The sequence below is a fragment of the Miniopterus schreibersii genome (assembly GCF_964146895.1).
Source record: "Miniopterus schreibersii genome assembly, chromosome: 21".
Classification (NCBI taxonomy): domain Eukaryota; kingdom Metazoa; phylum Chordata; class Mammalia; order Chiroptera; family Miniopteridae; genus Miniopterus; species Miniopterus schreibersii.
Window position 1 is genome coordinate 954,116 of NC_138123.1, and position 68,471 is coordinate 1,022,586.

Genomic DNA, 68,471 nt, shown 5'->3' on the forward strand with positions numbered 1-68,471 from the left:
CCCAAATGTATACACTCGCTTTGAATGATAAAGGCAGTGTTGATTAGAATAATTTCATTTTCAGAATTGAGCCATCAGCTGTTAAAGTGACTATACATTTTGGGGGGACACCCTGCATTTTTCCACTTTTAAAGGTAATGAGATAAAAGAGTACCTCATTTTAATTTGCATTTCTTCAATTACAAAGGAAATTGTAAGTCTCTCCATATTTAAATCCTGGCGTCTCATCACATCCTTCACACCTTCGTCTGGTGTAACCGTGGGTGTTACTGTTCACGTGTGAACTCTTCATTTAGGGTAGATCATGGCCCCATTAGATTCAGATGTTTCCCCAGACTTTTTTCTTAGCTACTGTGTTTCATTGTTTTCAGATTTACATTTTCATATAATCCAATGTGTTGCTCTTAGCAATTTCTGAGTTTAAAATGTTCCTTTCTCTTTGATGACCTAAAAACATTCTATTCTTGTTGAAAAAACAAGTTTGTCATTTTACCCCAGCTACCTAGACTGCAATCTTTTTATTTTTTCCAGATTTCTATCCAACTTTCCCAAAACTATTCAACTCCAAGCATATATTTTACTTGAAACTAATATAATAGGCTAGTAACTGTCATTAACAAATAAAAATGAAACATACGGAAACCCTGCTGTGTGCTGTGTTGTATTATAGACACATCTTATAGGTCACGTGTCTGCATCTGGTCAGTGAACAGTCAGAGTATCAGTGACCAGTCTGGTTCCAGCAGGAGCTGCGTGACTCGGGCCCCAGTTTCCACATCTGCCTGGTGGGTGCTGTGAGGATGAAACAGCCGCCCGTGGGTGCCCCGTCCTGGGCGGGGCCCAGCGGATGCTCACTTCCCTGGGCTCTGCAGGGGCGCCCCTCGGCCTCCGCGGCATCACGGAGGATGGCTCGGCTGTCTGTGTCCCCCCCCCCCAGGACACATGCTCTCTCTGCACACAGTGGGTGGTCAGTGAGTGGTTGGGTATCCCACAGTTCACTGCGCCTGGGGTCCCCGGGGGTGGGGCTGGTGAACTGAAGGACAGACAGAAGGAAGCCAATTCAGTTTCGGCTGGTTGACAGTGACCGGGGCTGAGTGTGAGGCAGACCTGGCAAAGCCACCTCTCCCTGTGTCCACTCTCTCCCCCTCAGAAGAGCGGGCCTGGGGGTGGGGAGTCCCTGCGACAGAGTGGCCACCAAGATGGGGTTTCCCGCAGAGCACACGCCCTGAGCCTCGTGTGTGTGTGTGTGTGTGTGTGTGTGTGTGAGGCTTGGTGGGCACATGGGGGGGGGGGAAGGGAGGGCCCCACCCTGGGTGCCCAAGGCCTTTCAGGATGTTTCAGATGCTCACTTATTTCAGAAACTGTCAGCTACCAAACAGGAGGCGGCTGGGAAGGACCGCGTCTCAGTCGTGAGCACTGAGCTGCAGCCCTGGGGATGACTCAGTGTGAGAGTCTGTGGTCTTGGGGCCTAATCGACCCCAACTCCCCAACTCCCCTGTGGCCCTTGAGGGGCAGGACAGGGGCAGGGAGAGGGGAAGACAGGCCTTCCAGGAAAGTGGGGCTCCCACCCTTCCTCCATGCCCCCAGCTCCAAGGACCTTGGAGGTAAAAACAAGCCCTGAGAGAGAGGCTTCAGGGATGCGCAGCAGGGGAGTCCCTCGATATAAAAATGGCCCTCAGCCAGCACTCCCCGGGACTCTCCGGTGGACAGACAGACACACTTCTCGTTACTCACGGCAGGTTAAGACCCAGGAGAACCACATGCTGAGTTAGTTCCCCTGAGTTCAGACAGTGTTGCAGAAAGACCACACTCGACTCGGGACGCGGGTCGCGGGTGCCATGCTTTATTCGGGACGGCGAGCCGGGCGGCGCTCACGGCACAGGTCTCCGCGCACCTCCCGAAGCCGCGGCAACGGGGGACCTGGCGCCGCGTGGCAGCCACGGGGGGCGTGGGGCCTGACGAACGGGCGCGATCGGCATCTGCACATTTTTTAAAACATGATTTTTAGAAAGAGCTACCCCGTGATATAAAACCTGCAGACGTGGAGAAACCCGCCCGCCCGCCTGCGCGGAGGCTACGCCGGGAGCAGCGGGCCTCGGGGGCCGCGGGGGCCGCGGCCACACTGCGCTCAGGGAGGGGAGCCGGCCTGCCCCTGCGTCGGGGCCGCTCCCTCTGCCCACCTGCGTCCGGCGTTGAAAACGTAACGTCCCAGTGGCCCGGGAAGGCTGCTCGGGTGAGGGGCGTCGGGTTTAGGGCAGTTTAGCACGCGAGACGCCCATAAACGGTCCTTCTGACTATTTACCACATTTTGATAAGATTTATTTACTCTTTGAAACCAGCCTTGGTCTAAACACCACCCGACGCCTGCCCCCCCGACGGGACGGGACCGAGCGCCGCAGGCGCAGGGCCCCCGACCTCAGGGCGGGCACAGGACGCAGACCCAGCAGGGCGCTCGCGGCCCCCACATGCAGACAGCAGGTCACGAGCAGTTCGGGCTACACACACGTCTCGCGCAGGTATCGGAAAAAATCTGTGAAAATCTTTACAGTTTTAACAAATATACATAAATATACGGACATAAGTTACAGTACAGTCTCGACAGCACTGAGGACGTCGGCGGCCCAGACGCGGTGCCTCGGGCCCTGCGGGAGCAGGTCGCCCCGGGACCCCCCTCCCACTCTCCTAGGTAAGCACGCCGCGGAGACACTGGCTACCCCCCCCTCGCCAGGACACGACGCCGCCCGGGCTCGCGGCCGTCACCGACACCGACGGGCCACGCGCTCGTTCGCGTCTTCCTGAGAATGAGGGTTCCCCACGAGCCCTCCGCACCCACGAGGAGACGGCCACGCGGATTTCACGCGCGCTCGATCTGAGCTGTTCCTCTCGGACAGGACAGGAAGGAAAACAATACAGGTAAAGCCACGGGAAGCTATTTTAAAATTAAAATGTAGCCCTTTACACATGTTTAAAATTCTAAATATAGTTTTGATGTCAGTTATAAATAAAATAAGTAAAGAAGCCGAGAACCCGGCAGGACACCCCCGCGCCAGGATGAGGCTGTGCGCCACGCCCCCGCCCGGGCCGGGGCAGCTCCCCCCGGGACAGGGCCGCTGAGCTGGCCCGAGCGGCACGAAACACTGACCCGGTCAGTAATTTCCTTGCACGGCCCCGGTTGAGCCTGCGTGGCAAAGCCAACCTCCCAGCAGCTCCTGACGACACCTCCCCGTGGTTCATCGGAAATGTTAATACTTAATGAGTAATAAATACAGGGTTTAATACTTAGCGTACGCAGTCCAAGGCTCCCCGCCAGGGAAACACGAGGGTCCCCCACTAACACTAGTGTCCTCTGAGCATCACGACAGGCGCGGCGCCTGAGCAGGCGCCTCCTCCTCGCGTGACCTCCACGTGAGACAAACACGAAGGTATCTGGGAACAAACCCCCATGGAGAGAAAAGTATCAAAATAAACCATTTGAAGACAAGCACATACATGGAAAGTTTTTTGAAAGCGACACATAAGCCCATAATCTGTAACCTCACCTCTTTCCCCCTTACGCCCAGTAGTGTGTGAGCCAGTGCCCCGCGCGCCCGGCCTCCCGCCGGTGACCCCGCGACAGCCTCGCCATTGCTTCCGCCACCACCTGCACTCACCGGCTCAGGAGAACCCGCCCCCCAAACACTGCAGTTCACACCCAGGCGCCAACACCAGGGCGGAGCCCAGTTCAACAAGCACAGGTCCTGCTGGTGCCCAGAAAGGTGCCCTCCGGGCAGGAGGGGCGGGTGGACGCGCCGCGTGTCTGGCGCAAGAACTCTGGCCCCTACGCCTTCGTGGGCAGCAGCTTCTTGGGCGTCACCGGCCTCTTGCTCTGCCACAGGTGGCTGTGGATGGTGATGGCGTCCACGCTGGCAGACAGAGTCTTGGCAGGAATGTGGCTGAACTGCTTCCTGTCGGAATTGTACTTGTAAAGCCCCTCAATCATCTTCTTCGTGATGGACTTGGGGCCGATCCCGGTCAGTTTGCTGATGTCTTCCGTCTCGGGGCAGTAAGTGTAGAGAGACCTGAACTGGCAGCCTGAGTCCCGGAACAGGATCAGGAAGTTGTTGGCATCAGACTTCTCCATTTCCTGGAGCGTGAAACAAAAACACAGCAAACGCTAAAACCCTTAAACGTCTTGCTGCATAACTGTTAGTTTCTTGATCAAATCTGATGACATTTAATTTAAATTCTTAATAACCAAACAACATGCACATTATAAAAGGAGAGCATCTCGCCCGGCCGGCGCGGCTCAGCGGCTGAGCGTCGACCTAGGATCCAGGAGGCTGCGGCTGGGTTCCTGCTCGGGGCGCAGGCCCGGGCTGCGGGCTCGATCCCGGGGGGCGTGCAGGAGGCAGCCGGTCAAGGACTCTCATCACTGACGTTTCTCTCTCCCCTCCTCTCCCTTCCTCTCTCTGAGAGCATTAAAGATATATTAAAAAAAAAAAAGCAGAGCATCTTTAATCAAAGACGTGTGCCAACTCCAAGGTCCTGTTGGCTCGTGGACAGGACAATTCTGCAGGACACTTAAAGGAATGAAGTGTCTGCTAACCCCCCATCTGGGTGAAGCTGTGCCCCCACCGGCCCTGACTCGTCTCCGTCACAACGCAGCTTCACTGTGAACAAGGTCTGTGTTGTCTGCATTCACGAGGCATGAACCTGGGTGGGAAGCTGACCTATAACTTCCCACCGTCACCGACGCGCGCAGCCCACAGGAAGGGCGCTCAGGCCACGCGGCAGCCACCGCACGGCCACAGGTCTCTTCTGAGCGGGAACGTGGGAGCCCCGAGGGCCTCTGCCCCGATCGAGCCCACGGAGCCGACGCCAGCCTTAAACGCTGCGGGTCTAACTCGGAGACACGCCTACCTCCAGGATCTTCCTCTTCTGCCCCTCGTTCACTTTCCCGGCCAAGCAGCAGTGGGCGAGGGCGTTCTGTATTATGTGCTTATTGGACTTCGCACTGGGCTCTTTGTAGAGCTTTGGTCCTGGGAGGATTTAACAACAAAAGCCAGCCCTGAGGCAGGGGCACTGCTGCGTCCAGGTCACAGCAGCACCCCGCCCGACGGGACGCCCGGCCAGGGCAGGGCTGTGTCCACAGCGGCGCTCGGGCCGTCACCCGCCAGCGGCCACCCCCCTTCTCCCGCCTCGTTTCTCGAGCAGCGACTTCCCCACACCCCGTAACTGCTGCGACTGCAGCAGAGCCCCCCCACCCCCGGGCCAGGAGGGGGCCTGGGGACACGCAGCCGGGAGGCCCACCCGGGCCCAAAGCATCTCATCTTTTAGAGCCGCTGATCCCCGAGTGGACTGAGGCTCTGAGACTGACCACGTGTCCGCGGGTCCCGGCCAGGCTCCGTGTTCAGGGCAGAGGCGAGTGGGAAGCCCGCGGGTAGACCCTGTACCGACTCGCTCCCGGCTGAGCGCAGCCGCTCACCTGTGTACTCCGTCCCCGAAGCCACGGAGGACGTGGTGGACGCGTTCTCCCAGTCCTTCTCGCCGTTCCGACTGCCACAGCGGCTCGGAGATAAGAAGCCCTCCACAGACTCAGATCTAAACAGCAAATAAAACACTTTTATGTCTCAGATGGAGAAGGGAGACTTGGGGTCAGGAGGGTCCCTGAGAGCACCCACCAGAAGCGACCTAGCAGCTGGAAACCCCACGTGGCGCTGACTGTCACGCTCACAGGCCTGGAGGCAGCAGGCACCGTGGGCACCGCCGAGGGGACCAACATCCCACGTGGAAACGCCACTAACACCGTGCGGCGAGGACACGTGAGGACATCACCGGGAGTGTCCTGCTCCCACAGGGTATTAGAGAACAGGGAACGTCTCCTACAGCAGAGGGTGCCGAGACCTCCCCTGCGCCGCAGGCTCGAGGGTCGGCGTCCTTCCTGCCCCACAGGCGTGACTGCCCCAACCACATCAGCATCGTTAATGTCCCGCAGTTTATAAAAAGTCTTATCGACAGACATCACTAATTCTAAAACTCTAACGGTCAACAGTGACAGGTAAACAGGGCACTTCATATACAAGTTTTTTTAACCACTGCAGTCAACAAACCCTGTAAGAATCTGCGACGGTGACAACTTCATTCCAACAGACGGAGGAAGTTGGGGCAGACCTCCCCCCTCGGACAGTGCGGACGGACAGGTGGACAGGTTACCTGGGTGTCCTCTTGCCCGACTGCACGCTCTCGCTGTCGCCCGTGTTCAGTGACGCCAGGGAAAGGCTAGAGACTGAAAAACATGATAAAGTCGTCACCCTGAGTGAAAACAAAACCAGAAACTTAACAGGAGCAACAGGAAAGAGTCTGCTCCTCAGCTCACAGCAGCCTGCGGGACGGGGCGTCTGGGGTTCTCCTCGGGGGACCCTCACTCTGCACACCCCAGGCTCACACGCAGACGTGCACAACTTACTAAGAAGGAGCCCACTTTTCAGAAAAAATGAGGAGCTGTTCCTAAAGGAACATGTCATATGAGACATGATAGGGTGATTATAAGAAATGAAAATTAACAAAAAAATATTAACGAAGAGAACAAAATATATTGTTTTAAAAAGTGAGTGTGCATGTTGAATTAAAAAAAAAAAAAGATGTATCCTCTCAACTCCAGGAATCATAAACTGGGGTTTCTGACTGGGTCTGTGGGAAGAGCTCGGGATTCGTGATCTCATGTTTCCTATCACACAGACGTGCTCCTCGGACACTCCACACACACAACCTGGGTCCCTGGACGCGACAGAGAGACGGTGAATGATGCAGGGACCCCACCCGGGCAGAGGCCTGACAGGTCAGCACTTAGCCGGGACCTTCAGCATCTCACGTGACTTACGAACACATGGCACCCACGCGAGCCACACACACGCACACAGGATCCACACGAGCCACACACACGCACACAGGATCCACGCGAGCCACACACACGCACACAGGACCCACGCGAGCCACACACACGCACACAGGACCCACGCGAGCCACACACACGCACACAGGATCCACGCGAGCCACACACATGCACACAGGACCCACGCGAGCCACACACACGCACACAGGACCCACGCGAGCCACACACACGCACACAGGATCCACGTGAGCCACACACATGCACACAGGATCCACGCGAGCCACACACACGCACACAGGACCCACGCGAGCCACACACACGCACACAGGACCCCCGCGAGCCACCACATCCACCCTGCTCCCTCCAGCTTCCCGGTCGGGCCAGCGTGACCTCGGCCTCCGGGCGAGCGGAGCTGGGCGCCGCGGCATCAGCACGACAGCCAGGCTGCGGTTCTCATGAACGGACTCTCACAACAGCACGAGTTACCTGGCGGACCCTGGGTGGGCGTTTTGGGGGACTCGACGTGGTCCCTGTGAATGGACTTGGGGCGCGGTTTCTTCTGCTTTGCGGTCTGCGGGCGGGGTTTAATCACGGAGTCCATGTCCTCCATGAGCTTCAGCTGCTTGCGCCGCAGATACTCCTGCCGGATGAACTCCCTGCGAGCCCGCTCGCCCTCCTTCCTCTGACGCTCTTCCTCTGTTTTACGCCTAAGAGACCAGACGGTTAGCCCCCGACTCCGCCCGGCACACAGACGCCGGAGGGGGGTGCCGACGGGGGTGGGGCTAAGTCCAGCACCTTGGGGGAAACGGCTCATTTGGGACACACCCAAGACCTGCGTAAACACACCATTAACAGGTGCGTGTGCGTGCGTGCGTGTGCGTGCGTGTGTGTGCGTGCGTGTGTGTGCGCGCGCACAATCTCATTTTATTTTCTGAGCTTTTCCAGAGGGGCGACCGCTGGCGTGCTGCGCCGCCTGCTCAGGCATCACTGGCTGCCCCGTGTGCCCCCGGCGCCAGGCTGGGCGCGAGCCGCACCTCGTCTCCTCCTTCCTGTGCTCCGTTTCCGCCTCCAGCTGCTGCTTCCGGAGCTGGGCCTCCTTTTCCCGGCGAAGCCGCTTCTCCAACAGGGCGGCCCGCTTCAGCGCCATGTGGTTTTCCCCTTTCTGGTCGTCCTGAGACAAATTTCATGGAAAAAGGTGAAATGCTTTACGTACGGATAGTCTCATTTTCAACTCCTGTCGCTGAAAATCTGAAATATCCCCTCAGCCCCACCCCCACCACAGGTGGACACGTTCCAGGACCACGAAGCGGGAACAGGCTACGTCCCTCAGGCAGCAAGGACCAGCATCGCTCTACACGTTTCCCAACCCAGCAAGTCGGCAAAGGGCACTCGGGCCACAGGCACTGGGCTGTGGGTTTAGGCTCCACAGGGACTCAGGGGAAACCAGTTAACGTCTCCTCGTTAGGAGCTTTTTACAAACTGGCATCTGAGTCTGTGAAAAGATCTGAACAGTGGCCTGTAAGAGGCTTTTGTGAACATGAGAAAGAGGCAGAGGCGCGAGAATAGCACGTCTAGACGTGTAGGTACCACGACCACGAGAGAATGTTCTGGAAATCAGTGGGCGTCCGTGCCCTGGGGACAGTAAACCTGCTCTGGGGACCCGGGGGCTGCTCCTGGAAGAAGCACGTCCACTAAAACCTGCCCCACACGTGGGCCCACGCCCATCGCGTGGAGGCCCATCGCGTGGACGCCCATCATGTGGATGCCCCGCACACGGACATACCTTGAAGAAGAACCCGCAGCACACTTTCTGCTCATCCTCAAACGGCTCTCTGTCACTTTCTCCATCATCTTTATCAACAGACACGTCAGCCTTTTCAGGGGGCTTCAAATCCGAGAGGGACACTTCGATGAGACTGACATTTTTGGGAGCAGGAGGCGGGCCGGCGGGCGGGAAGGAGGGCCGGGGCGGAGGCTCCGCGGGCTGGCTGGACGGGTCGTCACTGGGCGTCAGGCACACGGTCTCTGTGACCGGCTGGGACAGCACCTCGGACACGCTGGACTCCAGCGGCTTCACCTCCTTTCCCCCCGGGGGACGCGCCTGCTGCTCTGAGGCCTCCTTGGAGTCCGAGTCCTCCTTCCCGCCCCCCTCCTTGGGTCTGGGCTCCTTCAGCTGCGGTTCCCCATCGTCTCCAAAGCACACGAAGGAGCGGGTCTGGATGGGCACCTGGCTGGGGGAGAACCGCCTCAGCCGCGGGAGGCTGTCCACGGACCGCGGGGCCGTCAGCGTGCGGTTCAGGGGCGCGATCTTCAGCTCGTTCGGCCGCGGAGTCCTTTGGTTCTTGACCGAGAAGGACGCGCTTTTCCTGTGAGTGGGCTGCGGAGACGGGTGGGTGGGGCGCGGGGGCTCAGGGGACGGGCCGGAGGGCCTGGCGGGCCTGGGGTCCCGGCCCTGCTTGTGGGGGGAGGGCTGGGGCGGGGAGATGACCCAGGCCTGCCGCTCCCGCATCTGCATCAGCACCTCCTGCTGCAGCGACAGGCGCTGCATCTCCTGCTGCAGGAAGTGCAGGGACGCGTTCAGCTTCTCGATGGACCGCGTGTACTCCAGCATCTCCCCCTCGCCCGCCGGCTCCTCCGAGGGGCTCGCCAGCCCCCACTGCTTCTCGGGGTCCACAGGTGTCGTGGGCGACGTGGGCCACCCGGCGGGCGGGCCCTCCGCGCTCTCCTTGATGCCCGCCAGGGGCCGGCTCCTCTGCGCGCCCGTGCCCTGCGGCTCCCTCTCCGGCGCCTGGTCGCTGTGCCCCTTCTCGTCCTCGGCCCCGGCCGCCTCCTCCCGGAGCGGGGCGCCCCCGTCCCCCCTCTTCTTCACCACGGTGAGGAAGGCCGTCCTGCCCATCTTCTGCCTCTGCCGGGTGAACGCGGCCTCCATCTTCTTCTTCTGGGCCTCGATGGCCCGGCGCTTCTCCTCCAGCCGCATCCGCAGCTGCAGCACCTCGGAGGCCAGCAGCTGCGTGCTGTCCCGGCCAGGGGCCGGGCCCGCGTCCTCCGGCGCCTGCGCCCAGGCCACCACGTGCGGGATGTTCAGCTCCGAGCCCTCCGGCGTCGTCTTCTGCGAGCTGCTCCCGCTGCTCTTCCCGTCCGTGTGGTTCAGCTTCCGGAACTTCTGCTCCGCGAAGCTGGTCATCTTGACCCCGGAGCTGGAGGACGCGCTGCTGCCCGGCTGCGAGCGGGTGCTCACGGTGCTGGGACAGGGGCTCAGGGCCTCGCGGGCGCCGCCCGCGCGCAGGTCGTAGTCCTGGAGGAACTTGGACGCGTCGTCCATGTCAGAGTCTAAGCTCACGGTGTAGTCGCGCAGGGAGGAGTCCTCGTCCACCGTGCCCGGGAGGTCCTCCGAAGGAACGTGGATGCCCGTGTCTACCTCGGTGTCGTCCGTCTCGGGGCTCGGGGCACCTTTGCCGTCGGTCACGGGATCGGGACTAGACTGACACAGCCTGAGGTTTCCGTTCAGGGGACTCAGGTCCTGGCTGTGCAGGAAGAAGCCGTTGGCAATGGAGTCGGGCGGGGTGGCGCGGGGGGGCTGCTCCGTGTCGTGGATGATCTGCAGCGCCTCCTCGATGCTCGGCGTCTCCATCGGACTGCCAGCCTCGTCCGGGGCAGCTCTGGTCTGCAGGGCTCCGTTGGGAAGCCTGCATCGAACGTTCTCGGTGGAATTCCTTTGGTGCATGTTATGGGGCACGTAGGTGGGGAAGTCCCCGCCCGAGTCCACGTTCAGCTCCTCCTCGATGCTTCCTGCTCCCTCTTCTCCATTGACGGGCTTGAAGGACAGACTCTTCCTGACGTTCCTAGACCCACGGCTGTTGTTCAGAGAAAGTCCCTCGTTGCTGACAGAGCGAGGGATTCCTCGGCCCGGAGTGCACCTCTGTACGGTATCCTCTTTATCAAAAGAAATGTCAAATGAAACTCCATGCACTGATGACCTAAAAAATTCAGAGAAGATCCTTAAATAAGCCACAAAAGAAACGATTTTATATCATGAACAATTAATTATAATCACAGTTGTCCCTCAGCATCTTCAAAGGATGGGTTCCAGGATGTCCCTTGGACACCAAAATCCAAGGATGCTCCGGTCCCTCCTATAAACGGTGTAGTATTTGCAAGTAACCTACGCACACCCTCCTGCGTACTTTAAATCATCTCCAGAGACTTAGAATCCCCAATACAATGTAAACTCTGTGGAAATGTTACACTGTATCGCTTAGGGAACAATGAAAAGAAAAAGTCTGTACATGTTACAGGCATAGGCCTGACTACACAGGACACATTAGCAACAGTGTAGCTTTTTATTTCCTGAATATTTTCCATCCGCGGTTGGTTGCATCCGAGGATGTGGGACTCGCGGATTCGGAGGGCTGACTTCTCAATCATACCGTCCCGAAGGTCAGGTTAGGGCCATGAGGTGACCTTCTGCCTGTAGCCCCTCTGATCTGTCACCTGCCTATGTTGCTCTTTTCAAATTTAGGTACTAAGTAAAAGTCTACTGCAATTCGGCTAACAAAAAAGGGACAGAGAGACTTAGCAGTTCTTGATAATGTGAACACACTAATATAATTCTGTTTACCTTTTCTCTTTGGGCCATGTCCCTATGAAGCCATCGACATAAGACATAGATGAAGACCTTCTAATTCCTCCTTCGAATGCAAAAAAAAAGTCATTGAAACTGTGTAAAAAATTTTACCTTATAGCAATATAACAGATTTCATATATTTGAGGATTTATTAATAGCCCTAAAAGGTACATACTGAGAAATAGAGATCATTTTATTAAGAAAAGCAAGCAAAGGCAAACAAATCAACCTTTTAGTGTGTATATAACATGTTTCAGGAAAAAAAAAAAGATGGGATGTGTTTGTTTACATTTATTCTCAACAATTTCCCAGTTAACCCACTGAAATGGCATTTCCCCGACTATTTCAAATACATTACCTGAGGCTGAAGAATGAGCTTGGGGACGCGCGTGTCTAGAAGGCAGGTGATGGAGGTGAGGGAACACAGCTGCCTCCCCGCTGCAACGCAAAACCCGCAACTGTTACAGTGTCAGCCCTTTAAAGTAAATTTCTCACAGAACGGCTGGAACCAGAAACACTATCACCTGACTCTCATCCTCATTAATAATAAATTAAGAAAACAATATATTTTTAAACCAAAGAATGGCTGTGATTACATGTATCTCTACATATTTTGTCTTTTAGCCAAAGAGCATGAAATACTTCCATCTACAACTCAATGTCCTTGAGAAGATATGAACGTTATTTTCTGTTGACAAACAATTCACAAAAGATTTTAGTATAATTTTCAATTATGTTTACGTTAAAATAGGCTTTAATAAGGTAGCCAATTTAGTTCATAGTCCAACTGAAATCTGAACCTCGACTGTAACGTGACTGTCCTTTGATTCCACTAGTGACCGAACAGGGCAGCCCACCTGGCGGGACCGAGGGAGCTGTCCGAGGTGTTTCCTCCGGCGTCCGGGGCCAGCACTGAAGCCAGGCCGGGCTCGGGCTCAACTATGACGAAAGATGAAAACCCTCAGAACCAAACAGGCAGCGCGTCTCCAATATCAAGATTCCAGGCCACAGCTAGGTTTACATTTAATCTCAGTTTCCCTTATTACTCATAGAGAAAATCGTAGCAGGTTTAAAACTCTCTTCTTAGACAATTTTCATAAGGTCGAGTTTTCCTTACACTCTTCCGGCTTAAATTCACCCGACGAAGGCTAACTGGGGGGAGGGGGGGAGGCCTAACAAAATGACTACAGATATTTAAAATGAAAATAAATCTGAGTGTCTGGTTTTGCTAAAGCTTTCCTAGAACTTCTGTGACGCAAGGCCATTTTTGCTTCTTTACGAAATTATTGGTATTTTGGTAATAAACTAAGAGAGAATTTCACTGGCTAATAATTAACCCCCCTGGTATAGTTCATGTTTTTGTAAATAACAGTGGGCTTCAGAGATGAAACCAGGGAAAGCAGTGCCTGTGAAAAGTCTACGTTTAACTGTCGGTTATGATCGTTGTGGGCACTCAAGGCACCTGACTTGACTTAATGGCCTTAGGGAAGGTTCACATGACAGTCTAGCAACTGCAGAACCTACTGCATTTCACTCACACACACTCTCTCTCCTTTTTATGGTTTGACGGCAAAGTGAAATGAGAGATTAAACCTGAGAGCTGTAATCCGAGTGGAATCGGGGCCACAATGTTAAAAACTCGGAGTCTAAGGGAACGACGACGGGGGAGGGTGCAGAGAACCAGCAGTTAGAGCTGAAAGCCCGTCAGTATAGGCCCCAAGTTCACGGCTGGTTCCTCCACCCCCTTTTCCCTCCGCCGTCGTCTGACTCTCTCGGAGAATTGAGACGGACGCTTTACATAGCTGGATATCCAGACGCTACCGAGGCTAACGGCGGGTTTCCCACTGAAAGAATGGCCAAGCGAGGAACGTGAACGTCCCGTTCGCCTGGTCCCCGGACACCTCGGCCGAAAGGCTGGTACCTCCTTGTGGACGGAGAGCTCGGGGCTGGACGAAGGACGGCTTCACCACCTCAAACCACCAGAAGAGCTCCGCCATGAACACCAAGTAGTTACTCTGGCGAGAGGGAAGGAAGTTAAAATTAGGTAAAACCGGACCCAAGAGTAATGACAACGACCCATTAGTGCGGGACTAGGTCTCACTCAGTTGTTAAAACTATGTGATTATAAACTGGTGCAGCCGCTATGGAAACCAGCCCGGGGGCCCTCAAAACACCGAAAGTGGAGACGCCGCACGATCCAGCAAGTCCGAGGGATGCTGAGAGGTTTCAGACGTCGTCACCCCAAAAGGAAGGGATTCCGCGACGTGGCCCGGGCTAGTTAACGTTAGCTGCCGTGGCGGTCACTCTGCACACCTCGGACTTGCGCTGTGGGAGGTCGGCTGTATCTTAATAACGTCGGGAGAGTATTTCAGCACCTGGGCAACTGTCCTCCTGCAACTGTCCTGTGTTTGGCCACAAGATGTCAGCAAAGTAAGAAACAAATTTCCCAGTAAACACAGCTTATGAGTTACGAAGATCGCTGCCTCCTGGTTAAACAGGGTTAAACAGGGTTAACTGTCACCTATTCCGGGAGTGGCCCCAAGCTAACTCCATGTAAAGCTCTCCTCTCAGACGCCCGTCAGCAGCTGTACCACGGCCCCGGAACGAGGCGAGGACGCAGGAGGACACGGCGCGGGAGTCGGGAGGCGCCCGCTCCTCCCCCAGACGCAAGACCACACTCGGGAGGAAGCCCCGCGTCTGCGTCCCCACAGACCGTCCCCGCACCTGTACACGTGCGCGGATTCGCGCCGGGACAGAAAGGACCTAACTCCACCTGTGAGTCACACGCCGCGGGGCGTCTGGCCGCCTCCTGCTCCCCTAAGAGCAAAGCCCCCCCAACCAGCCCGACTGCATCAGGAGACACACGGCTGTCCTCACGCCTGCGTCTGCACGGAGACGTGGTCAGAGGCGGTCACGCTGCCCTGAGGAGACCCCCGAGCTACCCCCCACCGAGGGGCAGAGCGCACCGGCCCCCGCGGGCTGGTGACGAAGGGGACGGCGAGGGGCCGGCATCGTGGCCAGGTCAAAGCCGCGGTGCTGGTTCAGCGGAGATCCCAGACGGTTAGCTGTCCACAGAGCGGGCCCGGGCCACTCCCTGAACCCGCTCGACCGCCGCGACCGTCAACCCCGACGCCAGGGCGACGCTGCGCAGAAGCCCCGGGCCCGCACCCGGAGCAGGCGCCTCCGTGCATTCAGCGGGATCCCCTTTCCTTGGAGGTTATAGAAGACGCGGAGCTTAAACTTTTTAACAGGCAGGTTCCAGACCCGGGGCGGCGCTAACGAGATGCCCGTGGAAACCGCCCCCCGGCGCCCACCCGGACGAGGGGCAGGCGCGGGCCTCCCGCCGGGGCCGACGGGAACGTGGACCGCGAGCCGCACGTCGCCCACCACGGTAGGAACCCGCGGCCCGGGGAGGCCGCCGTGCCCCGGCCCGGCCCGGCGGCGGGCGCACGCACCTTGATGGAGGCCGCGGCGTAGAGCATGTCCTCCAGCGCGAAGTGGCAGCACCGGGCCAGGTGCTCGCGGCAGAACTCCTGCACCAGCTGCAGATTGTACAGGCTGTCAGCCAAAGACATGGTTTCTTTCAAACAAACATCTTCGAACAGGAAGAGAGCAAGGGGATGACTTTGGGTTGATGCGGGAACACGGCAGACCCTAACCAGCGCCTCCGCAGCACGCGCCCACGCCCGCGGGGGCCGCCCCCAGCCCCCGCCTCGGCCACACGCTCCCGCCGGGCGCCCCGCGGTCCCCGCGCCCGAGCGCCCGCTCACCCTCCAGCCGGACGACGCCGGGGCAGTAGAAGTGGATGAGGGCGGCCAGGGCGCAGCCGTCGGTCCCGTCCTTCAGCAGGTTCTCCACCGGCGGGATGCAGGGCGGCTGCCTCAGCAGCGCCGGCTCCTTCCGGTAGCGAGCCTGCGGTGCGAGGAGACGCCCGCCCGTCAGCCCGGCCCGCAGGGAAGGCGCCGCGGCCCGGCCGGCTGACGCGGTGTCGGGGAGGGGCCCGGCCGCCGGCCGCCCGCCCGCAGGCGCGCTCGGGCCACGCGGACCCCGGGAGGCGGCATTTAGCCAAACGCTTCCCCTACGGCCCCGCCAACCGGGGCCCGGGCCCGGCCCCGCAGAGCGCGCAGCTCACCGCCTGACCGGGACCCGCCGCGGCAGGAACGGCGGGGCTGTGCGAGCCGGGCCCGCGGTCCCCTCAGGGCGCCCAGCGATCGGAGCTCGCTCGAGGAAAGGGGGCGCCATCGCGGGCACGCTGCCCGGCCGGACACCGGGGCAACACAAGCGAGCGCAGCGACTCCAGCCGAGGACCCGCGCGGCCGAGGCCGCGTCACCCAGTCCCAGGGCGGGCGGCCGGCGGGCAACGTCCACGCTCACTACCCTCAGCCAGAGGCCTCCGGGGCCCGAGCGCGTTCAGCGGTCTGACCCCCCCATTGGATCCTGGAGATCTCCCTTCGAGCGAAGCCAGGATGCACGGTTACGTCCAGTCCTGGCGGGGACCCTGGGAACGCCACTGTCACTTTATCACAGCGTCCCCTACAATTCATGCCGAGAAGGAAATGATTCTTCCAAAAGCATGGCTTTAAAACACGAATAGGTCACACATGCAACCCAAACTCACTCTTACTAGTGTTATTAAAGCTAACGGGGATCTACGTTCACGCTTTCTCTTTACACCGGGTTCCGCCGGCCTGTGGCCTGACCGGGGAGGAAAGGTGCTTCCCCATCGAGCGCCCCCGACGGCTCCCAACCCGGAGCGCGGCTGGACTTCCTGCCCGTGTTTTACGTGTGACCGACACCTCCAGTCCCACCCACACTGGGTGACAATCTGCATGAGATGAGTGACCAGCAGGACCCACGCTCGGATGACAGTCTGCAGAGCAAACTTACGGGAACCAGTTTCCAAAACCATTTGGAAGGAGACTTCAGAGGAGCAGCAGAAACAAAGGGAGAGGGAAAATTCATCAGAATCGTTTCCAGTTAAGTCCCAAATTCCCGCCGGCAGAGTCCCACATTCACAGTTTGCTTAACGTTTCTAAATGTCAATTAATACTTCACTTTAAAACATACAGCTTATTACAAAAATACATATGGACAGAAACAGGTAACAACCCATTAAATACAAACCCATCAGTTCATGCAGGTGAACAAGACGGTCGACAAGGACAGGCCTGCTTACGGGAGAGTCCTAACTAAAAACGTAGACGTGTTGGGGTCAGAAAGTTTCCAGCGAAACCACCCAGGAAAACGGGCCCAGGTGGGTCCCACCCAGGAACACCCCCCGGGGAGGGAGCCAAGGGGGAGCCTCTCGGGCCCGTGGACAGAGGCTAGGACCACGGCACTCGGACGCCCCAGAGAAGCCTTTTCGGGCCCCATCATCTCTACACCGTGACCTGGAGGGAAAGTCACGGCACCACCTGGGAATTTTAAAATGTTTAAAAGGCCACGTTCCTCATGGAATGGCACCAGTGAGTTGGTAACAACAGGGACGGTCTAGGTCCGGGTGTTGTTACTGGAGAAAGGCACCTTTGCAATAGGCACAGAGGAAGAACTTAACTGGTGTAGACCACACAAGAAAAACTAACCATGGAAAAGTCTCGGGGGTAGAATTCCAAACACAAGTCGCCTAATTTAGGGTCAGGGTTAGGTCCTCACGGTTATTTAATTGAAATAATAGCGTGAAAAGGAACCCAAGGTAAACCCAAGCGTCAAACCAACGACGCGGCTGAGGGAGACTCACTGCATCGAACCCGAGGGTGAGGCCCGTGTGTTTATAAACGTACGAAACGCACCCGAACCGACCACATTATGGGGGAGGAATCAGTGTCTCCCAGAGGAGGCTCCAGAGACACGAAGCCTGTGGGCTGTCAGGGTCTGTCATTCGCGAGAGAGTTCAAAGGTCAAACACGTTTCGGAGACAGACAGGACAAGCTTCTCTACTGGGCGTTCAGGGTCCTACATGGGCGGCAATTCTGGGAGGGGCCCGGGCGAGGCAGCTCGTCCCAAACGGACCTGACTTCAGACCCTTTTCTCAAAGTTCCTCAGGCACCGTCTGAAGAAATGGAGTTAAACGAAAAGTGGGTTACCGTGGCTAATTGCGGAGGGGCCCGGTCAAGGCGGAATTCGCCGGGGCGGAGGCAATCGGGCACAGCACTCACCGGCTCGCTCCGGGACAGCGGCTATTTTAGGCTCTGCCCGTAAGTGAGAAGCAATTAGAGCGAAGGGGGGAGTCTTTCCTGCAAAGCAATTCCTTCGCCCCGTTCCGGCCCCGCAGGACACCTCAACACGTCTCTTTAAAAAGTGGCAACCGTTACACTGAACAGACACGTATCTTTAACATTTTGAGAAACAAACTCTCAATAGTTAACGTCACAAACTCGAGAAAACAAACCCATGGATTCACAGCTCTCTCGAAAACCACCCGCTGGCCCACTGGCTGATCCCCACATGCCTCTGACTCCCAACAGCACGTCTGCACCCACAGGCCCCGTGACCTAGTGCCCCACTTTCAGGTGCCACTGTGCCACCCACCAGGTGGCAGCCACGGCCACGCCTGGCAGGAAAAGAGATTTCTGCTCTGGTTTAAGTTCAGGGAAGGGGCAGCGACAGACGCAGGGCTGAGCAGTCAGTGCTTCCCGGGGCTCGTCGGTAACTAAATGGGGAAAATCACCATGACCCCCAGACCCCACATTCGGACGAAACCCCAGGTGCCGGTCCACAGGACTTTCCGCTGAGGCTGGCGGTGCCCAAGCAGCTCCCTCTCCCCTTCTCAGTGGTTCCCGCGACCAGCGACGGGGCCCAGAGCACAGGCCAGTAATGAAGAGACATCCCCCAGACGGGAGGGTCTCGGGAGAACCACAAACGCTTACACCGCAGCTCACGTGCGGCACAACAGGCTTCAGGGCTCTCGTGATAACGCCTGTAGGAGGAGGTGAGACACTCTCCTGCGGGAAACACTTTTGGTCGTACTATGTGACAAACACGAATGTTCAAAGCAGAAAATTCTAAGTGCCGACCCGAGAATTTTTAAAGCATGAACCTACGGTGACCGGCTTTCCCCACAGAGCAGCCGCGCGGACAACTCGGTGTCCCGGGAAAACGCTTCTGAAGGCCGGCCGGCTACAGGTCGTCAGAGGCCGACGCCCCGAGGCCGCTCTCTTGTTGTCTCATACATTTTACCAAAGTCAAAACCATTATTTTTGCCAAAAGAGCCTCAGAAATTGAGCTCTGGTCACTAACAATTTTTCCTAAACGCCATCATTCAATTCACCTCCGTTCTGGACTTCTGGTTGCTTGGTGTTTACGGCCTGGCTTTCGAGGGTACAGTTAATATTCTCAAAAATAATTTAACATCCCCCGACAGCAGCAACGTGGACGCAGAGGGTCTCACGAAGGCACCGCTTTTCTTTGACATATTTACCTTCTGCCCTCCCGGAGCTTCCACCGCGTGATGCTCTTTCCATTTCTGTTCCTGCTCCAGTATGTCTTTCAAATGTTCATTTACCTTAAACACAAAAACACTGATTTGAATTTACACTCAAATACAGCAATAAAAGAACAGGCGCCGTAAAGGCCTGAGGGCAGACCTCTGCCGGCCAACGTCAGCCCCCTCGAGGGAAGAGCATTTCGTCTCCGACCAGAAGGACGTGTCCTACGGGGAGGGGCTGCACCTGACCGGCTCAAATCAACTCCTCCACTTGTTACGTTCCCCGGGAACAGGCTGGGTACCAGAGAGAAACAGGCACCCAGTACCTTCCGTTTAATGCTTGGGAAGCAATGAAACTTACTGAGGAAAATTCCACAGTCTCTTTCAGGACGATACGTGGAAATAAATGCTGTCATTTAACAGAAAACACCCTGAATCAAGTCCTTAAGCCGTGACGTCGGACACGTTCCCGGACCACAGTGGGTTCAGTGTGTGGAGCTAAGGCCACGGGTGAAATACACGAGGCACGTCTGCAGACGGGAACCTTTGGGGCACAGACCCTCGGCCCACAGCAGCGGGCGTCTGGGGAGGATTTCAGCTTCCCGGTCGGGACTCGCTCTGACTCCCGCGAGGACGCCCCACCTTGTTTATCCAGAACGTGACGGCGTCCTCGACGTCGTAGGGCAGGTCCGTGGCCTGGAAGAACGCGGAGTACTGCTGGGCGCACGCGACCACCTTCTCCACGCTGACCATCTCCGCGGTGTAGGCCATCATCAGGGTGTCCACCATCGCCAGGTGCGCGCTCTGCGGGGGAAACGAGGAGCTCAAGCCACAGCTGAAAGCTCTGGTCTGTGCTCTGAAACGCGAGGAACATCGACCAAGCGGTCGCAGAGGGAAGACCACAGAAGACGAGACTCGCACGAAAGCACCCACGGACGCGCTGGAGGCGGCACACGGCGCCAGTCACTGCCCCCAGCTGCTCGCTCGGGACCCCGCTGTGGGGCACCCGTCCCCCCAGAGGAGGCTCCTTTTCCCATTTCTCCCGTTTTTGACGATGTCGTAATTATTACCCAGCAACGCGGCTGACAGACTTCAGCATCACCTGCGCCTGCTCTCTGCTCAGGCGTCACATCCACGCAGAACCTGGCAGAGTCTCCCCTGCCCGCCCCAGAGGCCGCGCCAGTCCAGGCGCCAGCACTCCCGCTCCCGAGGGCACAGCCCCAGCCCTCCTCCCGCTCGTCCAGGCCGCTCCTCTTTCCTTTGGCCTCTGGTTGTTTTGCTTTAGTTTTAGACACGTAAGTGGTACGTAGTGGCTCTTAGACGCCCAGGCATTACAAAGTGCCCTAACCACGGACACAGCCGGTTACGTCCGCCAATGAGCGCTAAGCACAGGACGGACTTTCCAAGCGCCCTAACCGCGGTGCCCTGGGCAGAGTTGTTCCCGCGGCTTCTGCACACAGCCCAGGCCCGTCCACCACTCAGCGAAACCGCTGCAGCCTCGAGCCAACTGTGGGCCAGGACGGCTGTGTCCTGTCATCCACTGGCCGCCGTGACATTCCTGGCACAGCCCTGAGTCGCATGGGCGCCCTCGAGGCCTGAAGGGTGTCCAGGCCCGTGTGGGGCTGAGCCAAAAACAGGGCTTCAAACCTCGGAGTCTACAAGTCACACCAAATTCAAGGAGCTGTGCTTTATGACATGAAGCTACCATCAGGAAAAGCTCCGCTCAACACTCAATAGACTGCCCAAGAGGAAGTCTGTCAGCAAATTTCTCCCAGCCGAGTGCGTAAGGGCGAGGGCCTGCCAGACGGCACCGGCCTTGCCAGGAACAGGCCCCGACCGCAGGAGGTCAGGCCACCCCCGGAGCTGCCCCCACCCTGCTCCGCCCCGACAGGTCCCACTGCCTCCGCACAGGCCCGAGGGGGGGGCCCTGGCGCGGCCCTCGGTAACAGAGGTGGCCACCCCAGGTCTTTGGAAGTGAAAAGCCAGCTGGAGGCAGGAGGACAGCAGGGAAAGTTTCCCAGGAGACTCACCCAGCCCAGCGAGAGGGATGAACACCTCCCACCGGCCAGGAGCGGAGCCCCGTCCCAGACAAGACCCGAGGCTGAGGCGCCGCAGGAGCCGAGACCTCACTCGACCTAGGCCGGCTCCCGGCCGGGACACAGGCGCTGCTGGGGCCCAAGTTCTGCGCCCACCTGTGCAGAAGGCATTGCTCCACCAGGGTAACTGGGAGTTAACGCCCCAACTCCTGTGGCGTTACACTTACATAGTCCTTTGCTCTAAAGCGAAATTTTTAATCTTAACCAAGGAGACGACTTTTTAAGCTTCTGATGAGCAAATGGCACGGAGCTCCAGCAGGTGGCGCTGCCGCGGGGGCGGGAGACCAGCCGACACTGGGACCCGGTGGGGGGACGGACCGGCCGCGGGAAAACCAACGGAGTCACCACCCCGCCGGCAGCACCCAGAGGAGACGGTAGGGAGACTACTCCGTGATCCTGGAGCCGCAGAAAAGTTTAAACTCAACTTGTGCTCACAGCCCCTTCGAGACCCAGCCCACGCGGCCAAGCCGTGACTTTTCAACTATTCTCTGAATGTCTGAAAACATCACCGAAACACCAACAGGCCACGAGAGAACACTGTATACCTTACAGTCATCAAATGACTTCCAAAAAATTTTGATTAAAAAATAAACATAATTTTATAAGTCACATGAAAGTAAATTTCATTTTATATCACACACACTCTATATGCCCACATTTACTTAAACAATCGCGTCTTATCAACACCGACTCTCGTTTCCTACGCTGGCAAAAGCGGGTTCACAGCCACCCTGTGGCTCTGAGTTGTCGCAGCCACTGTACCCATCCTCACCTCACACCTCCCCCTGCGCCCCCGTCTGCGCAAACACGGCTAAGAGCTGATTCACACCAGGGGCCTGGCTCACAACACGGCCTCGGCCGAGATCAATCGCTGTGTGAACAGGACTCGAATACTGAAGCGAGTGCGCCTGCTGCAGATTACACGCCGTGAATTAGAAGGTCGTGCTCTAGCGAACCCAGACTCTAATTCTGGTTTTGCTGCTAAATAACAGCCGCCTCAGGGAAATCACCACCCTCTTGAAACTCAGCTCGGGCGCAACCCTATTTCCACACGTCCTCGATCACAAAAACTACCAGAGCACTTGTTCCGAATACAAGTCCCGACCCCTCGTTAGAGGGTCTAAGGTGGCAGCTCTGGCTACACACAGCCATCAGGAAGGTCAACCAGCCGAGACGACGCAGGGTTGAGATGACAGCCCCGGGCAGAATTCAGAGCCAGAGCGCCAGGGGCCCGTGTCACTGGACCACACTCCTCACGGTCCCGCCTGCGACCAGGTTTAAATGAGCAGGGTCGGTCGTGCGGGAGGAACCAGGCAACGCGATCGGCAGCCCAGTGCCTGCACACGCCGCACCCGGAAACAGTGACGTCAGCGTGGCCTGTCTCCCTCGCCGAGGGTCCCGAGGGCACGTTTCTATCTGCGCTGAACGAGCAGCCGCAGCAGACACTGGGTCACAGTCGTGGGCGAGCTCTGTGACCAGGCCTCTGGCCCGGGGACCGTGGAAAGTGTCACAGCAAGAGCAGCAGCCCTGCGGGGACTCCCGAGAGGTGCCCGAGACGCGCTGGGACGTCCGAGGTGAATCCCGCTCCGCCCGCTGCCGGCAAGCTGCTCGCAGGCGTGAGAGGCCCACAAACCGGGTGCACAGGTCAGAAGGTGGCACAGGCGACTCCGACGCCATCGACGGACGCTGAAAGTCTCACAACTGTTCGTGACCCTTCCCAGTTACCCTAAAAAACTACCATGAGTCTGAATAAACCTCACATCAGTCTCCATTCCTTGAAAGTAGAAACGGGTTTTTAAAAAGACTAGGCTGAAAGCAAGGAGGTCACCACCCCGTTCAGTGCGGGGGGGAAGCAGATCCTCCCGTCCCCAGCTCACGATTTCGTGCATTTCTCAGCACAGTCTCCCCCTCCGAGCAAGGCGGTCCCACCGAAGTCTGCGATTCCACCAACGGTGTGGACCACTTTCTTTCTAACACCGTCTCGGGCGCCCAGCACTGCGAACCGAGGCTAGAGGACAGCGGACTGAAGGGGCAAATGCTCTGAGTCCGGGACCGTCCTGCGGGCGACCCGCCCGCTCATCCCAGGGCAGCTTGGAGTTCCCCGTGGCGTTCCCCACAGAATGAATTCGTGCTTACTGAACACACTAAATTATCCGACAGGCAGAGATTTACCGCGAGGCCACGCAAGCACGCGAACGGCCACGAAACGGCACTCACAGGACAGCCCGGCCCCGACGGCGGCCCGACGGGGGACTCACCATCTGGATGGGCTTCCTCTGCAGGTCTCGCTCGGTCACCAGCCTCTCCTGGTCGGTGACGTAGAGACCCTTCTGCGCCAGGGCCTGGATCACGGCGTCGTGGCCCACGAGGGGCTTCGCGGCGTCGCTCCTGAGGATCAGGCTCCCCGCTCGGCAGTACAGCTCGGCCGACAGGAGCAGGCTGACCACAGGCGGCTTAATGTGCTCCTGGTCATACTGGTCGGTGTAGAACGGCTCTCGAAGCTCCTCCGGCACATTTTCTACAAAGAATGAGGGAAGATTCTTACAGGGCTTCCATAAAAGAAACGTGATGTATTTAATAACGACTGTTTGTGTCGTAAAAGCTAAGAAAGTGTCCCGCGCGCATCCTCAGGTGCACGGAGCGAGCCGGACGACAGAAAGCGAATTTCAGCGGCTTCCCTCCCATCTCAGCTGCCAGCCGGAGCTGCAGCAACAGCCACTTCGGGGGCCACAGGCCTGGCCCAGGAGCAAACCCCAACCCTGCAGACCCCAGAACCCCCGGCACACCCCTCCCACCCCGGCGGACTCATTCCCCGCACCAGCTCGGGTCTGAGGCGTCCCGGGATCAGAAACAGCCCGACCCTCAAGGAGCCACAGTCCACAGGGTCCAGGGAGACGGGGCAAGTCCAGCGGCTCAGAAACGGGGGGGGGGGGGGGGGCAGCGGACGAGAGAAACGGACAACTCGACGCCTCAAGTCCAGAGGAAGAAGCGCCAGCCGTGCTGACCTGAGTCATCAGAAGACTCGGCGGGACCGGCAGACTGCGTTTAACCAGGAAAAGGAGGCTTTCTGGGCGGAGAGGGAGGGACCGCAAACCGCGCGGTCCAGGCGGGAAAGGCTCGCGCAGGGGAGGAGGGGGCAGAGCCGCAACGGAGGCTGGTGCTCAGGCTGCAAAGTGCTCTTTAAACACGAGGCCCCCACGTGACAACTGACCAGAGATCGCGACCGTTTCCACGGAGAGGCGACACGGTAAGTGGCGCCCGGGGCAATCAGCCCGGTGTTCAGTGCGGACGGTGTAAAACCAGAGCCGGTCGCGGGTGAGGGAAGACGGCAGTGAGTGCGAACCAACAGCAGCAACATCCAAGTGGAAAGATCCAAAAAGCAGCTGGGGACACGCAGGGCTCCGGAGGAGGTCAGGAGTGGACGCAGCGATTTGGGATTTGGGTGACACCCAAAAACACCGTCCTCATCCAACAGCTGGAGGCACGTTCCTTCCCTCGCACCTGCACCAACCGGCGGGGAGCCGCCTGCACCCCAGCAGCTGCCCCGCAGGACGCAGAGCTCGGCGGGGACCACGGGCCGCGGGCGACCCTGCTAAACATCAGCGTCGCAGGAGCCGAGGGGAGCACGTAGAAGAACCGCTCAGCGGGGAAATTATTTGACCTTAAGATAATTATTATAAAATGTCTACATGATGGGTTTTTATTTCCTGGCACCTAAACACTGGCCGTGCAAAGACAAGGACTGCTCCTTATCAGGACGGCACACTTCCCCGTCACCCTGCGTCGCCTACCGTCAGCCACGCTTCTGCAGCCGCCCACACGTGAGCTTCTTGAGGGAACTGGCAAACGAGGTCACACAGAGAAAACGAGGGACCCTGACGCTCAGAGGCTCCTCCACGTGTCAGACGCCTCCCTGAACCCGCATCCCGCCCTCAATCCCAACGTCTCCTGGCTCCCACTTTACAGACAGGACCCAAGGGCACAGCTGACCAACGCAGGGCCCGCGCTCTAACCATCCACACGTCCAAAACTAACAAGGGTTTAGCAAGATCACCGGCTCGAAGGTAAAGACGGACGGCGCAGGGCCAGCTGCTCTCGCTGGGGCACCGCTCGCAGACCCAGGCTGCAAAGCGTGGGCTTCAGAAAGGTCCCAGGGCCAGGAAGGGACAGGCCCGCGGCGAGCCAACGGCTGTTTTAAATGACAAAACTGACTTTTCCACCCTAAAGACTGCAAACCTGCAGAGTGAACGTTACAGAACAGGCCACTTTCAACACCAGGTCTTCAGGGAAGAGACATGCTTAAGGGACGACCTCGAAATGCCTGTCATTTCTCCCAAGAGGACAAGGCCACCATTTTCTAAGAAACGGTTTGGACTCGTGGCACATTTTGAAAGAACCGAAACAGCACATTAGGAGATAAACAGGCAAATCAAAGATAAGAGGTTTCGCCCTCTCCCCATGTGCAGCCTGGAGATAAGTGACTACCTGAGGGGCGGCCACCGTGTGAAACTCCACTCCCAGGCCTGCGAGGACACGGGACTAGTTCTTCCTGCGCACCAGGCCGTGAGCAGAACCTACCCCGGCCCTGTCACCATCAATCTCACGGGATCTCGGTTTTGAAATCCGCCATCACCTGGAACGCTTGAGGTACAGGCGGAGGGGTGGAGACAGAATTGCCCAAGGCATTCTCTGTAACTTTCTATAACGCTGGGTTGGTACCAGCTGCATCCACAGGCAGTGACCTCGAGGTCTCTTTAAAGCAGTGCCCGTTTCCCGGCCCCTCTCCCTTCTGCAACAGGACTCCCTCCAAAGCTGGGCCTCTGGTCGGTCACCCACACTCCCGGCCGCAGAGGCAGCCAGATACAGTGGGAACAGGGGCTCTGGGTTTAAGAAGACCAGGCTTCATCGCAATGATTGTCTGAGTGCGAGTTTCCCCCAACTCCACCTCGCTGCAGCACCACCCCTGCCCTGTGCCCCTGGCCCTGAGTCTTCTGCCACAATGTGCTGCGCCCGGGCCTTCTGCACACACCCGGGCCTTCTGCACACGCCCGGGCCCTCTGTACATACCCGGGCCCTCTGCACACACCCGGGCCTTCTGCACACGCCCGGGCCCTCTGCACACACCCGGGGCCCTCTGCACACGCCCGGGCCCTCTGCACACGCCCGGGCCCTCTGCACACAGCCAGGCCCTCTGCACACGCCCGGGCCCTCTGCACACGCCCGGGCCCTCTGCACACAGCCAGGCCCTCTGCACACACCCGGGCCCTCTGCACACAGCCGGGCCCTCTGCACACGCCCGGGCCCTCTGCACACGCCCTGGCCGCTCCTGCCTCCTGTTCCTCCTCTAACCCTCACAGGGTCGGCTCTTTCCTTTGGGCCCCAGTTGGACACCATCTCCTCGGATATACTTCCCTGACCCCAGTGGGTTCATTCCCACTTCAACTCTCCCCATAACAGCTGTCACTGCCCTGTAAAACACACAGGTGTGTTTATCCCGCCTCCTCCCACACAGCACATCAGAACCTCGGGGACAGCGGTGCACCTCTGGGTGTCAGGACGCCTAGAATGGGGCCCACCCCCAGCAGGCACCAGAATGTTGCCTAAGTGTGAAGATCCGAAACCCGGAGCTGTGTCCTCAGACAGATGCCAGTGAAAAGTTTCCTCCCTCCTCCCGCTTATCACATGCTGGGCTAGGTGCTGGGCAGCATTCCTGAGCTCCCGGCACCACCTCCGCCCTCCCGCTGCCCCAGGAGACCACAGCACCTCCCACGAGCTCCTCCAGTCCCTGCACCTGGACGCCTCAACCTCGCCACGGGAGCCGGGCTTCTCTGTGACAAAGGGGCGCACGTGGGAGGGGAAGGACCGAGTGAGCGCTGGTGGGCGGGAATGGGAGTGTCAGCGTGAAAGGTGGTGTTTTATATCCACCCGCGGAGAGGAACAGATGTAGCTTCGTGTTACGTCCGCACACGCGTCTTTCCTCGCTTGTCAGCTAAATGAGCACACACCTGTAACCTGGACCCCGATACCTTTCCCGCTGGAAGGAACCAGGGCTCCCGGAGAAATGGCTGCTTCCAGGGCCGAGCAGGAAAAGTGCAGGATAAGCCAAGAATCTGTGTGTGTGCGTGTGTGTGTGCACACAGAGATACACACGTACACGCATACACATGTACACACGTGTGCACACATACACATATGTATGCATGTGTACACACATTCACTAGTACACACTAGTTCACATGTACACACACTGTGCGGGAGGGAGGGAGGGGAGAGAGAATAAAACGAATGGGACCAAGTGCTGACAACGGGCCAATCTGTGTAACGGGCACGCAGAGTTCTCTGTAGCATGTCAGACATTTGAGATTATGCTGAAAAACAAGGTTATGGAACCTTGAGATTCTCAAAATCAACCTTTTCCCCTCAACTTGAGCATCTTCTCGTGTCCCTGACACCCACGAACCACCTACCTGCACACCCGGAATCCTGGGAGTCATCACCCCCCCAATCCAGGCCCAGCCCACCCCCACCCTGGATTCCGCCTAGAACCCCTTCTCTCCCTCTACGAACAACCTCATCTTTCCAGTTTCAATCACAGGTCACAGAAGACCCCAAACCGTCCTCCCCAGCCCCCGCTCCTCAGTCACACGCATTCCTGCAGCTAACGCCCTCCCTGGGTCCCTCCGGTCCTTGGCCGACACATCAACCTCCAGCTTCCCAAGAACAAAGGCGACCAGCCGTCCCCCAACCTGCCGCCTTCTCTGCCAAGGGCTCCGCGGCTCGGCCCAGACACTGAACCTCAAAGCTCAGGTGGCCTCGTCCTGACACACTCACTACCTTCTACTTCCGACCACTCCCCGTGCACCCCAAATTCAGTCCTTTAAATGACACTAGGATCACCTCTCCATAGCTAATGCCTCTATCCCATTAATCTGATTCCACCCGTGCAGCGCAGCGGCCAGGGCACAGACGAGTCAGATTCCCGGGGTTCAGGTCCCGGCCCCGGCTCCCTAAGCTGGGTGGCTCTGGATGAGTTCCTACCCTCCGGGCCTCAGGCTCCTCACCCGTACCGCTGGTATGATTAACAGTTTCCAGCTCTTAAGCTGTCATGAGGATTAAAGTGAGATAAGACCTGTAAGTGCCTGACTCGGGTGAACACAAGTAAGTGCTCGGTACCTGAGAGCCGCTTTCCCTCCTTCCCAGCCCTCTGCCAGCTCCGGGGATGGCCTGCTGGCCCCTGCTGGCTCCGCGACGCCTTCCCAAGCTGGCCTCTGCCGCGAGCCCTCCTGAGGAAGCGGGCCTTAAATCCCACGCTAAGGTCTCCAGATTCAAGGACTTAGTAGGGACGAGTGTCGTTAGAGGCTCTGTGCCCACCATCTTCTCCAAAGGATGGAAGGGAGCAGAGCATTTAAGGCCAACTCAGTAATGTCGCTGCTAAGTGGGTCAGGCTGCTGGGGGGCGGGGGCACCGTTAACCTCCCCGGCCTTTGCAATCTGCTTAAAGTAATTAGAGTGTCTGTTTATTGGTTAAAATGTACCTAAAAAACCTTATTCCTTATTTGATCAAAACTGTACCTGCATTCTTCCACAAAATAAACTAAGATTTGGGCTATCTGGGGTATTTCTGGTGTAAAGAGAAGGACATGCTTCTAAGCGTCTGACGTGAGACCAGATTAAGCGAATCTCCACCTGCTTTCTAGGTACTACGATGCTCACGCTTTCTTTCTTTTCTATGGCTCAGTAACTTCATTCTATGCCCACAGGTGACTTCTAGTTATCATTTTAAAGGACTTTTTCAACACACGGTTCTAAAACTCACTACTTTTTAATATGTCAAAAGATAGAAAGTTTATCATGGAAAAAGACTAAATCCATGCCCGAAGACGCTATAGCTCATAGTTAAAGAAGTGATTTTAGTAAATCAGAACAAAGTTGGGCTAATTTTTGAATGACTAAATACCATCAGGTAATAACCTTTGAACTCTGTAGTCTACTAACATTTGCTGCATAAGTGTCTGCAGCAAATGAATATTGATATCAAAAGAACAAAATGTTACTTTTTTCTGGTTTGCCCTATATACATTTATATTTTGAAAGATTGTTGACAAAAGACTAAACAAAATATGCAAACACAGCACTGTTACTAATGTATTCATTTCTTGTTACTAAGTCACTTTGAGGTCTTTAAGGGCTTTTTCATGATTTTTTAAAACCCATTCCAACTGTTGCCAAGGCAAATGTTACTAAAGTACTAACAATATCCATTTAAAGCATCTGACAGTTTAAGATCTGCCCACTCCTTAAAGAAAAAAAAGTCCTAAAGAAAAAAAAGACTTTTAACGTGTACTAGATGCACATTTTTTACACTTGCAGGTAAGAGGATTACTCTGCAGAGTGAGGTAGAGTCAGAAGGACCTGAGCATGCAGAACCCACGACTGGCCAGATGTTTCAGCTTGAGTAAATCGCTGAGCCTACTCCCTCATCTGCAAAACGAGAACAGCTGTGGGAAGGGAGGAAGCAATGTACTTTACTTCAAGGACTGGGGACCTACGGGCATGCCCGGTGGGCAGCAATGCAAGCCCTTGGAGTCAGTCAAATCCAAACTCATCCCTGCCCTTAAGAAAGAGTGACTGGTGAGAAGGTGGTCTGACCTCTCTGTGCACTGCGCTGTTCTACTAGAATGGGGAACACAGCACCCACATCACCGAGTCGCTGCAAATCCCGAATGGACGACTCGGTGCACCACACGGGGCCAGAGGTGCCGCTGATATTAGATTCCCTCACTTCCTTTCTCCCGGAAGTGTGTTCACTACAAGTCCCTCCTGTGCCCAAAATCTAGGGAACAGGCCTGACAGACCTCAGGAAGGAGGCAGTTTCCAGTTCAGAGCCTTGTGAACCCGGGACCACATGTTGGCATCTGTGCCCTGAGTGTCTTCGGTTTCAGGAGAGAAAACACTGCTGATGTTCCCTTGCTGTCCCACACGGGTCACTGTATACCCTCCCCTCTTCCCACCTTTCCTAAGCACTCAAATAGCTTTCACTTCTCCTCCAGATGGGCTTTGGCTTCAGGATGCCGCTGAAGCTGAAGCCAAAACACATCTCCTCTTCTTGCTGCTGGTATCAGTGATGCCAGAAAATAAAAACACACTACCGTTCGCTGCCGCCTCCTGTGGGTTACTGGACACACTGAGTTCCAAAACAATCCTTAACATGGAAATTACTTCAAAATGATTTTTTACATTTGCTCCTGGTGCCAGTTTTAAAACGTTTTACATATTTATAAAGTCAGGCCAATGCGGAGTTTCCCTCAAAACTAACTCAACTCCCCGGACACTGAGATTCATTTGCCAGTTAACTAAAACGTGCAGTCTGAAAAATATCTGGCTGTGTCTGTTTCAGCAGTAAGAATGAATTAAACCTTTACCCACATATTGTCACAGCTCTAAAAGCGGACATAAGCCATTCCCCGCCCCCTACCTCCCCCAAAAAACACACTTAACATCTGGTAAATGCTAAGAAACTTTCCAGCAAATATTTTATGGACCCAAAACTGGTTCACCGGGGCAGAGATCTTACAAAATGACTCTTGAAGCTGCCAGATGACAGTGCCCTCCGGGAGCACCCTACAAGGGGAAACTCCCCTTTCCCCAGCCTTCCTCGGCATGGGCTCCCCCAAAGCCGCCGCAGAGGAATTAGCCGAGGCCCTCTTCCTGTTATTCCACAAAGGCTGGGTGCCGGGCGAGTGCTTCACTGCCAATTTGTGTCAACAGCACAGGCCCTGAAAAACACTCTATTTAAAAAAATAAAATAAAAAAATCCCACAGTAGGGAGTTTTTGTTTCCCTTAATTTATGAAGCCAAAATCCGTTTGGAAAAAAAAAAGGGGGGGGAGGGATACATCTCGCTGGTAAACACGAAATGGAAACAGTATCGTCGCTAAACCGCAGCTTTCGCAGCGCCCGCCACGCGAGGGGAGCGCCGCGGGGGCTCCACGGCTCAGAAATTCACGGCGCGTCTGGACGCGGGCGCCCGGCGCTCCCGGGGCCTGGGCAGGAGCCCTCGCTCCGCGCGTCGAAATCAAGGCAGGACCACGGGCCTCTCCCGTCCTCCGATAATAAAGACACCGGCTCGGATCTGCGGCCGCGACTGTGAGTGGGGAGGGGGCATCGCAGGGGGGAGAGGAGCGCCGAGGGGGCCACCCCGGGTCGGACCCGGGCAAAGCGCCTGGAAACAAGCGGTCCCATCCCGGAGAGCCCGCCAGACCCCGCCTGACGCCCGGGCGCCGGGCTCCGGCCCCTTCCTTCCCCGCCCGGGCCCGCGGGCCGCGCCGCGCACCGGCTGAAGGATGCGCGCGGGGCCGGGGCGCGCGCCCCCCGAGGGGCCGGGCGGGGACGCCGCCGCCTACCTGTCCCGAAGGCTTTGGCCACCAGCCAGGCCAGGTTGCAGGCGATCTTGGCCCGGGAGAAGTCGTAGTGGTCGAAGGGCTTGATGGCGGGGACAATGAAGGTCCTCCGGAGCTCCCGCGGGTCCGCGGCGTCCCCCATGGTCCCGGGGTGCGCGGTGCTGGGCGCCGGGCGCGGGCGCTCACATGGTGCGCGGCCCGGGCGGAGGGGAGGCTGGGTGTCGGCGCGCGGGGAGCCCCCCGCCTCCGGCCGCCGCCGCCCGGCCCGGGACCGGCCGCCGCCGCCCGGCCCGGGACCGGCCGCCGCCCCCGCCGCCCGCGAGCGCGCGTGAGCGAGGCCGCTCCCCTTTGTCTGCGCTCGGCCGCACGGCGGGGGCGGCGGCCGCGGGCGCGGGGATGCTGCGGGCTCAGCCCCGGCGCCGGGGGCCCGCGCCCGCCATCGCCAGGCTCCGCGCCCTCCCGCAGGCCGCGGGCGCAGGGGCGCGGGCGGGGGCGGCCGCCCGCACGACGCTCAGGAAACGTCAAAATCCCTGCGGCCGGCCCCCCGCCGCCGGCCCGCGTCGGCCGCCCGGGAGACGCCGCGCGCCGGGCTCGCCGCTCCCGCCGTACCGGGGCCGCCCCGGGGCTCTCCCCGCTCCCGCCGGGCCCGCCGCCGCCCTGGGCCGCCGCCGCCGCCGCCGCCACCACCGCTGCGGTTTTCCGGCTGCGGCACTGGACCGAGGGAGCAGCTGCGGGCACTGAGCATGCGCCCTCGTGCGGCCACGCCCCGGCCACGCCCCGCCCCCGGCCCCGCCCCCAGGCCGGCCCCGCCCGGCTCTCCAGCCGCCGCAGGGATCCTGGCCTGGAGGCCCCGCGCAGTGAGCATGCGCAGAACCTCCGCCGCCCGGCCACGCCCCCGGGCCACGCCCTAGTGCCCGCCCCCTACGGCTCCCCTCCAGTCGCAGGCTTCTCGGCCCTGACGCACTGAGCATGCCCAGCCTCGTTCCCGAGCTGGCCACGCCCCGCCACGCCCTAAGCCACGCCCCGGGCCCGCCCCTGACCGCCTCTGGGGCCGCGGGCGTCGGAGCCGCGGGCTGGGCTCACTGGGCATGCGCCGCGCTCCCCGCCCCAGGGCCCGGCGCCCCGCGGCTGCTTTGTGACCGCGCGTCCGACGCGCGCCCGGGCGCAGGTCCTCGGCGTCCCCCGCGCTGGGCCGCCGCCGCTGCGGGGAGAGGGCAGGGAACCCGCGGGAGGAGGGCGGCCCGGTGCTGGCTCTCACGCATTAGCCAGGCGGCGGGCAAGCAGAGGGAACTAACTGGTGTCTGTTCAAGTGCTCGTGCGCCCCGCGCTTTGCTGCGACCCCGACGTGCACAATTTTGGGCTATAACCCCAAAGGGGGGGGGGTCGTCGCTGGCGGGCCACGGAACCACGGAGGCGAAGCGCGTGCACTTACTCGCAGGTGGTTTAACGGGGTTTGAGGGTCGGGGAAGCCCCCACCGTGGTCTGGCACCTACACGCACCTGACCGCGACGGCGTCATTGGGTCAGAGCCGCGCTGCAGCTTCCCTAAGGGACCTGCTTTCTCAGAGCTGTGCCCTTGCCCAGGGTGCTCCCTCCGCCCGCCTGCCCGACTCCTGCTCCATCCTCAAGCTTCGTTACGGTAAACGCCTCCTCCAGGAAGCCCTCCTGGACTGCTGCTGACACCCAGCCAGGGCCCTCACACAGGCGCCTCCCCTACCTGCTTCCAGAGCACCCTGTTTGCATTTCTGTCCTAGCATTTGGCCACCCCTCTGTCTTTCCCGCGGATGACAGGGTCTACCTCCAGCCCCTGGACAGTGCTCCGACCACAGTAGCTGCTCAGTGACTATTTAGGGACTAAGGATGGATATTATAGCGGTTAATACTTGTTCAGTTTATTCAACTCCCTAATTCCTCACAATATCTCACTGCAATACATTATCTAATTTTAATTATGACCAAATCCTGCGTTACCTTCATTTCACAGATGAGAAAAGTAAAGCTCAGGAAAAAAATTTAAATCAGCCTGTAGCCCCACAACGAGTAAACTGGCAGACCCAGGATGGGCACCCAGAACGGTCGTTACCCAAAGCCCATGTTTTAACTACCAGAGCCTCCCCAGAATTACCTGCCCTTGAGACAGAAGCAAGATATAGGAGGTGTGAGGGGAGGGGCTTGGGCCCTACTATGTGAAAGGGTAGGTAGCTCCACCAGCGAGCCCCTAGGGGTTCTGTTTAATCCCTACAGAGACGCCCGTGTGGGCCAGGAAAAGAATGTGTGAGAAGAATCTTATTCCCGCCACAGGGTGCTTGATGTCATTCTTCAATAATTCAATGCCTATTAATAGACTGTTTCTCATAGGCACAGCGGATAATAAAATTAATGTATAGATAACAGCTCACAAACTGGGCTCACGCAATGACTACGTGAATTCTCACATCCATTCTGTGAAACCGGCAATATTTTCTTTCCATTCTAGACCCAGGACTGAGGGTCTGGGAGATCGATTTGCACTGCCCAGAGTTCCTGGCTGATCCGTCTCTGAGTCTGGCTTCAAAAACAGGCCCTGTCCTGGCCAGTGTGGCTCAACGGCTGAGCGGCAGCCTATGAACCAGGAGATCGAGGTTGGATTCCCGGTCAGGGCCCACGCCCAGGTTGTGGGCTTGATCCCCAGTAGGGGGCGTGCAGGAGGCAACCGATCAATGACTCATCATTGACGTTTCTCTCTCCCTCCCTCCCTCTCTCTGAAATGAATAAAAAAAATAAAATAAAAATAAAAACAGGCCCTCACCTGCTGGCTCCACTCCTCCAGCGGGCACCATTCCTTGTGTCTCTTCCCTTCCCAGATTATGGAGGCTGACGTGTCCTTAAATAAATAATGCAACGGAAGAGAGGTAAATCCTATGAGAGGCAAAATACAGACAGAGCACGCGGGCGGAGGGGTCAGGAAGGTTTCTCGGGGACTTCTGTTCAATCTAATGTAGCCAAATCCACCTGCAACTGAATTCTAGAGCAACAAGCCGAATTCAGAGAAACCTCTAGCCTGGAAAGGTTGAAGAGAGATGCTGAAACATTTCGCCAGTTATTAGAATAACCTGCAAGCTGATACAGGGTTCTGAGGCCAGAAACCACGTCCGTTCAACTCCGAGTTGCGTGCATGACCCGGCACAGCGCTCTCCTCACAGTGGGTGCCGGGTCACTGTTTGCTGAGTCTAATTGAGAGCTACTTCAGCCTAAATAAACACAATGAGGAAGAGCGGGAAACAAAGACAGTTGCTGTGACTTGTCCTTTGATTCACGGGTGATACATTTAGTAGGGATGGCATGACTCTGGCCCCAGTTGGGGCGGAGTGTGTTTAGGAACAGGAAAAAAAAAAATTGCCTACACAAAGAGCGGCTTTCACTTTTAGGGAGGCCGTGGAACCTGGGGTCACAGTAGGAGGCTCTTATTAACAGAGAAACACCCTGAGCACAAAGAGGGATTCATTTCCAGGGAGACAGACGCTCTCATAGGGTGCTCTTTGTGACACCTTCAGAATGATCCCTTTTAAAAACTCGACATCTCTGCAGAATACCAGTCCGAAAGAAATGCCCTCCGCTGCCTTCTTAAGATATCTGGCTTCATTAAAAACGAAACGCGGGCCAGCTTGTCCCACTGCACGGCCATCCCTCTATTTTCTGTCTCCAGGTTTAGTCTCTCTCCACCAGATAATTGTTACACTTGCTCATCCCTACGCATACAAATGCTATTTTAAATGTTTTTCTCCTTTCCCCTGGAAAATCCCCAGTCTCAGCCAGACTTCCTTCTTTGTGGCCATCCTCTATCTCTGTGTCTTTGGGTCGAGTCATAAATGTATTCCTCCAGCCACTGGCTAATATTGATTGAGCCTGCTGAGGATGCAATGTTGAACACGACTGCTGAGGAAGCAAATTTTTAATGAGAAAACCTGGAGATCCTAGAGCCAGAGCGGCCCAGCTCTCGTTCATTGTGGTTCCTCTATCTCCGTAGGCTGGAAACCTTGTTACTTGTGTAGAAATCTCAGAAACAAAGAAACACTTAACCATTAGCACTCCCCTGAGACCTTGTGTTTTTTTTTTTTTTTCTCAGATTTTTTATTGATTGATTTTGAAAGAGAGATTAATTTGTTGTTCCACTTATTTATGCCTTCATTGGTTGATTGTTATATGTGCCCTGGCCAGAGATTGAACCCACAACCCTGGTGTATTGGGGCAACACTCTAACCAACCGACCTACCCAGCCAGGAAGATCTTGTGTTATTTTTTAAAATTGAAAGCATGTATCCATATACTATCATCCACTTTCAATTAGTTACACTAACAGCCGCTAACACTTATCACCTGTTAACACTTTCTACATACCAGGCCCTGCTTTGCGTAGATTATCTTATTTAATCTTCACCATAGTCCTAATATTATTATCCTCATTTGGCAAATGGAGAGACCACAGTGCAGTGAACTCAAGTGGGGAAGACCTTGTGTGACTTTGAAACTCCAGGGACTAGAATGAAACTTGGAATCCACCAGGTTAAGAAAGACCAAGGGGGGAGGGGGCGGGGGAAGGCCACATCTGGCAGCATCTGGCAGACTCACACGGACTAGGAGGGTCTGTGCTGTGTCGCTCACACTGTCACTTCTCCACACAGCGTGTCTTTCATCTGAACAGCCAGCAGAATTTTACGAGGATTACTTCACCAGCCTTCGAAACAATTCCAGCGAGGCCTGCATGCTGTGATGCCAAGTGCGTGGCTGGAGCAGCCGAACACGGGGAGGCTGCGTAACTCCCAGTCGCACCGAGTCAGTGTCTCAGTGGAAAAGTGTAATTTAATCGCTAAATAGCGCAGGACCCGGGCATTTACAGGTGGGAAGTGAAGACTGGGGCTGACACCCAAACTCGGGGCTCCTGAGTTCAAGGTCGAATCGTTCCCTCTCCACTCACCGGTGTGGTGGTGGCTGTGCCTTTGTTACTAGAGGTGACCTAAGCATTCACCCTGGCGTTGCAGATCCCCTCAAAATGGCCTGTCTTTACATTCGTATTTCCCCAGGACTCTCCTAGACTTATCAACCCAAATTGCTCTCGAGACCTTGAACGTATTCAGTCCTTTCCAGGGCTTCTTGGCTTGGACAATTTTATTAACCTCCACCAGACCAACATGAACTATTGAAACTTCTCATCTTTCAGGACCTACATCAAATGCCTCCTCTTCCATGAAGCCCTCCCGGCCCTCCTTGCCTTCCCCGATCTCTTTGTGCAATCTCATTCCGCTCCATAATCTCCGTCAGAGCCTAATAGATAACAGGCCACAGGAAGTTATCTGTTAGCTAAATGGAAGAATCAGTAAATTAACAGGTAATTAAAAAATACACATGCATACATCCTAGGGCCGTGGGACTGATCAGTATTCCTTAACTACCTTCCACAGGAATTAAAACTGGAAAGTTGCTTTCCACAGTGCCGTACACTAAGTGGATCCCAGTGGTTCCCGGTGTATGATGTTTTATGAGAGTTTATACTGAGAAAATGTAGTGATTTTTTTTTTATAAACTATTTTTTCCCCTAAAGGACCATTTTTTATTATGAGATTATTCCCTTCCTGCCTTTTTCCTGTTTGAATGTCCTTTCTCTTATGAAATAATGGTGATTATTGGTGATGGTGGAGCTTTTATGTCTCCTCATCGGGTAACGTGGAAAATTGATAACCTTACGTCACTCCTCTCCCATTTATTTATTTATTCATTCATCTGGGAAACTTGGCTGCTTTGTATAATCCCCAAGTCCCGAGGCCGCTGCTCTGGTCACCTGAACGGCATGAATTAGTCCTGATTAGCTTCTTAAACAAAACTGCCTCCAAAAAGCACTCAGAAAATCAAAGCAAAAATCTGTTATTTTTGTGTATTGTGTTTGCTATAGGAATAGTTATTGTTTCCAACATGCTGGTATTTGAATATCATGGCATATGGGCTAATTTTCTCCCATGTTAGTCACTAAAAATAGAAATCAGGTCTTCCTTTAAAGGTCTAGTTGGGCCCAGCCGGGCATGGCTCAGTGGTTGAGCGTCGACCTAGGATCCAGGAGATTGAGGTTCGATTCCTGGTCAGGGCACATGCCCGGGTTGGGGGCTTGATTCCCAGTAGGGGGCGTGCAGGAGGCAGCCGATCCATGACTCTCACCACTAATCTTTCTCTCTCTCTCTCTCCCTTCCTCTCTCTGAAGTCAATATATACTTTCTTTAAAAACCCTTTAAAATAAATAAATAAGGTCTAGTTGGGGCTACACTGAACTTTGAGGGCCTCTTTCTAACTAGAGTGTAAATGTGCACACGGTCACCCTTCACGACCTCGGGACAGCTGGGAAACAGACTATGCATCTTCCTGCTTAGGGAGGGTCTTCTGGGCCCGGACTTTAGGAAGGATGTGAATATAGGATTCTGATGAACAGAAACAAAACACGGTGGCTTCCTTCTCCTGCCGTGGCTTCCTCGCCTCCTCCCCGCTTCCTCCTCGAGTTCTAGACCAGAGGAGTGTGTCTTCCTGCGTAGTTTCTCGTGTCGTCAAGCTGAAGCCTCTGCATGAAACCAGGAAGAGGCAAGTTACGGCTTGACGTTGAGGATCGGAAAAGGCAAAAGCCTGTGGCACCCGCAACGGCATTGTTCACGGGCCTTGGATAACCCGACGCTACTTCTGCCACGAGAAAAACACTCTGCTTCCAGGTTATTCAGAATGGAAGCTGGAGTTGGAAGGAAAGAGAAGCTGTAAATACTTTTCTACCGGATGTTTACAGTTGAACATCTTAACGGACAGTGTATCCTTTTCAGGAGTCATTGTAGGTGATATGCGATAGAGCAGTAAAGCCGCCCTATGGAGTAAGTGTTACATACTATATAATGTGTGTCCTATAGAGTATGTGTCACCGCAGGGCCTGCTGACAGCGTGACCACCCGGCACTGCCTCTTCTCAACGTTTGAACTAATGCTTAGTCTACGAGTTGCATTCCAGGCTAAGACCCTTCCTTCCACAACAGAATCCTGACATTAGAAACAGTATCATTCCCTTCATTAAAAATCTAACAAAGATGAGAAGCTGCGTCCGATTTAGAAAGTCATTTCCACTCAGCACAGCTCCAGCTGATAAAATGCTGGGATAATTGTCATTCCAAGGACTCTATTGCGTTGCTGCAGGCCGTCCGAGGGGCTGGAGAAAATACAGAATAAAACAGGGAAGGGGACAGTCCCTCCTGGGGGAGAGATGGGCCCGGTGACCTCAGAGGCCTTGAGTTCCTAGATATTTCCATGGTCGCTCAAGGTTTCATGGAACTTTAAAAAAATTGTCTTATTTTTTTAAAAATATATAATGATTGTTTAGTTTAGAACAGCATTATGTGGGTTTTACTACAAGGTGTCTTTTAACTGATTCATTAACATCCCTGGTGCTTTTTCTTAGAACACGTTCTCCAAAAGAAAACAAATCACCACACTTCCCCCAACCCTCAGGCCCATGTCTTAGTTTTTCCTGGATTCCAAATGGAACTAAAGCTACCGGATGTCCCTGACGCCCGCTCGCCCAGAGCATGATTGGTTTTTGATCAAAGGTCTTACGGACACACCCCTCCCCTAATTGCATCCTTTCCCCAAACGTCTTAAAATAAACAGCAAGGCCACGGCTCAGGAAGGCGGAAAATCGGGCACTCCGTGAAATGCTGGCCTTGTTGAACGTGGTGTGTGTGTTTTCAGAATTTGTTAAAAAAAAAATAAAAAAATCCCTCGACCCAAAGTTGTGTGATGAATACGGTGCCCCAGCCAAGTTGTAAATCTCAGCGGATGGGCGTGGGGATGGCAAGCGTTGGGCAGGACGGTACCCTCCCTGGCGCATGACAGACAAAGAGGCATTGACCAGACCCACGGCCGCTTCCTATTGCCGTCTGTCACCAGCGAAGCGTAAGGTCGCTGGAGCCGTTGGAGAAGCTCATCCAGAAAACTGAAAGGCATGGAAAGAAGTGCGTTAAAATATACCTGGCATCTTCCCACTCACTGGACCTCGGGCCAACCAAATATTATTTCGTTAGGTCCCTTGCACACAACTGAACTTCATCGTCTCTTCCATTCACCCAGCCCATCTCTCGTGCTAAATGGACAGTGTGCCTCTAAAGCCTTTTTAGGAGTCGCTGACATTGAAAAACGTCCTTGGGCCTGGCTGGCGTGGCTCCGAGGCTGAACGTCCACCCAGGAACCTGGAGGTCATGGTCCTCTTCTGGGTCAGGGCACATGCCTGGGGTTGGGGGCTCGGTCCCCAGTCCGGGGCATGCAGGAGGCAGCCGATCTATGACTCATCACTGATGTTTCTCTCTCTCTCCCCTTTCCTCTCTCTCTAAAAGTCAATAAAAACGGTGTTTTTTAAAAAAAGATAACGAACGTATCTATAAAAAGCGAAAATAAAAACATACTTGGCCCTGAAATTTCAAGGGACACGCTCTGGACCCCGCACAGATCTCCACCCTGCCGGGGACCTTCTGTGCCAAGCCTCCCGTGGGGATGTTTGTAAGTGGACACCGAGCACAAGAGAGGTCAGGCCTGGCGCGGAAACCCCACCAGCGGCGGAATCCAGGGTTTCAGAAGGGGGTGGTTATAGGATCGCTATGCAAACCTCAGCTTATTCGCGCTCCTTTTATTTTATTTTTTTTTTTAACCCTCAGGAAAGCTATAATTTGAATCGAAGAGCAGTAGTTAGGAGAAAATGTTAATCAAAATCAGACAAGCATGCGTTAACCCCCTCGCGACCAAGCGCTGTGAGCCACGGGACCCGACTTTTCCCAAACCCAGCGGGAGCCCTCTGCGTGTCCCCAGTTTCTCCCCGCACCTTTACGGGATGTCCCCTATCGCTTCTCTTCCTCGCTAGGGCTGCTCTCGTTTTTTCTTCTAGAAACCGTTTTCTCCAAGGTTAGCCTCAAAGGGGTCTACCCCCCTTCCCCTGCTATTTTTTAAGCAAGCACACAAGACTTTGCATTTTTAAGGTTTTCCCTGCTTGACATTCTTGAGGAACAGGGTTAAAATCAGCATTGGGAAAATTATGAAAGTTTAACAATTCACCAAAAGTTATCTTAAGTGCATGTCCTCAAGTGGGGTAAAATGTGTGGGAGGTGGGGAGGCCCCTTTCTTGGGAGTGGCCAGAGCAGGCCCGGGCCAGCCTCCCTTCTGTCCACCTCCTGTCGCTGTTTCATTCCTCTGGCTACAGCTCAGGGAGACCCTCCGGTCCCTGTCCCACACCCTCCGCCCCTCTCCCTGTCCCTCAGCCTCAGACTGTGACAGCCACATCTGAGTACAGCTTGGGTGCACTTCCTCCAAACGCCCACAGACATTCACGTGGGTCATTCTGTCCACAGGGAAGTTCGTGTCTGTGGCTGTCACACGGGACGTGTCCTCTAGATTATTCCTTGAGCGTTGCCCCAGGTGGAAGGAATTATGAAGCCATGTGTCCTTTGTTTCAGCAACGCTCAGGCCCACGTGCCATTCGCAGCTCCAGTGTGACTGGGATAATGTGAGTTTGAGGTGAGATTCAAAGAAAATTCCAGTGGTCATTGAAGTCTGGAAAGAAGCAGAGCTGATCAGCCTTGGTACTGTTAACATCTGGGGATAGTTTTTTAGTGTTTGCCCATGTGCAGGTGTGTGCACGTGTATTTGTGTGCATGCACATGCATGTATGTATGTACATGTGTGTGAGTGTGTGCATGTGTGTGCATCTGTCTAGTGCACTGCAGGTTTTTGAGCAGTGTGCTGGCCTCTCCCCACTAGAATTCCCCCTTCAGTTGTGACAACCAAAAATATCTGCAGACATTGTCCCTTGGGGGTGACCTCTCTCTCAGTTGGGAGCGGCTGGGTTAGAGGAGGTAGATGTTCGGCATAGAGCAGGGCTTTTAATTACAGCGTCTGCGCCAATGCAGGGCTTTGGCACCGATGACCCGGGTCAGCAGCTTTCTGTTCCCACTGAGAGCAAAAGAATTTCTGCCCAGAGGATTTGGACAAAGCCTAGCTGATTGAATTCTCGTGAGGCTTGTGATGGCTGGGACCTGGGTTGCTAAACAGGAATGAATTCCTCTCCCTGCTGGTCTTTAAAATGAGACAAACACCTTGTTTCTAGGATAATTCTGGAGCAGTCATTCCCTCAAGGGCCTGTGCTGGGAGACCCTCTGCCCCCTCCGCCCGGGTCCTCTCCCCTGGCACGATGTGGGGCCGTCTGTCTGGCTTCAAACCCAACGTTTAACGTCAGCACCACCCGCTGATCCGGGGGGATTTTCCCAGTCAGACCACACGAAGTACAAATGTTTCTTACTATTTGGACATTATTAGGGTCCACACAGGAATCCACAAAACTGTCCTTCAGTAGTTTCTTTTGGGGACACTTCTTAGGGGACTTGGAGGACGTTTGGCTAGTTCTCTGTTACTCTGGGTTTCTCTTGCTCTGAATTATTGATTTGCTCTAAGTGGCAGGGAGAAGTGGGGCTGGTGTATTGTAAGAACCGCAGGAGGAGCGTGGGGTCCGTGTGGAGGCCGAGCCTGCTTCCTGCAACAGGAGCTGTCGATAGAGAAAGAAATTGCTTGACGCCCTTTTTAAACTTACTTGTGCTCCCTCCTCATTCCGGGACGACTTCAGGCTGAATTCTTGATGATGACTTAATTTCCACGCCCTTAAGTCTACAGTGATATTACCGAATGATGCCTGTGAGAAGGAATTCTTGAAGCCGGTGATCAGAAGAGAGCCTCCCGTCTGGAAACGCCGCGCAGAACAGTGGATGTGGTGTGTCTGTTATGTGATAATAGCTCATTCATTTAAGTGCATGAACTAGTCAGACAGCTTACTTGGTTCTTAAAAGTTATTTTAATTCTTTAGTTAAACCTTCCTGCCTTGAGTTGATACTGGCTGGTCCAGCCACCTGCAATAAAGTAACTAATCAACATATTAACATAATGTTACGATAAAGAGACAACCCCTAATTCTTTAAAATACTTTGTATCATCTTTTAGACTCTATACTCTTTTTCGACACACTTGTTTTAATTCCCAAAGTATATTGGTGTACTGTCAAGTTGAAACTTAAGACATCCATTATTATTTTGCAACATACATTCACTGGGGCTTAAATGTATCGCTTTTACGGGATTATAACCAAAAGACAGCCAGTTGTGGGGTCAGGACAGGAGCGGGAATGCAACCCGCTGAGGCGGATGAAGGTACGGAGCTCAGTTTGCGGAGCCACCCTCGCCGTATCAGCCCCCAGGTTGAGATTTCCAGGCGCAGAAGGTTCTGACGAGGCGGCGAACGATGAAATGTGACACGTGGAAAGGCTCTCAGCCTGCAGTGAATCACCCCCCAGAACGAAAGCACAGAAACGCCCACGGAGCCTGTTATTTGAAGGAAAATATAGACCTTCCTGTGTTTTACAGTAGAGAACCGTGGGAGGGGCAGGAAATGGCAGGAAGTTCCCTTCTAGGGACGACCGTCGAACTGAAGGCTGGTTGGTCTTAGGTGCTCTTCCTCCTTTGTTACTCTGTTCCCCGACCGCCACGTGGCGGACCCCATAAATCTCCGGAACGAGTGAGTAATTCGGTTTTTGGAATATGAAGCTTGGGCATGCTACTAATCAGGAAAAGGTACCAAAGGCAGGGAGCGGTCGGGGTTCATTGTGATGATAAAGTGAAAAGAAGAAACCAAGGCGCCCCGATGCTATCACCCCGTGCTTCCCGTGTTCCCCGGGGTGTAGGCTTGCACAGGTTTCCCGGGCCTCCCCCATAAAGAGCGAGGAGTCGCTATAAACGAATATAAACTGTGTGAGCCCACAGTCTCCCGGATGAAAGCATGACGGGCGTCATGGTTTCTATTCGTGTCTCAACAGCACAGGAGGGTGGCGGGCAGACAGGCCGGCTCACGTTAGTACAGCCCTTCCTGTTGGAGACACAGCTTCGGGCGAGCTCCTGGGGTGGCCACGTAGGGTGCCCGGATCCCAGGCGCTTGTCTAACTGAGTCACCCCTGCATCTTCCCGCCCCTCCCTGCCACAGCGCATCCGGCGGGCTGGGGCTGTGTGAGTAACGCCATCTGCGGTTTCCAGGTGAACTACCTACCCCAGGTGAGGCTCCCCGCCTGTCAAAGGCCATCATCAAACCGTGTAGGTGAAGGAACCGAGCAGGTGGGGTTCACAAGACTGTGCTCCGGGTGGGCCGGAGGCGCAGGTGAGGCCTGTGTGGTTCTGACGTTTGACTCCTTGACCCTGAAAGGCCAAGGGCTCGCTGTCCAGTATTAGGCTTCCTCCCTCACGCCTGACGCGCTGTAACAAGCTGGGCTGCTGGTTGAGAGGGAACCGTCCACGTGCAAAGATCGACGGGTTTTCCAAAAGTCAAGTGAAGAGCGGCCCTGGCCAAGGCCTGAAGCCCCTGTGAGAAAACTGGTGGAGGGGGGAACCCCTGTCAGCAGGAGCCCTTCCTGAGGTTTCCAAAGGCTCGCGCGGGGCCGGGGCTGCTAAACGTGGTGGTTAAAACCAGGATCCTGGGTCCAACTACGTTCCACTTAAGAACGTTTTTATTCACTTAAAGTTAGTGCAAAAATAAAGTGAAGAGGTCTTGCTTGGACTGGATCCTGGGCTGGAAGGAAAAAATTGCTCTAAAGGACATTATTGGAACAGCTGATGACATTTCTCTTAGTGTGGTTTATGAAAACTTTTTATTATTATTAATATTTATTAAAAAAAACACATGTGTCTTCGCATCCAGACCCACCCGTAGTTGTAGTTCTGTTAGGGGTTTGTGACCCACCGACTCAGGGAGCCTGATACCTTTTCTCGTAGGAAAACACAAGGCTCGTTTGTATCATATGGTCATGAACACACTCCCGGTGGGAGGCGACGTCCCTGTGACCGGGCGTGGGTCCCAACTGGGTCCCCTGCTTACGATTTTACACGTCTAATGACTTCCTACAGGACCAGCTATGATTAAACTACTAAAAATTGGGGAGGAGAGAGAAACCAAGTTCAGGACGGGGGTCTAGGGGAGCAGCAGAACCCGGGAGACATCCCGTTGGTATTGATAAGGCGGCCCGGTCACAGGCTGCCGGTTTAGTAGTTTGCTTTAAATATATATATTTATATATATATGTTATTATAGAATATAATCATTTATATATCATATAATTATTATATATAATGTATAATATATTAATATATATAAATAAATATATATATTTTTCAGTGTATTATTTTGTATGCATCAAATGTTAGACCGAAATCACTTAAAAATCCTGGACACCCCAAATATCCCCTAACCGTGGCCCTCCCCCTGCTCCCCATGGCTCCCCCGCCACCAGCTGCTGGGGGCACGTGGCTCCAGGGGCTGCACAGCAGAGAAAAGCCACCCGAGAGGGGCCGAGAGCCGCGGCTGTGTTATTTTCTCTCTGCTGTCGGGGTGGGTGTGGCACTGGCGGAAATGTCACAGACGCCACATGAAACACCCCGGGTTTAATTTTAGAGTCACTCCCGGCCCGTCCAAAGCAGCGGGACTGCCGTCCAGGCCGCCGGGGCCTGTGCCCCTCCCTTTCCACGCGGGCTTCCCGCTCTGTGGCTGTGCCAGGCGCCGCGCCGCCCCTTCCGTCTTTTGGGGCCACCCTGAGCCCAAGCGATCTCGTCCCTTCTTCCACCAGGATCCATCCCCGCACCCGCCCCTCCCTGCAAGAGGGAGCCTCCCAGCCCGAATCCGGCTCCGAGCTTTACCTCCAGCCGGGAGCCGGGAAGGGGGCGTGGACAGCGCGGCGAGCTCTGAGGCCCCGCCCCTTCGCCCGCCCCGCCAAGCCCCGCCTCCCTCCTTGGCCCCGCCTTCCCCGTAGATCCAGGGCGTGCCGCGGCCCCACCCAAAACCCGGAGAAGTGGATCGCTCCGCACGCCCCTCCCAGCCGCGGTGAGGCGTTTGGAGGGGGGCGGGCTTCGCGATGCAGGGGACGCGGCGGGCCGGGCGGCTCCGGCCTCTGTCTCTCTGGGACCCGGGCGCTAGGCCGCGGCAGGGGGACGGGCCCTCCATGCCACCCTTGGGAGCTCCCCGCCCGCCCGGTCTCCTAGCAGTGCAAGGACGCGCAGGCGCTCTGGATGCTGGCCGCAGTGACGCGCAGGCGCTCTAGGAGCGGGCCGCCGGGACGCGCAGGCGCTCTAGGAGCGGGCCGCCGGGACGCGCAGGCGCCCTGGGAGCCGGTCCAGGCTCGGGTGAGCGCAGCGCTGGGGGAGGGTCTGCAGCGCGGCTTTGCAGGCGCGGGGGGCGCGGGCGACCAGGGGGGTCGCCCCGGGACTCTGCGTTCCCAGCTTCTAGCGCCCCCAGAGAGCCGCCCTCCGGGGGCCTCAGACAGTAATTGCACACCCCCTGCTGCATTTTTGTTGGAACCGGGCAGTTTGACCTCAGAATTATTTTTGAGAAAAATGTGTAGAAGCATCTTTGATGGTCATGTGCACAGACGTTCCTGGGAGGGCGGCCTGGGCCCCGACCCAGCGCTCTGTCGCCCCCTGTGGAGCGGAGGCTCAGCGCTGAGGCTCAGCGTGGGCTCTGCGTGTGTTTATGGGGGACACTCACCTGCCTGAGGAGCCCCGGAGGCCAGCTTGCTTGTGAAGCACGAAGCACTGGGCTTGGGACGTCCCAGCACCGCAGCTGTTCCTTACTAGGCCAGAGTAGCATTTTCCCCTGTGCCTGGTGTTTTGATTTTAAAGATTCCCGTTGTGCAGTGTCCCTCCTGTTTTGTGAAAATGCAATAGGATGTACCCCGATTTTCTATAGCATCTGCTATTTCACAGCTGTGCAGGGAGCCAGTAGGCAGGAGCAGGCTGTGTGCACGGGCTGTGTATGCGTGCACGTGTGTGCGTGCATGTGTCATGTGTGTGCCGAAGAGGATTCCGACTTTTCAGCAGAGAAAGCAGGTGAATGGAAGACAAGCTCGATATAGGTAGTGCCTGACACTTTCTCTGGTCCTTGGAGGCAAAACCCAGGGACCCTAGGCTGGCTCTATGATAACCGTCTGGTACTTTACACCTGAACTTCGTTTGTGGGTAAAATAAACCTCATTATAGAATTTCCTCAACAGGATTTTGAAGGATGTTTGTTCCGAGATCTCTCAAAGTCAAGAGGAGCACTCAGGGTGACGACAAAGGCTGTGCGGCCAAGAGAGCGAAACCAGAGGCAGAAGACGTCCGGTGGGATGAGAGCAGCGGTCACCCAGCGGAGGCCGTCGTTACGGAAGAAGCCGCAGCCCCCGGCAGCCCGCAGGTGGGACCCGAGCAGTGTGCCAAGGCCAGCCCTCTCTCGGAAGACCCCGTGAAGTCGTTTTCCAAAACGCAGCGCTGGGCAGAGCCCGGGGAACCTGTGTGCGTGGTCTGCGGCCGCTATGGAGAGTATATCTGTGACGAGACAGATGAAGACGTGTGCAGCCTGGAGTGCAAAGCGAAACACCTCCTGCAGGTGAAGGAAAAGGAAGGGAAGTCGGGGCTCGGCAGCCCGCAGGGAGCTGGCGCTCAGCCCCAGCCCCCACTGCACACGTCCTACGTCTATAAAGAGCACCCCTTTATTGAGGGCCTTCAGGAGGACCAGGTTGAGAATCTCAGGCGCCAGCTGGGAATTTCCGTCCAAGGGCGGGAGGTCGCCAGGCCCATTATCGACTTTGAACATTGTGGTTTCCCTGAGGCCTTAAACCTCAACCTGAAGGCGGCCGGCTACGAGGTGCCGACCCCCATCCAGATGCAGATGACTCCCGTGGGGCTCCTGGGACGGGACGTCTTGGCCAGCGCCGACACCGGCTCCGGGAAGACGGCCGCCTTTCTCCTTCCCGTTATCACCCGGGCTTTACTGGAGGTGAGTTCAGGTTCACCCGGATCGTTCTCGGGAACAAGCGAGGTCGTCACCGACTTCCCCACTCAGCTGTGTTCAAGCTGCCAACTGAACCTGAATATTTAGAATTGAGTCGTGTGTCTGAAAAAAAAACACACTGTACTTTTAGGGAATTTCTCATATATTTAACCACTGAGCCCCACGGGCCAGGGCCAAATTGCCGGTGTCTTTAGATTTGTTCTCCGTCTTCGCAGAGCACGACGCCGGCTGCCCTCATTCTCACCCCCACGCGAGAGCTGGCCATTCAGATCGAGAGACAGGCCAAAGAGCTGATGAAGGGCCTGCCCCGCATGAAGACCGTGCTGCTGGTGGGGGGCTTGCCCTTGCCCCCCCAGCTGTACCGCCTGCAACAGCACGTCAAGGTGAGCGCCGATTCCGTAGAATGCCTTTGGAGAGCAATATGGGCCTAGCGTTTCCTTCCTTGAGAAAGTTCTGCGTGTGATTCTAGGTGGCCCTTAAGTTCTTGCCAAGTAAGTGCGATTTTTTTTTTTTTGAAGGTGGTTTTATGTGGGAAAGGGAAGGAACGTGTGTATGGGTGGGTGTGTGTCGTATGTCAGGAGCTGTCGGATGGTCCCACAGCTATTATCTCATTTAATCATCACACCTGCTCTTGGAGCTGGGCTGGCTTATCTCATATTTGATGGCTGAGAAGTCGACTCTCGGAGAGATGGGATTTGTCTCAGGGTCCAAAGCTGATATACGTGAGGGCGTGATTCCTACAGGCGGGGCCACATCCTCGTAACCACCACCCAGAGGCAGAATCAGGCAGGTAACAGCAATACACCGTGTGCACGTGGGAGTTGGTTGCTGTCATCTCCTCCCCAGACCATTCGCGTCTGCGAACTGTGCTGTCAGATTTTATAGCCTGAGAGTCCAGGTCAGAATCATACGTTCACCCAGCGATTCCGCTTCTGGGAATGTATCCGAAGAGACCCAAAACACTGATTCCAAAGAACAGATACACCCCCCACCCCCCGCTATGTTCACTGGAGCGTTATTTACAATGGCCGAGCCGTGGGAGCCCCCAAGTGCCCATCGGTAGGCGCGTGGATTTACACAGTGGAATATCACTCGGCCGTAAAGAAGAACGCAGTCTTACCACTTGCGCCGGCGTGGGTGGACCTAGGTGGTGGTGTGCTCAGTAACATAAGTCAGACAGGGAAAGACAGATACCATGTGATTTCACTTAGATGCAGAATCTAAAGAACAAAATAAATGAACAAACAAAATTGGAAGAAAAAAAAAAAAGAATCACGCGTCCATTTAGTTGTCACGTCCCGTTCGGCTCCTTCCGTTCGGAACAGCTCTTCAGTCGCTCCTTTTCCCACGACCTTGACACGTGTAAGGATTATAAACGACTTGCTCTGAGGACCACTTAACCGGCGTGATTCGAGTTACGTGGCTTTGACGGAAGAGATTCTTTGTGCTTCCCTGTTACCCTTTTAGATGACGCTCGGTTTCAGCGGGTCTTTTCCTGGTGAGATTATCTGCCTCGTACTCTCCAGTTAATTTTTCTCTTTGCATTTCGTACGTACTTGGGGGGAAGTCCTTTCACAACAAACCTCCAACTTGTTTTTTATTTTATTTGCCTTTCCCCCTGCCCTCAGGTTGTCATCGCAACCCCCGGCCGACTGCTGGACATCCTGAGGCAGAGCTCCGTGCGGCTGTGCGCCGTGAAGGTCGTGGTCGTGGATGAGGTGAGCGTGGTGGTTGGAAACGTTCGTCACGCGGCGGTGCCCAGCCCGTGGGGCCTCGTCTCGGTCGCAGTGCTGCTGAGACCTGTCCGGCAGCTTAGCTAAGCTGTGGGCAGGACGCCGAACCGTAGATGTGTGTTCCTGTCGGGCAGAAAACACAAGCTCAGCCGCCCTGTGTTCTCAGCGATAAGTTAAGTTTTGTTGTTGACCCGAGGATATTTTTTCCATTGCTTTTTAGAGAGAGTGGAAGGGAGGGAGGGAAGGGGGAGGAGAGACAGAGACAGAGACAGAGACAGAGACAGAGACAGAGACATCGATTGGTTGCCTTCCAACCAGGGCCGGGGATGGAACCTGCGACCCAGATACATGCCCTTGACCGGGCAGGCGACGCTCTGTGTCTGCTGAGCCACACCGGCCGGGCGAGCCTTTGTCTTTTGACATCGTGGCAGGCGTTTCTGTGTACGAGTTTTACGTTTTTGTTACCGCAGTCTTGTCTTGGGTGGCCCTGGGTTTTCATGTCAAATGGGACTAACTCTGAAATGACTTTATTTCAGGCCGACACCATGCTAAAGATGGGCTTCCAGCAGCAAGTGCTGGACGTCTTGGAAAACGTCCCTCACGACTGTCAGACCATCCTGGTCTCGGCCACAATTCCAACCAGCATCGAGCAGCTGGCGAGCCAGCTCCTGCACGACCCCGTGAGAATCATCGCCGGAGAAAAGAACCTGCCTTGTTCCAACGTGCGGCAGATCATTCTGTGGGTCGAAGAGCCCGCCAAGAAGAAAAAGTTATTTGAAATCTTAAATGTGAGTAGCGACGTTGTCGAGCCTGGTCTGTGGACTGTGTTTGCGCATCTCACAGTTCTTAAGAAAATGAGTGTTGGGCGAAGCTTTGGGGTAATTTGGTTTAGGTATTTAATAATAAATTGCTCTGCCTGCCTCAGAATTCGGTAAGAGTCCATTAGGTTTTTATTGTGAAAACGTGTGTTGTAGATTCAGCGTTGGCTCATGTTTTTCTTGTTACAGAAAAGACCTTTAAATACCAAGATTATGCCTAAAGAATTTTCTAATTTCAAAATTTTTTTAGCAGTTTCATATATAAGGTAAGGATAAGTTCTTTCTTGGCTCGTTTGTTTAGAGAAATAGAATTTTTAACCACGACTAACTTAAACAGCAGTCGGTTCAGTGAGTGCTGTGTGCCAAGCAGAGTTCGTTAAAAACACAGTGTTTAGATACTATGGTTTGTATTGATTGACTTATGAACGGTATTTAAAATGTTTAATGGCACTTACATTTTTAACATTGTTTTTGCAGTAGAAGGGCAGCAGACTGCTTGGTTTCTGTTTGCGCGTATTTTAAAGAGAACACTCCCTTTGACGGAACGTGCCTTTTTCCTCAACGATGTTGATGAACCTGTTGATGACCAGCTGATACAAATGCTCTCAGGAGAACTTCCCGTGGTGACGGATGCCTCTGAGTAATTTCACACACGTTTTTGACTTCCCAGGATAAGAAACTCTTCAAGCCGCCGGTGCTGGTGTTCGTGGACTGCAGGCTCGGGGCGGACCTGCTGAGCGAGGCGGTGCAGAAGGTCACGGGCCTGCGAAGCGTGTCCATGCACTCGGAGAAGCCCCAGACGGAGAGGCGGAGCATCCTGGAGGTTGGACACGCAGCGCTTTGTTTTCATCTCTTTCCCGCACATCTGTGTGGCGTCATTTTCAAGAGACACAGTATATTACCAGCTGGTGTTTAAAGTAGACCTTTTAAAATCCTCACCCAAGGATGTTGTATTGATTTTAGGGAGAGAGGGAGGGAGAGAGACAGGCAGACAGGCATTGAGATGAGAGAGAAATATCAATCGGTTGCCTCCTGTAAGCGCCCCAACTTGGAATCGAACCCACAACCTTTTTGGTGTACGAGATGCTCCAACCAACGGAGCCACACTGGCCGGGGCTAAAAATAGACCTGTTTTCCATCGACTAAGAGCTCGAGGCAGGCAGTGATCAAAGTTGACTGTTCCTCTCGCAGGCTTCTATGTTTGGGGAACAGCCAGCCTGACCCCCAGGGGTTGTCTGCTAACGAAATGACTAATTCAGAAGCCACCGTTTCAGACACCAGGTCAGCGCGGGCTGGGACGGAGCGTAGGTCCCCTCTGGGAAAGGTTTGCCCGAGCGAAGGAATGGAAAACACGGCCCAGGGGCCGGGGAGGAGCTTAGGCCACACTCATTTCCTAGGTGCACTGAGACTTTCCTTCCGGAAGAGATGCTGCAACAGTGTTGCAGAAAGTATCAGAAAAAGGAAAGGTATCTCTGTTATATAAAACCCCAGGAGAGACACACTCTGAACAGTGAATTTTGTTGCTTTTCTGGAAAGGGCTTACTTGACGGGGCCCACGAGGTGGTGGTGAGCACGGGCGTCCTGGGACGAGGGCTGGACTTGATCAGGGTCAAGCTGGTGGTCAATTTCGACATGCCTTCCAGTATGGACGAGTACGTGCACCAGGTAAGGGGTTTTCTGCGTTATCACCGGGACGCTGCTTGGGCAAGCCGTTGTCAATACAGGGCTGAGTAAAAAGGAAAAAAAGTTCTATGATGGACATAGAACTTGATTTTTTTTTTTTTGCTTTTAAGATATATATATATATATATATATATATATATATATATACACTAAAATTTGTTTTTAAGAACTCTGTGCCTTATTAAAATAATTATTTCAAATAATAACCTAAAGTGTTGGCTAACATATTAAGTAATTGGTTTTTTTGTTTCTTTTTGTTTCCTTTATGTTTCTTGTTTTCTTCAGGGAGCCTGTTAAATGGCTTTTATAACCAGAAAAAAAAGGGGGGGGGTTTGTTTTAAGTTGAGACATCTGGCTGAAATAAAATTAACCGGTAAAAGTGGCTTTTTTTTAGGAATCTTGTTCTCATCGCCTCTTCATATCCGTGTCTGGTCTAGTCTTTCCCTTTTAAAATGTGTTTCTCCCCTTTGCTGCCAACGATGCCAACCAGGAGCTCTTCTTTCGAGCAGAAACAGAGCCTCCTCTTAGTGCCCTGTTATCTCCCTGACACTGCCTGCCTTCCTTCCCCGGAGTCACTTACAGGCTCTTCAAGGAAAGCCTTTCTCTGGTGTTCTTAGAGTCCCCTCTGGTGCCACCTTTACCTGGGTCGCCCACGAGACGCTCTCAGTGCCTGTAACACTGTCGCTTTGACTTAATGACACAGCAGGGCCCCTCCCTCTGCCCTGCCTCAGTTACCTGCGCATCAGATAGTTGATGACAGGGGAGGTCATTTTCAAATAACTGAAGCTTGTTTTCTTCCAAACTTGTAGTCGTTTTGAATGGAAGTCTTTTTTTTTTTAATTTTTTTTTTTTAAAGAACTTTTTCTTAATATATCTTTATTGATTTCAGAGAGAGGAGGAGAGAGAGATAGAAACATCAATGACGAGAGAGTCATTGATCGGCTGCCTCCTGCACGCTCCCGACTGGGGATCGAGCCCGCAACCCGGGCATGTGCCCTGACTGGGGATCGAACCCCGATCGCCTGGATCCTAGGCCGATGCTCAACCGCTGAGCCACGCCCGGCCGGGCCGAATGGAAGTCTTTCTTAAAACACTAAAATGCTTACGAAGCCGCTGGGTTTCCCGAGCAGAGTGTGCTGATAGAATCCCCTGACCTCTCCTCGCTGTCCCACGGTCAGTCCTGCGGGTCTCAGGTAGCACGGAGTCACCCTGCAGGGCCCTCGGGCTTATGAATTCAGAAAACTGCCATCCGAGTGCACGTTAGTCTCAGCAAAGCGTCTTCAGAGACTCATTTTCTGTCAAGGGGACGTTAAGACTGGATGCGAACATTTTGCAAATCCCCTTTGCGTCTCACTTCAGGTCGGAAGAGTGGGGAGGTTAGGCCAGAACGGGACGGCCATCACCTTCATCAATAACAACTCCAGGAGGCTCTTCTGGGACGTGGCCAAGAGAGTGAAGCCCACGGGGTCCATCCTGCCACCACAGCTGCTCCACTCCCCATACCTGCAGGACCAGCAGAGGAAGGAGCAGCAGAGGGACCGGCAGGCCCAGAACCCCCTGGTCACCGGCGCCAACCTCATGGACATCATTAGGAGGCACGACAGGAGTAACGCTCAGAGGTGACCTGAGCGCCTCTTCCAATACTCACTCGTGTACCGTCAGGGAAATTTCTGTATATATTACGGATGGTTTGCATCAACGGTACAAGTATATGAAATAAAAATGTAAAAATGTGGGGGGGAGGGTTTAAACAAATATTTCTCTTTTTTTAATTTATTTTAATTTTTTTAGGGGGAAAAGGGACATCTGTAATACTTTTAACAATAAAATGTAAACATTTTTAATAGAATATCAAGTTTATGCAGCAATATCCTACTTAATTTCCTTTTGAATTCTCAAAAATTAAAAACGACAGAAGAAAATGAATTGCGAAATAGAGAAAGTTATTTTATTCCTCGGAGCCACTGTCAGACCAGACGCCTGCACCGCGGGGGGAGTCGTGAGGACCGAGGCTCCTTCGCTCAGTGTCCCCACCGTCCTGGGGCAACTTCTACAGGACGACTGTGAAGGATCTTTTTATTCTCAGTTCTCCGGTCGGCCTGGTGAACATAAATCTGTTTTATATGTAAGGTGGGCTGCTTGTCGCAGTAACGGTCGTTATGCGCATGTAGCTTCGGGATCCTTTTTGTGTTAATGTCACTTTGCTGATTCCATTGACAATATCCATACTGGAGGGAAGGAAGTTGTGCTTTGATACGTCCATCCTTCCACTGCTTTAAAAACCATTCGTAATTTTATATATTTTTAAATTATAAAATTTAAATTATAATATAAATTTTTAATTTTATAATTTTGAGGAAAATTATTACCCAGTTTGAAATTTTGATTGGCTGATGTACGTAGTTAGAGACACTCCCAGACATTGTTTCCCTCTTCCAGCAACTGGACTGTTTGACAGGAACTGAATTAACTCTTCAAGCGCTTTATTGCCAGATTGTAGCAAACGCTGTTTATGTACCAAACACTTTCATGCCTGAAATAAGCGGGTCCTAGACTCTGCAGCTTTATGAGACACATTTCATGCTATTCTGTATTTCTAATACCGAGCTCAGTAAAAGGGTTTTTTTTGTGTTTTTTTTTTGGTGTGGTTTCATAGCATCTTCACAAAGAACACGGCCGGATAGTTAAACCCTGACTCTCAGTGCTAATTCACTTTAACAGATCTGAGTTGGATCCAGACTGTCCTATTTTCTGATAAAACTAGACTGTTTTCTTCGGCAGGCTGAGTAGCCCTCAGGTTGTGCCATCGGTGGGATTCACATCGGCACACCTGTCGCCTTTTCTGTTTCCTACTGACCACAGTTGACACGACGTTGGCTCCTCGAGGGAGCAGGTCTGGCCCAGGAGGTGACGGGTCATTCGAGGTGACTTTCCTGGCAACCGCTAGTAAGCTGACTCGGGACAGATAGGGCTCTTTTGTTGTCAGCGAGGCCCACTTAGTGTGACCCCAGCAGGTCCAGGCCGCCCTGTGAAAACCGACCAGGGGCAATTCGGCGGCCGGTCCTCTCGTTCCATCCGGCGAGCACCTGTTGTAGTTAGTTACCAGTTACAAAGAACGACTTACAACGTGTTTACAAACTGATTTTTAAAATGTGAATTTTAGCATTGAGGTGGGAAGGTTTGCCTGGAACTCCTCTAGGACCCGCCCAAAGCTACGTGTTCTCTGCCTCACACCTTGGACGCCCCCCTTCCCCTGGGTGTGTCCGGGACCTGTCACAGAGCAAGGTGGACGGAGGCTCCGGGAGGAACCAGGTTGGTCGGCACTGGAGCCGGGCGATGGGTATAGGACGTTCGTTACTGTTTCGCCTGCACCTGCTCTATTTGAAACATTTCCCTAATAAAAACATCGGTATCCATGATATATATGAAATCTCTAATCCTGCCCCCTGACCTGTGCCCCAGTGACACATATTCAACGTCCCCCTGGGCCTCTGGCGGGAACTCGGCCCGTTGAGAGCCCAGCCCAGCAGCTTCCTTACCAACGGGCCCGTTTCCCTTTTCCCGCTTCCCTGCGTGGGGGGGCGGCCACTCCCCGGGTCCTGCTCGGAATCGCTGAGTCATCCCCGACTCACTTCTCTCCCCAGCTCCACGTCTGCTGAGTCAGCAGGCTCCAGCTGCTTGCTTTAAAAATGTCCCCAGACGGGCCGGGCTCCGCCTCCCATCTAGTTTAATAGAGCCTCCGACCCAGTGAGGAGGAAGGGCCCCCACGTCCCCTGCCTGTTTCATTTCTCCATGAAACCTCCCCCGTCCCTAGAAGTGGAAGCAGAAATGAAACCACAGCCAGAGCCGAGGGTCCGGCAGGCAGGAAGGCTGGGCCTAAGGGGCAGCTCCGTCAGCACAGCAGAGGGTCCAGGACCAGGCGCCCCACACCCCCGGCCAGCAGAAGCCCTGCAGTCGGGGCTCCATCCTAATTACCCCGGGAGGGTACCTTCAACACAACGGGAGCACTGAGCCCATTGTGTGCTCAGGGGAGAAGGTAGGGTTTCAGGTGAACCTGGGAAGATGGAGTGTCGGTTGCTACATTCCAGGAATGGGCCAGATTACTAAAGATTTGAACAGTGTAGGGACACGGGCAGAAATGGGGCTAATGACATTCAGCCTCACAAAGCTGGAAGGTCCTCCATTCACACCGGCTCTGCGACACGTGGAGCTTTAATAGAATTGCTGAAAATAATGAGCTGGCCTGGGGCTAGATCACAGGGTCGTCTCTCGCACCCGGGATCTCCTGGCTCAGAGATGTGATCGGTCCTGTCTGTGAGTGAGGTTCTCACAGCTCCTTCGGGATCCTGGGGCCAGTCCTGGGCTGTTGCTACCCAGAGATGAATGTTATGTTAGAAAAGGCAGCGAAGGCCGATCCAGGGCTCAGGCATGGACTCACTTTCCACCCTCTTTCTGAGCTGAAGACAAAAAGCATCTTTTCACTTTGACTCAGGTGTTAGGAGTTCGCAGAGGGGCCCCCGCAATTCTTTTCACGCTCTGTTCTCACACCTTTGTACCCCCCCCCCCTTGTTAAATTTCAGAAGACAGGGAACAAACTGATCAACTCCAAGTTAGTTTTCATTTATTTTCTCAGGGATAGAATCTCAAACTGCTCAAGCCCTGCTGTTACCTGGGGCGGACGTCGGGGGCCCGTGGCCGGGTGGTAGGGATCCAATTAAGAACGTTTAAGAGAGGCAGCTGGGAGGAACAAAGGAGGCGTGAACGAGGCCGATGCTTAGGGCATTATTTACATGAATTAAACCCATAAAGTGCACAGACACCGACACCATGGTTTGTGAAGACACATTCATCACAGGAGACAGGACGTGGCCTCGTTGATTAGGGCCTGTGTGCCAGGGGGAACCGAGGAAATGTTAACCCAGATAGAACACTGAACTCCCTTGTGCCCCAATCGTCGTATCTGGGGAAGAAAGAAAAAAAAAAAAGCAGAAGTCTTTCTGATGGTGGATTTCTTTTCCTCCGGAGTGAGTCAGAGCCAACCGTGATTAAGCCCCACTCGACCGGGAAAGGCGTGTGAACAGGCTCGGAATGATGCGTGGGGCTGAGAGGCTGCAGAAACACTCGCTGGCTCCCCCCGGACGCGCTCTGCTGTTGGAGTCCTCACAGCCCAGGTGGCTCCTTGCAATCAGCTGCCCCTTTAAAACCACAAACACGAGAAGCAATCGCTGGGCAAAATGGTTTTCTTCTGTTTTCCAAATGAGAAAACGGATTTATTAGGAATGCGCAAACTAAAAATGATTCTGAAAACAACTAAATGTCTATCATCCTGGATAATTCTAGACACTTCTAGTATTGAAATTTACCAATAAAAGAAATGAGATTATAAATTATTTTGGAGCAGATATGGACAGCTGAGTGACTTTCGCACATTTAATATCCACAGGAGACCATCTAATATCCCTTTTTATACTGAAGTGACCGGAACTGGTTTCATTCTCTACTTTAGGGAAACAGCTACAATCCTACCTAGAAAGGTCAGCAATATTTTCAACAGGATGCCAGCAATGACCATGGGCCCTGTTGACAAAGCACAGTGGGAATTAAGAACCTGACTGAAGGTCAGACTTGGCCTTTTAAAAAAACTGTCCACCCTAAGTGAACCCTAGAGCTTCGTTTATTGTAAAACAGGTTTCCCAGTAGCCTTTGGGGCCGACAGTGGTTTTTTAACTCTTACTAATCTCTGGAATGAAACCAGCGAGATTCAAAGAGGAAAGAGTGTCTAGAACATTTGCTAATCCCCGAGCTCTCTTCTTTGTGTATTAAAAACAAGGATTACTAGCTTAATGTAATTGCTTCTTTTCAAATTATGGGCAGGATTGCTAAATGTGTTTAGATTGCATCACTGAGTGATAGAGACTGAATTCACAGAGATTTCATCAACCAGATCAGACCACAGAGTGTAAGCGCATACTCCCAAGGCTCCTGGTCTGACACGTGTTCGAATTTAGAAAGAAAATAGAAAATCTGCCAAATTTAAGACTGCCTTTGTGTTTGTTTCACTCCTGGAGGAATTTGAGAACCAGAAGAATCTCTGTAGAAGCTGCTGTCCAGGGCCGCAGTGCACAGACCACAGGCGATGATGCCCGTTTCCAGAGTTCTGAATTTGACTCCGTGGCTTCATAGGCATCGTAATAATATCAGGCAAGCTACTTAGCTTCCTGGAGACTCAGTCTCGCTCACTGGTGAAGAGCCAATACTCACAACTGTTGGAGCTCCTGACGGGGCTCTGCCAAAGGAAGGGACTCAATCACGGCTGGCCACGACCAGGCCATTTAATCCAGCATTTGTGCTCCACGGTAAAGAGACTTTGAGAGTCACCACCGGTACGTGGTGACGGAGCCACAGCTGGAATTCAGATGCTATGCTCTTAGCACTTCTCAGCTTGGTCCTTTGGATTTTAAAAGTATTAATTTCCATTGTCCTACTGCACCTTTTTGTCACAGGCCCAAATGCAACTCGACACGGACACCTACAAAGCAGGACAATACAGCCCATGTTAACAATTTTTAAATTATGTAGCTAAGTTGCAATAAATGTGTATCCCGGGGGACCGTGCCCTGGTCCGAGGGAACCGTTTTTCTGTGAACCTTAACCTGGCCAACCTGGAAGGCCTCCAATGTGCGCTTCACTTCGGACTTCTGTCCACGTGTCTTCTTCCAGTTTGTCTCCCTCTGGTGGATTTTTAAAAAAAAATACTTGCGTTTATTTTCAGAATAACTGGATTATTTGGCACCGTGGAGAGGGAAGCCGGGGATTTTGATGTAGGGAGGTCCCTGGGAAGACGGATTAGCTGAGTCCAGAGCACAGGTGTGGGGCCGGCCGAAGAGAGACACCTGTTTCTCGGAGGCCAGAGCTAAGCCAGGGCTTAAACAAAGGGGGGTCTGCAGCTGGCGGTGAGTAAGGTTGGAAACTAAGAAAATATCATCAGCAGGGTCCTTGGCTGATGCAAGATGCAGCTGGTTTCTGATGTAGCTCGTTTGCAGAGTCTTGTTTTATGCAACGAGCTTGCATTTTTATTGCACACGATGTATGGCAGTTCTCACGAATATTTCACAGCTGGCTGTGCTCGGCCACAACACCTGTCAATTATATTGATGTACAGTAACGAGTCATTTTAAAAATCACTTCCCACGTATGATCTAATTCGGTTTTCTGGCCATCACGGATGTCTTATCTCCTGTTACACGTACAGGAGCCACGGCTCAGGGAGGTAAAGCAGCTTTTATGCCTTTAGACCCTCAACGGACAAGTGTCACGGTCCCTGTTCTCCCTTAAAACCCACCTGCGCCCGGGCCGCGGGAGCTTCCAGCCGGGGCGGGGGGGGGGGGGGGGGGCGGGCGGGGCGAGAGGAGGCGAAGGCGCCGCGCGCGACGCCAAGTCCAGCAGCCAATCAGAAGGCGGCGCCGACGCGACGTAAGCCGCTAATCATTACGCGACGCCCATCAGCCAATCAGCACGCAGACGTCCAGCAGCCAATCAGAAGGCGGGGCGCCCATTCAAATTGTGAGCACCGGGAAGCGGGCCGTGAGTGTCGCGGGCACGGTGTTGGGGTGTCTCCGTGTGTGTGGGGGGGAGACGTGCGAGGTGTGGGTGCCGTGGGGGGTGCGGGCGGTGGTCCAGGCTCGGGGCCCCCGCGAGCCCCTCGGTCCCGGAGGGAGGCAGCACCCGGCGGCCAGACTGCGGGCCCCGGGCCGGCGTCACCGCGCGAGGAGGCCCCTTCGCGGTCCCGCCCTCGCAGCGACCAGCTGGGGACAGAATCGCGGGGACGCGGGGGGAGGGCGGGGACGCTGCCCTTGGGCTCAGCCGTCCGCTGGAGAAGCTTCCCGGGCGGGACGTCCCGTCCGTTCCCGTGAGGCTGCGCCGGGGTTTCTTGCTTTTCCAGCTGATTTGCAAAATAGGAAGGTTGCCCGGCGACGCGCATGCCCAGGGTGGTGTTTATTTAGAACTTAGAAAGGCTTCCTTACAAGTGAACTTGTTAGTTTGTTCCTGATGGACACAGCCCCTCCCCCCCGCACCGTGCCCGCGGTTACTGTAACCTATAAAACACGGACTAACCTTCTGAAATTCTTCGGAGCGCAACAAAGTAACCAGCAGTTAGGTCTCGGCGCCTCTTCCTCTTCTGAACCTGCGGGAACATCCTGTGTTTCGGGCTCCCTATCAGGGAGAAGCCTGTGTTGCATCCCCCTGAGCACCACCCTCTTGGGTGGGAAATTCGGGCAGTGGTCCTGGACTGAGCTGCTGCGCTCCTTGGTGCCACCTTTCCCGACGACTGGGACGTATATGGAACGTTTGCCGTCCCTAGGCCATCGCTTTGCTTTCCACATTTGTCCACGTAGTCTTGTTAGGGTTTTGACAGATTCTGTCTCTGTGGCTGGAAATAGTTCTATCCGCACCCCATGAGGCATTCCCGTGTTTAACACCTGTTCGACAGGTATTGTAAAAATGCTTCGCCTCAGTCTTTGACTTCGGTGCTAGGGTTTCTTTTAATCGCCCTCCCTACTCCCCGAACTGGGGGGTACTTTAAAAAAAAATTTTTGCTAACGTACTTTTTACATCATTTAACTCACTTGGTGATGTATTTTTTTTAGACTGAGGAAATAAAGAAACAGGGGTCTTGTCTTTGAAATCCATAGCGTTTGCATAACAGGGACTTAAGTACTTGTTAAATAATGACAGCTCTTTGAGGGCAGAGGTTCTTCTGAGCTGCTTGGAAACAATTCTGAGCTGGACGTGATTTATTCTGTTTTCCTCTGTGAAGCCCCTACTTTCACAGTGAAAGGTTCTCGTATTTTTAAGGCATTTGTGGTCTGTACAATCTAATTTTTTTTTTTTTTTAATGTAACAGATACTTTTGGAAACTGATAGCTGGACGTCAAGTGAGCATCCAAAGAAGAGCTTCGGTTTTTCAACAATATTCTTTTAAAAAGAACTGGCTGCCACAATGTCAGTCTACGCAGCACACAGTAGGAACAGCAGTGATATCCTCGGTGCTCCTCCTTCCCAAAGGAGCTCATCACCGAAGGACCTCAGCCACGGGAGCAGCCTGAGGCTGAATTCGAGGTCGGACATGTCAGAACGTGAGAACGATGACCCGTTACTGAGATCTGCGACGAAAATCAGAGACATAAATTGCACTTATGTTATTTCCGCCTGTAAGACACCCGGAGATACGCCCCTTACCCCTAAGCCTGCAGGTAGATTGACCCTTCAGAGAAGAGTGACAAGGGCCAAAGAATTGTCATCGCTTGGTAGCAAGGTGGGAGAGTCACCTGAAAAAAAGACAGAAACACGTCTGAGATTACAGCGTTGTGCTCAGACAGGTTCTGGGGACAAGCGGACAACAGCTGGAACAGGATCTGTGGACAGGTGGACAACAGTTGGGACACGTTCTGTGGACAAGCAGACAGCGACACGGGGCGTGGGAGGTGCTGCAGAAAGCAGTTGTGCTTCTCGGGAAACCGGTATGAACGTAAAGATTGTCAACAGTGATAGAAACACTCTTGTTGCACCTTCTACACCCTCAGCTAGAGACACAAAAGACACCGAACTGGTGGCCGATGAAAAATACGAAGAAAGATTTTCTGCCCTCAGGCGGGCAAACGAGAGCGTGACTCGCAGGGACTTGAGTCACAGCACGCCCACCCGTTCCCAGAGTCAGACCGAGGCTGTGGGATCGGGACACTCGGCCACAAAGCCCTTTCAGAGCACGTTGGACGTCAGAGTGTTGGGAACAGGAAAGTTACATCACAGAAGCCTTGGGAAGGATGCTGCCAAAAATACAAATAAGTTTGAAAGCCTAGAAAAAAGGACACCTACAAAGCATACGGCGGAGCACAGATGGGCCCCGCGGTGTGGCACGTGGCAGCCTCAGGGCCCGGCTGCGTCCCGGGAAAACAGGAGGCCCAGCTCTCAAGTTCAACAGAAGCCTGAACGTTCTGTTCTCGGAAACAAGAGGGAGGGATCGCAGGAACACGCTGTTCCCCCCCAGGAGGAAGCTGCAGCTCTGAGCACCTCCACGGAGAGGGACCCCTTAAAAGTGGAGAACAGTCAGGTGACAGTGGCTGTCCGTGTGAGGCCCTTCAGCAAGAGGTACGTACGTCATACTTCAATTCTCACCTGAGGATATTTTTCCAGAGAGAGTGGGGGGGGGGGGGGAGAAACCTCGAGGTGAGAGACATGTCAGTTGGTTGCCTCCCACACACACCCTGCCCGGGGCTGGGGCTCGAGTCTGCCACTGAGGTACGTGCCCTGACCCGGAATCGAACCACGACCTCTTGGTGCGCAGGTGATGCTCAACCGTGGAGCCACGCCGGCCGGGCTGATGACTTTTCTCTGCTTCTTTTTGAAGAGAGAAGGTTGAGAATGCGACCCAGGCTGTCTTCCTGAATGGGGAAGAAATAGCCGTGAGGCATCCCGACATGAGACACGTGTACAGTTTTATTTACGACGTCTTGTTCTGGTCCTTTGACGAGTGTCACCCTCGCTACGCCAGCCAGGCCGCGGTGTACGAGGCCCTGGCGGCCCCGCTCCTCGCCCGCGCCCTGGAAGGCTACAACGCCTGCCTCTTCGCCTACGGGCAGACGGGCTCCGGGAAGTCGTACACGTGAGTGATGCTGTGGACGCAGCTCTCCGGGAAGGCCTGCGTCTTTCGTGAGGAGCAGGGTGGTTCGATAGGGAGCGTGCAGTTCTGAAACCACCTAATTAGTTTTACTCCCCCCCCCCCCCGTTCATGATGAATTTCCCAGGATGATGGGATTTGGTGAAGAGCCGGGAATAATTCCAAGATTCTGCGAAGACCTTTTCGCTCAAGTGGCCAAAAAACAAACCCAAGAGGTATGTTCTCACGGGACCCGCAGCCTTCACGTTAGGCTGGATGATCGGGTTGAAGTCGGTCGTGGCCACTGAGGAAGCACTCACAGGGAGGCGTGGTCCTACTTCCAGGTCGCACTTCTTCGGGGCAGCCGTGGGCCAGAGGGGCTCCTGTCTAATCAGCTCCTCCCAGTGGGCAGGTGGAGGGGGCACGTGTTTCACTGTGGAAGCCGCGAGCCACTGCACATATCTGCAGCCCGGCCAGCGCACAGACCCCGGGAGGCCACAGCCTCAACTTAGACCATGAAGCAGAGGAGAGAAGCTGGAAACGCTGGCTGGACTTGGCAGCGTGGAGTTTAACTCCCGGCCCCTGTGGTTCAGAGAGCGTCATGGGGAAACAGGCCAGTCAGCAGCCAAGGACAGTCCATTAAATGCTAAGTAGACTGAACGCTGTCCTAGAATAAGAACAGCCTGTGTGAGAATAGTAGGAGTGGAGGGAGGCAGGTTTTCTTAGAGGAGGGACAGCTGGACTTACTTGGAAGGAAACAGCAGTTACTAGCTGGGGAAGAGGGGACAGGCCTTGCAGGCAGGCAGCTGGGAGCCTGGAACGTGAGAGGAGGACCGAGATGGAGCGGGAGAGGCAGGCGGAACTCGGCTTTATGACCCGCGTGTCCCGGAACGTAGAAGGCTCCGGAAGGCCTTTAAGGATGGAAGAAACAGGATCATATTTGCTCTTTTAAAAAACACACCACAGCTCTGGCTGCAGTATGCGAGTGGGAGGAGAGCACGCAGACCCTGGGGCAGGGCCGGGTGTTGGGACTGTGAGCTGTGCAAGGACAGCAGGGGCACCGAGGTGGAGGCAGCGGGCTGAACTAGGGGCCCCGGTGCCGAGGTCTCAGTGAGCAGAGCGACGCAGTGATGACTGGAAATGGAGGGTGAGTGAGAGGAGTTCGTGTCCCTGGCGTTTGCTGAGAACGAGAGACGAAGGCAGGGTTGGGGGGATGATGGGCTGTGTCTCCCCCCCATTGTGAGGACATCACCTGTCTGCCACCTTCCTCCCTCCAGCCTCTCACCCAAGTAAGTAAGTGGTGGTTTCCCTCCTACTAGGTCAGGTACCAGCTTGAAATGAGCTTCTTTGAAGTATATAATGAAAAAATCCATGACCTTCTGGTTGGCAAAGGTGAAAGTGGGCAGAGAAAGCAACCGGTAAGATTTAAACCATTTATTATTGGTTTTTAATTGCTGTTTTTATAAGTGATTCTATTATCAAGATGACTTAAATTTTTGCTAAGATGCTGTTATACGATAGGTGCTTGCGATCTGCAGTCGAACTATATTGTTACTTAGTAAATAAGCTGAACATTATTCTTAGTGGAAACTAAGTTATTAAATTTAACCTTTTTATTTTAAGCAAGTGTTGTGTACAAGTTAAAGATAAGTGGTCCAACCAAATCATGGACCAAATAAGTTGAATACTCAGTCCTGAAAAGTCTATAAAGCTAAAAAGCAGTAAAGCTCACACAAACTATTACAGCAATGCATTTCACTGGATTTATCAAGTTGATATCCTATAGACAATTCCCATGAAAAAGAAAATTTCACAAATAAGCTTTTAAAAAAAACCATTAGAATTAAAATTTTTAACTTTGAAAGGGACCTTGGAGAGCAAGAAGTTACAAGGTGGACAGAGGCCCCTCGACCTGCTCCCGGTCACACACTGGACTGGGCCACACCCGGAAGGTCCGACCCAGCTTGGCCTTTTCTTCCCTGACGTCCACTTTTAAAATGTCTGATCCCAGAGTAAAGTGACGTGACACTGACAAAAGTGTTAAGCGTCTGCAGTGTATTGAACACAGCGTAGAGAGGGGTGCAAAGCTTACGAACAGCTTGTGCCGGCCATCAGCGTAGAGCCGCCAGGTGCTGGGCGCGGCGCACATGCGCTCGCTGTCAGGTGGAAGCTGCGAGGTGCCGAGGCCGTTTTGATGCCTGCGGGTTTGTTTTCGTGAGAACCTTGATGTTCGTTCCCACGTGAAGTGAAGACGGATCTCTTTACCTCAGGCTCAGTATAGGAAGAGCCATTGAAAACTGCCGTTTGTATGGACACGGCCATGCTCTTACCGACGCTCACTCTGTCCACAGCTGCGGGTCCGGGAGCACCCCGTCTCTGGGCCGTACGTTGAGGCTCTGGCCGTGTGAGTAGACTATGAACTGTGCGTTTTCCTGTTTATACCTCGCGGCACCTGCAAGGGCCTGGCTCAGTATTAATCACACTGAGTGGGAAATACTCAGTTTTCCTCCCTCTCGCCCCCCGGTCCCCTCTCAGCTGCTGTTTCTGTTCCTTTAAGCTGTCGGGGAAGGTGCAGGACGAGGTCAGTGTTAGTTTGAAATGTGCTGAGTCACTTTGTTTTTAAAACTCCAGCTACTGCTCTGGAAGGGAGGGGGGTGCTTGGGGTAGGTCCAGCTCATGGAATAAACCCGGGTTAGTGTCGAGACCCACGCACGGCGTGCTCGCCTCACACGTGGGGCGGCTACACATGCAGCCGTGCTTGTGGTTGGCGTCCCCCTGTGGTCTCAGGGCTCACGCCTGGATGCGTCACGTGAAGGTGCTCAGGTGCTTTGCTGTTTATTGTGCGAGACCAGGTGTTAATCATCAGTAAACTCCACCTTGTCTTTTTTAAAACAGGAACGCTGTCAGCTCTTACTCCGATGTCCAGGTAAGTGGTTGTATTTCATCTTCTTTCTACTAAATAGAATGATCGTCATCGTAAGTACATATAAGAATATTTCTCCGTAATTGCTGGTTGTACAAGTAAGAGGCTAATCTTGTTAACTTATGAACTGATTTTATTAAACTTTATTCAAAATAAAACCTTAAGCTGGCATGATGGTCAATTTTTACTTTTAGATTTATAGAAATTGCCTTTTCAAGTTGCTTCCTGAGCCAGGTTTCAGTGGTAGGCAGATGGACAGAGGGAACACAGACTGTTGAGTGATAAACATTTATGAGTAGTTCTGTTTTATGAACTTGTGAATGTGGGTGTCACGGGGGTGCTAGGCGAACGTGCTCCTGGTGAGTCCCGGGGGGCCCTGGCCCCAGCACGGACACCTCCCTCTCTCCAGGGCTGGCTGCAGCTGGGGAGCAAGCAGCGGGCCACGGCCGCCACCGGCATGAACGACAAGAGCTCCCGGTCCCACTCGGTGCTCACCCTGGTGATGACCTGCACCCAGGTACGTGCCCCGACCAGGAACCGACTCCTGCGACCTTGTGGTGCACAGGACGGCGTTCCAGCCAACGGGGGCACCTGGCCAGGGCTTGTTTTTAAACCCTTTGTGCATGAAGCTGCTTATCTGTCTGTGGTGTTTCGTTGGTGTAATTGTTTAGCTGTGGCTCTTAGGTCTTTAAAGCCATTTTCCTCATTTGGGTGTAACCCGAGCACTGCTCAGTGTGTTCTTGACTCTGAATCAGACGCTGTCACCGGTTTGAGAAGGATCGTTTCAAAAATGAGCGGCTCTGTGATGTTGTACACTGTTCCCTTTTGAAGACTCACGTCGGTGGTGAGTCGTGAAAACTGACGACCTGTCACTTTAAACTCACTTTGCCGCAGACAGAGCGTGTGGGTGGGGAAGAGCATGACCACCGAGTCACCAGCCGCATCAACCTGGTGGACCTGGCGGGCAGCGAGCGCTGCGGGCCGGCCGGGACCAGCGGGCAGCAGCTGAAGGTGAGCGCGCCCTTCCCCGGCCTCGGGAGGGACTCGCCACATTTCAGACGAAATACTCCCAGCAAGAAGCCTCCCTCTCCCTGGAGCTTGCAGGCTGCACGGCTGGGGTTTAAGGAGAGGTCCCCGCTCTTGGTTATGATCACCTCCCAAGAAAGTCAGTTCCGAGTCACGAGCAAGCTGGTAGTTTGTGGGAGAAAGCATTTCGTCAACAGTTACGAGAGGGAGACGTGTATGCGCGAAGCACGTTTACTCTGAGCAGCGACCTGACGCGCGGTTTTCCTTGGGCACAGGAAGGCGTGAGCATCAACAAGTCCCTGCTGACTCTGGGCAAGGTCGTGTCTGCGCTCGCGGAGCACGGGAGCCAGAGGAGGGTGTTCGTCCCGTACCGAGAGTCCGTCCTGACGTGGCAAGTGTCCTTTGAACTTGTAAAGCGCTGCGTCACTTTGTGACAGGGAAGGGTTCCTTCTGGAGCAGGTGTCTCGTAATCCGGTGTGAGTGCCACCTGGGGACCGGGAGGGGAAAGCTGCTGTTTCCAAAGCCCTTCGAAAGTTAAGAGCTGTGCAGCTCATTCATTAGTAAGATGGGCCTTTTAGTCTCTTTCCCTCTAAAATCGGGCTTTTGCAGCTAATCGAAAACAAGGTTTGATTATGTTCATTCGTCATTTCCCACATTTGTTGAGCACCCACCTGCTCCCAAAGGTGATGGTGGCCCTGGACACAGGTGACCAGCCCCAGAGTCTCCCCTGGCGTGGCTCATGGTCTGGGGTGGGGAGAGAGGCATCTCACTAAACAGCTGAGAGTTAACCGTGTTTTAATAAGATCCGTGCGCAGGTGATTGTTTCATGAAATAGTAAAAAGTCTAAGAGAAAATAAAGTGTCCATGAGACATAGAAACAGCTACGAGCACCAGGGAAATGCTCGCCAAGTTCAGAGCGTGGTCCTGCGTCCTGCGCCCCACGCGTTGGCTTTCTGCCGCCTCGGAAATTCCTGCTGTCAGCTGCAGAAGCCAAGTCTAATCATGACTTCCCCCTTGAAGGCTGTTGAAGGAAAGCCTGGGCGGCAACTCGAAGACGGCCATGGTGGCCACGGTGAGCCCGGCCGCCAGCAGCGTGGAGGAGACGCTGAGCACCCTCCGCTACGCCCGCCAGGCCCGCAGCATAGTCAACGTGGCCAGGGTTAACGAAGACACGAGCGCCCAGCTCATCCGAGGTGAGGGTCCCAGGCACGCGGGTCTCAGGTGTGAACACAGGACCGTTCTTCAGGTCGCGGCGAGGTGGGGGCTAGGTAATGCAGGTGCGGCGACGTTGACCCCGCAGGGATCCTGGTTCACTGAGTAACATTTAAAACTCCCAGTAAAGTGGAAATCGGAGCATCAGCTGACTGTGGAAATTAAATGAAATGTCACCAACGGCGCATCTTCTTATGAACGTGTAGAACTGAAAGCAGAAATCGAGAAGCTGAAAGCGGCTCAAAGAAGCCGTCTGAGTGTTGACCCCGAGCGATACCGGCTCTGTCGGCAAGAAATCACGTCGCTAAGGATGAAGCTGCACCAGCAGGAGCGAGACATGGCGGAGATGCAGAGGTGGGGGCCCGGGCAGCGGGCGCGAGGGGACGCTGCTCTGCCCCCCACTGTCCCCCACCGCCCCCCTGCCCCCCGCAGCAGTGCTGCAGCCCACCCCAGGCCGTCTCCTTCCTCCCACGTGGTTTCCTCACCTCTGTTGATTCTTAGTTCTATATATATGTGTATTTTTAACTATTAATTTTGTTTCTGGAAAGAGTGTGGAAAGAAAAATTCGAACAAGCAGAAAAAAGAAAACATCACGAGATAAAAGAGCTGCAGGTACGACGTCTGCCTCCTAGCTGACGGAGGTGAAGGGGCCAGCACGTTGCAGACCTAACGTCTCCAGCACGTGCCGCCTGCAGGAGGAGTGGGAAGCCGTGGGAAGGGATGGCCGTGGTTGGGGGGGGGGCGTGGGTGACGTCCGAGGAGAGACGGAGCCGAACCGTCGAGAGGCCGGTGGCGCGACTTTAACCTTCGGCCCCGACGGCTCGCCTTCACTGCGCTGAACAGCTTCACGCTGTGGTCACGGTTCTTCTTTTTTTTTTTCCTCCGACTCCAGAAAGCAGGAATCACCTTCCAAGTGGACAACCGCCTGCCAAACCTGGTCAACCTGAGCGAGGACCCCCAGCTGTCGGAGACGCTGCTGTACGTGCTCAAGGAGGGCTCCACGGCCGTCGGGAGGCGCAGCCCCACCTCCAGCCCCGACATCCAGCTGTCCGGGGCGCTGGTGGCCGACCACCACTGGTGGGTAATGGGAAACGCACCTGTCCCTTTCCGTGGGCGGC

General features: G+C 54.5%; 3 protein-coding genes across 7 annotated transcripts in view; 2 read left to right on the plus strand and 1 right to left on the minus strand.

Annotated features, from left to right (window-relative positions):
• Positions 1–1,827: 1,827 nt before the first annotated feature.
• On the minus strand, positions 1,828–31,689 carry CAMSAP2 (calmodulin regulated spectrin associated protein family member 2). 2 transcript variants are annotated; one of them, XM_081123733.1, is made up of 17 exons: positions 31,416–31,689; positions 23,273–23,532; positions 19,561–19,722; positions 18,913–18,996; positions 15,266–15,407; positions 14,951–15,090; positions 13,417–13,510; positions 12,353–12,434; positions 11,854–11,933; positions 11,490–11,559; positions 8,655–10,848; positions 7,906–8,042; positions 7,358–7,578; positions 6,193–6,265; positions 5,465–5,580; positions 4,900–5,018; positions 1,828–4,123 (listed from the first exon to the last, which is right to left on the minus strand). In XM_081123733.1, the coding sequence occupies exons 1-17, from the start codon at positions 31,552–31,554 to the stop codon at positions 3,818–3,820; spliced, it is 4,419 nt and encodes a 1,472-aa protein (XP_080979859.1). In that variant the 5' UTR covers positions 31,555–31,689; the 3' UTR covers positions 1,828–3,817. The 2 variants fall into 2 exon arrangements, with proteins under 2 accessions (XP_080979859.1, XP_080979860.1); XM_081123734.1 differs by lacking the exons at positions 23,273–23,532; positions 31,416–31,689 and having other exon boundaries at positions 14,951–15,053; positions 19,561–19,647.
• A 13,569-nt stretch (positions 31,690–45,258) lies between these two features.
• DDX59 (DEAD-box helicase 59) lies at positions 45,259–53,465 on the plus strand. Of its 4 annotated transcripts, none has more exons than XM_081123877.1 (8): positions 45,259–45,357; positions 46,523–47,286; positions 47,517–47,684; positions 48,930–49,019; positions 49,571–49,822; positions 50,523–50,675; positions 51,389–51,517; positions 52,895–53,465. In XM_081123877.1, exons 2-8 carry the CDS (start codon positions 46,534–46,536, stop codon positions 53,156–53,158), a joined length of 1,809 nt encoding a protein of 602 aa, XP_080980003.1. In that variant the 5' UTR covers positions 45,259–45,357; positions 46,523–46,533; the 3' UTR covers positions 53,159–53,465. The 4 variants fall into 4 exon arrangements, with proteins under 4 accessions (XP_080980003.1, XP_080980005.1, XP_080980004.1 ...); XM_081123879.1 differs by lacking the exon at positions 45,259–45,357 and adding an exon at positions 45,587–45,656; XM_081123878.1 differs by lacking the exon at positions 45,259–45,357 and adding an exon at positions 45,649–46,358.
• Positions 53,466–59,446: 5,981 nt separating this feature from the next.
• The window catches only part of KIF14 (kinesin family member 14), a 22,072-nt gene continuing 13,047 nt past the window's right edge, over positions 59,447–68,471 (plus strand). The window contains exons 1-14 of the mRNA XM_081124051.1: positions 59,447–60,026; positions 60,441–61,684; positions 61,944–62,198; positions 62,341–62,428; positions 63,512–63,610; positions 64,544–64,596; positions 65,088–65,118; positions 65,525–65,632; positions 66,010–66,126; positions 66,417–66,532; positions 67,162–67,334; positions 67,560–67,707; positions 67,902–67,965; positions 68,246–68,430. Coding sequence (XP_080980177.1) covers positions 60,537–61,684; positions 61,944–62,198; positions 62,341–62,428; positions 63,512–63,610; positions 64,544–64,596; positions 65,088–65,118; positions 65,525–65,632; positions 66,010–66,126; positions 66,417–66,532; positions 67,162–67,334; positions 67,560–67,707; positions 67,902–67,965; positions 68,246–68,430 — 2,585 coding nt within the window. The 5' untranslated portion in view covers positions 59,447–60,026; positions 60,441–60,536. The remainder of the gene's footprint in view (positions 60,027–60,440; positions 61,685–61,943; positions 62,199–62,340; positions 62,429–63,511; positions 63,611–64,543; positions 64,597–65,087; positions 65,119–65,524; positions 65,633–66,009; positions 66,127–66,416; positions 66,533–67,161; positions 67,335–67,559; positions 67,708–67,901; positions 67,966–68,245; positions 68,431–68,471) is intronic.

Coding starts and splice junctions, on each gene's coding strand:
- CAMSAP2 (XM_081123733.1), bottom strand. CDS start 31,554: ATGGGGGACGCCGCGGACCCGCGGGAGCTCCGGAGGACCTTCATTGTC. Junction 23,533..31,415: donor GGCCAAAGCCTTCGGGACAG/GTAGGCGGCGGC, acceptor CATTCTTTGTAG/AAAATGTGCCGGAGGAGCTT. Junction 13,511..14,950: donor ACGCCGCGGCCTCCATCAAG/GTGCGTGCGCCC, acceptor CCCTCTCGCCAG/AGTAACTACTTGGTGTTCAT.
- DDX59 (XM_081123877.1), top strand. CDS start 46,534: ATGTTTGTTCCGAGATCTCTCAAAGTCAAGAGGAGCACTCAGGGTGAC. Junction 47,287..47,516: donor TCACCCGGGCTTTACTGGAG/GTGAGTTCAGGT, acceptor CCGTCTTCGCAG/AGCACGACGCCGGCTGCCCT. Junction 49,823..50,522: donor AGTTATTTGAAATCTTAAAT/GTGAGTAGCGAC, acceptor TTGACTTCCCAG/GATAAGAAACTCTTCAAGCC.